This window comes from Salmo salar, chromosome 23, assembly GCF_965601325.2.
Source record: "Salmo salar chromosome 23, fSalSal1, whole genome shotgun sequence".
Classification (NCBI taxonomy): domain Eukaryota; kingdom Metazoa; phylum Chordata; class Actinopteri; order Salmoniformes; family Salmonidae; genus Salmo; species Salmo salar.
In genome coordinates, this window is record NC_138313.1 from 4,498,916 (window position 1) to 4,568,415 (window position 69,500).

Below are 69,500 nucleotides of genomic sequence, written 5' to 3' on the forward strand. Positions count from 1 at the left end.
CATTTTGTAAGTCGCTCTGGATAAGAGCGTCTGCTAAATGACTTAAATGTAATGTAAATGTAATGTAATGTCTATTTGCATATAGGCCTACTGCAGCTCTGATTGGTTATGCCTCACTGGTCTGTGTAGAGTACAGGCCAGTCTTACTCTGATGCATTCTGCCTACAACAAAACGTCTTGCATAGTTAGTTTTGCGTACTAAAAGGCCCTGCATGGTCAATCTGGTATTGCGCTTGGCTGAGCAGAGCAGAGCTGTTGTGCAGGAAGTTGTCAAGGAAGTGAGTTAGTGTTTATACTGGACCTCCGGCAACCACTTACCGTCAACCAATCATGTCAATGAGGAGCTATATGGAGCCCTCTGCATTGGTACAAAATTTTGGTAGGCATGGCAATGCTGTATAGAGCTCAATTTGGCCTCTGCATGCCTCTGGAGGCTCTGCAATTGCTTCACACCATCCATATGGCCCCTCCGAACACATATTCAGATCAAGCATACATTGTCTTTAAGCCTTGCATAGTTCCTTTTATTTCCATATGTTGAAAGTGGCTAATTTTGCGTTGATTCGATCAAAATTCCTACAGTAAAGGGAAAGGTTGATAGTGTTAACTAATAAGGTGGAAAACTGTAGAAAGTTGAGTGAAGTTCGATCTAGTGCTTCTCTGCACAGGCCGATATTTTTCTGCACAGCAGTCCTGGGGGTGCTGTGCGCCAGCACGTGCACACAGTTTGGAACATTGGTCATAAACAGTATGTTGGTGAGTAGACATTCATTTTGATCTTCTTTGCTTTGTTGATAAACTAACATTAATCTTGTGTTGTGTAGGCTAAATTTACTACAACGTACTGCCACTTGACATCACATAATGAAAAGACAAACGTAATTTTAATGCAATGCATTGCTCATTGATGTGGTATGTCATCTATCCACCATTCCTGGATCAATCGACCCCCGATTGATCGAGCAGAAAGCAAAGTGACACAAAATTGTGTGTAAAAATATCAGATTATTCATTTGACATTTAGATTAGAATAATTGTCGAGTGACGGTATGCCACAGGGAAACGTTATTGAGCAAGTTATTTTTTGCCGTCCAAATACAGCGCCTCTCAACAGAAATGACTGAATTTTGCACAGTGCGTTTCATGTGAGGAAACGTAGGGAAAAGAAATGTGGCGTGATAAAAGAGCGGTAGCCTAGGCTATGGACGCACATGCACGCAGTTTAGAGGGAACATTGGTCATATACAGTATGTTGGTGACTAGTCATTCACTTTGGTCTTCTTTGTTTTGTTGATAAACTAACATTACTATTGTGTTGTGTAGGCATCGTCTACTACAATGTACTGCTACTTGACATCACACAATGAAAATAAAAACGTAATTTTAATGCAATGCATTGCTCATGGATGTGATCTGTAATCCATCCACCATACCTGGATCTATCGACCCCCGATTAATCGATCAGGAAGCAAAGTGACACAACATAGCAAAATAGTGTTGAATAATATCAGAATATTCATATGACATTTAGATTATAATACTTGTCGAGTGAATGTCCCAGGGAAACGTTATTGAGCAAGTTATTTTCGCCGTCCAAATAGAGTGCCTCTTAACAGAAATGACTGAACTGTGCACAGTGCGTTTCATGTGAGGAAATATTGAAGGAAATAGTTTTTTTGTGTGATAAAGGAGAAGTAGCCAAGGCTATGCAGCCCGATCTCCCCTTCACCTCGCGCCGGTCAGCTGTTGTTTGTTTACATGGCTGTGTGGCATCAAGTCAACCCTTGGCATCAAACATTGGTCTGGGTGAGTGGCTCTGGTCCAATGCTTTAGTGCCCCTTTGATGAAGGCCTATGTGAAAAATAGTATCTTAATTTGCACGTTGTTTCATGTTTGTAGGCTATATCACTTTTCATCACTTTATACTTTAAATGACTCTCCAATTCGAGACCAGACCCTGGCTGGACCTGACATATTCAGATACCATCTTGACTTTCTCCATCTCACAGACATCTTGAAGAGAGGAGGGAATGCTGCTGATGCTGCTGTGGCTGTGGCTGCCGCCCTGGCCGTGACAGAACCCTGCAGCAGTGGGATCGGTGGGGACAGCTTCTGTCTGTTCTACGACACAAGTACAGGCCAGGTGCGCGGCCTGAACGGCAGGTGAGAGAACTGCGCTGCCAAGACCCAGTAGGTCATGTTTTGTCATATTTCATTGTGTCGTTTTTAACCACACACTTTACAGCCAGATAAAAACATGTGGTAGGCTAAGAGTCAGCATTTTCATCAAAGGGTTATTGTATCATGAATGGTTAGGCTGGTAATATGATCTAATATATTTTCTATGTTTTTGTTGGAAAATAGCCAGTGATCTGTATCGTACAGTGAGACTCATGTTCACAATGGCAGTTTCATGAAATCAGTTTTATGAATACTATGCAGCATAAATGGAGACCGATTCTGACCTTTAAAAGCCGTAGATAAATTCCTTTGAATGTTTTATGTGTTAGGACTAACCTTCCTTGATTTACACCCCCTGTTGGTTTTGTAAACATACATCAAAAATACTCCAACAATCAGTTACTCAGTGAATAATGCCTTTCCCTCTGTTTCTTTATGAGTGTGTTATTACCAAGTAATGTGTCTTCAGTGGTAGTGTGTTTGTGTGGGCGGTTCCAGTTGACTCTGGAATAACCAGTGTTATTCATCTTGGCATTGTGTTTTTTCGAGCCACTATTGTGTTAGACTTTCTATTTAACCGTAGTGTGTTGCACTGACTGAATATACTGGACTGGTTTCTTACTGACTGGGTGGCAGCCTTGAACTTATTTTACCATCCAGTTCTGGATCAGTGACCTTGAGCTAATCACTGGCCCATTTGGGTGTGTTGGTAGCCAGTGTGGCTTGCCTGCCTTAGGAATTTTAGGTCTCAGTCATACAAAATTATTTGTGTGTTACTTACTAGACCAACACATTTTGCTTCTGTTGATCCCTGTTTGACTGTGTGCGTGTGTTTGTGTGTGTGTGTCTTGTTCCAGTGGCCGGGCTCCCAGAGCACAGACAGTGGATCTCCTGGAGAGGTATGGCTACAGTGAGTCTAACCCTATTCCATCCTTCCACGCCCTGAACGCCACCGTGCCGGGGGCCGCGGCCTGCTGGTGTGACACTGTCCGCCTGTTTGGCAGTCAGAAGGTAAAGTATGATGTACGGTTATTTTATTATAGCTCCAGATGGACAATAATGTTTTATTCTTTAGTATTTTATAGAATTTCTACTCTACTCTATTCTATTTCTATTCTATTCTGTTTCTAATGCAGTGAGATCCCTCATGTTGTGAAGCAGTGCATTCATAGTGTACACCCCTCTTAAAAAAGACATTAGATCTAAAACATCAACAAACGGCTCCTTTCTATCCGCTTGTTTTTTTGTAGCTTATCCATGGCAACAACTGAACGAATCTGCACTCTGAGTGCGTCCATCCTTCATTAAGCATTAAAAACATGCCCCCCAGTCCCACACACTGTCTGTCCTCTTGTTATTTTTAGATCTAATTTGTTCGTTCTTGACCTGTATTTGGCCTGGGTCCAGCGGTTCCTCCCTAGCAGGCAGTTCTACTATGTTTCCATGGCTTCCTCAGAGGATCTGTTGCTTTGTTGATCTGTATAGTACAGTGTGTTATATTGAGACTTCCTACTCATACTTCATACTTTCTCTTCATGGCAACCTGCTGCTGGCTGTTAGGGCAGCTGTATTTATACCTGTAGTTAGAAACAGAATGATATGTAAACATTGATAAACAAATTCGCCTCAATTCGTCTGGGCATGGATTCTACAAGGTGTCAAAAGCGTTCCACTGGGATGCTGGCCCATGTGGACTCCAATGCTTTTCACAGTTGTGTCAAGTTGGCTGGATGTCTTTTGGGTGGTGGAACCTTCTTGACATAAACCAGTGTGCCAGGCACCTACTACCATATCCGTTCAAAGGGCACTTTAATATTTTGTCTTGCCTATTCACCATCTTGAATGATACACATACACAATCCATGTCTCAATTGTCTCAAAGCTTAAAAATCCTTCTTTAACCTGTCTCCTCCCCTTCATCTACACTGATTGAAGTGGATTTTATAAGTGACATCCATAAGGGATCATAGCTTTCACCTTCATTCACCTGGTCAGTCTATGTCATGGAATGAGCAGGTGTCTTTAATGTTTTGTACACTTAGGGTGGGTTGCACCAACATGGATTAACTCTTAAACTGGGTTAAATAAAGGTTTATCTATTAATCTTGGGGCACCAAATTTTAAACCTAGTTTTAAATTAATCCTAGATAAATTAAATCCTTCTTCTAATCCAAGTTTAGTTTTCACTTTAATTTTAAGCCTGTTGCTCAATTAATACAAAAAAATACAGTGCCTTGCGAAAGTATTCGGCCCCCTTGAACTTTTCGACCTTTTGCCATAATTTCAGGCTTCAAACATAAAGATATAAAACTGTAATTTTTTGTGAAGAATCAACAACAAGTGGGACACAATCATGAAGTGGAACGAAATTTATTGGATATTTAAAACTTTTTTAACAAATAAAAAACTGAAAAATTGGGCGTGCAAAATTATTCAGCCCCTTTACTTTCAGTGCAGCAAACTCTCTCCAGAAGTTCAGTGAGGATCTCTGAATGATCCAATGTTGACCTAAATGACTAATGGTGATAAATAGAATCCACCTGTGTGTAATCAAGTCTCCGTATAAATGCACCTGCTCTGTGATAGTCTCAGAGGTCCCTTTAAAGCGCAGAGAACATGGAACACACCAGGCAGGTCCGAGATACTGTTGTGGAGAAGTTTAAAGCCGGATTTGGATACAAAAAGATTTCCTAAGCTTTAAACATCCCAAGGAGCACTGTGCAAGCGATAATATTGAAATGGAAGGAGTATCAGACCACTGCAAATCTACGAAGACCCGGCCGTCCCTCTAAACTTTCAGCTCATACAAGGAGAAGACTGATCAGAGATGCAGCCAAGAGGCCCATGATCACTCTGGATGAACTGCAGAGATCTACAGCTGAGGTGGGAGACTCTGTCCATAGGACAACAATCAGTCGTATACTGCACAAATCTGGCCTTTATGGAAGAGTGGCAAGAAGAAAGCCATTTCTTAAAGATATCCATAAAAAGTGTTGTTTAAAGTTTGCCACTAGCCACCTGGGAGACACACCAAACATGTGGAAGAAGGTGCTCTGGTCAGATGAAACCAAAATCGAACTTTTTGGCAACAATGCAAAACGTTATGTTTGGCGTAAAAGCAACACAGCTCATCACCCTGAACACACCATCCCCACTGTCAAACATGGTGGTGGCAGCATCATGGTTTGGGCCTGCTTTTCTTCAGCAGGGGCAGGGAAGATGGTTAAAATTGATGGGAAGATGGATGGAGCCAAATACAGGACCATTCTCTAAGAAATCCTGATGGAGTCTGCAAAAGACCTGAGACTGGGACGGAGATTTGTCTTCCAACAAGACAATGATCCAAAACATAAAGCAAAATCTACAATGGAATGGTTCACAAATAAACATATCCAGGTGTTAGAATGGCCAAGTCAAAGTCCAGACCTGAATCCAATCGAGAATCTGTGGAAAGAACTGAAAACTGCTGTTCACAAACGCTCTCCATCCAACCTCACTGAGCTCGAGCTGTTTTGCAAGGAGGAATGGGCAAAAATGTCAGTCTCTCGATGTGCAAAACTGATAGAGACATACCCCAAGCAACTTACAGCTGTAATCGCAGCAAAAGGTGGCGCTACATAATGGGGCTGAATAATTTTGCACGGCCAATTTTTCAGTTTTTTATTTGTTAAAAAAGTTTGAAATATCCAATAAATTTCGTTCCACTTCATAATTGTGTCCCACTTGTTGTTGATTCTTCACAAAAAATTACAGTTTTATATCTTTATGTTTGAAGCCTGAAATGTGGCAAAAGGTCAAAAAGTTCAAGGGGGCCGAATACTTTCGCAAGGCACTGTATATACATTTAGATTGGAGATTAATTCTAAACTGCCACTTGAGGTGGTTTACCTGAGAAAATGGCATCATATCTACAGTGGAGACCAAAACGAGTTCCTCAGAGAATAGTTAGACAGGCTGAATTCTGTTGCGTTTTATGATAATTAACTAATCTTTAGCAGGCTAGTTACATGCCCATTTTGTACAACAATTGAATTGGGGCTTATGATATGTCCAGGCTTGGTACGAATGATGATGTTATACAACGTGCTGTAACGGGCCTGATAACGGTAACATTGTAGTGAAGTAGCATTAATGTTAGTTTTAACGTGCATTATAGGCATTGATATTACAGTTGAAGTCGGAAGGTTACATACACTTAGGTTGGAGTCATTAAAACTCGTTTTTCAACCACTCCACACATTTCTTGTTAACAAACTATACCACAAACAAATTTCTTGTTAACAAATAGATGGCATCATGAGGTAGGAAAATGATGTGTATATATTGAAGCAACATCTCAAGACATCAGTCAGGAAGTTAAAGCTTGGTCGCAAATGGGTCTTCCAAATGGACAATGACCCCAAGTATACTTCCAAAGTTGTGGCAAAATGGCTTAAGGACAACAAAGTCAAGGTATTGGAGTGACCATCAGAAAGCCCCGACCTCAATCCTATAGAAAATTTGTGGGCAGAACTGAAAAAGCGTGTGCGAGCAAGGAGGCCTACAAACCTACAACTTAGTGTATGTAAACTTCTGACCCACTGGAATTGTGATACAGTGAATTATAAGTGAAAGAATTGTTGTAAAAATTACTTGTGTCATGAACAAAGTAGATGTCCTAACCAATTTGCCAAAACTATAGTTTGTTAACAAGAAATTTGTGGAGTGGTTGAAAAACGAGTTTTAATGACTCCAACCTAAGTGTATGTAAACTTCCGACTTCAACTGTATGCTTCCATTAATTTCTTCAACTGGTACCAGCAGACCTTCAGACGAGTCTTGTGAGGCCTGTGGGCGTCCTAGAGGAAAAACAACCGACATGTACGTGTTTGTGAGAGTCTCACAGAGGGGTCATAGAGTGTAGCCTAAACTGTTCAGATGCTACAGAAAGAAGTTGGCAGATCGGCTGTACTGAATTCAGATGAGTTCCAAGACGCTGGTGGGGATCGTAGAGTAAAACGGAGAACACCATCGTGTTTGTGAAAGTCTCATCTTTCCATAGATGGGTCATAATAGTTTGTAGGCCAAACCGGACGCTACAGACGAGTTTGTGAGAAGACCGATTTTTGGGATGTCTCATGGTCTGACAAACACCCCTCTAGCTCTGTCACCTTTCACAGCAGATGTGGAAGTGTTACATAGGCGGATGCGGTGGATTGAGACTGCAAAAAAACTGATTTATCTATCTTAAACTGACATATTTTTATGGTGATGTTTTTATTATGCTAATTACATTCCCGTGGGGCGTGAACATCGACCTTAGGGTTTTTTAAACCTAACCCTAGCCTCAACCACATTGCTAACCTTTATGCCTAACCCTAATGTTAAATTACGACCAAAAAGCTAAAAAAATTATCATGAATTTCTTTGATATAGACCATTTATACTTTGTGGCTGTGGTAACTAGTGGAAACCCTAACTCCTTAACTGTGTGTTTCCTGTTCCTGTGTGTCTACAAGCTCTCTCTCCAGGATGTCCTGAGGCCCGCCTCCGACCTCGCCCTTTGTGGGTTCCCCGTTGCCCAGGTGACCGCGCACCACTGGGCCAAGTGGGTCCGTACCATGAGGGCTGCTGGGAGGGAGTTGGGAAGAGACTTCCTGATTAAGAACGATGCGCCCAAACATGGACAGGTGTTCTCCAACCCTCATCTGGCCCAAACTTTCCAGGTAACCCTGTCCTTGACTGAGAGGAGAATCAGTGATGCTCAACATTACTCAGAGAGGAGTGTCTGTGTGTGCATTTCTCACTACCGGGGTAGGCTCAACTCTACTGTGTATAGTATCGATCTCTGATGTCATGCCTGACAGGTTTGTTCCTTTCACCCGTGAGTCCCTGAGTCACTAGTCTGGTTTTACTTGAGTAAGAGGGTGGACTCCGCCCCAAAATCTGTATACGCAAAAATAAGCGTTAAGCAGACCATGTGAGGAATTTTGTATGGCAGGCAATGAAAGCGTGTCGTGGCTTATTTGATCTAATAAAAGTTTCATAATGCTTAGGACTTAAGTTGTTACGAATGTACTGATATAAGTGACATTCCGGCAACTTTGAGAAAAACGCTAAAACGATTTTATATCAGAGTCGTGCCTGTTGTTCACAGGCGTATCTGCCCTCTCATTGGCTAGAATGTTCCCAACAGATCTCGCCTTCTCCCGCCTGCCTATCGCCTTTGCGGACATGTATTTCTATTGTTAGAGCACCCAGTCAACCATCTTTTCTCTATAGTACATCTTCTTTGATAAAACCAGTAGCTAGTCTACTCATGATGATGTATTGCTTGTTTGTTTTTTGCTTTTGAAGCACTTGAAATGTATTTCTGTTATGAAAAGCGCTATAGACGTTTAATACATTATTATTAGTATTTATTACTGATTGATTGATTGATTGATTGACCGACCGACCGACCGACGGACGACCGACGGACGGACGACCGACCGACGGACGGACCGACCGACCGACCGACCGACCGACCGACTGACCGACCGACTGACTGATTGTCATCTCCGATCAGGAGCTGGGCCAGCATGGTAAAGTAGGGTTCTATGAAGGCAGAGTGGCGAAGTTGATTGTTGATGTCATCATTCGGAACGGAGGAGTGATGAGTCTGGATGATCTACGTAACCATGACAGCGAGGAGATCAAACCCATCCACACTGACTACAGGGTAGGTTCAAGGACACACAACACACCACATCACAGTGACACAATGTTCATGTTGCTATCAATCACTTACTGTGGTCTCTCTCTTGCTTTCTCTCTCTCTCTCTGTGTCTCTCTTTCTTTTCTCTTTCTCTCCCTCTGTCTCTCTTAGGGTGTGAGGCTATGGGAAGTCCCTCCTAATGGTCAAGGCATGGCAGCACTCATGGCCCTCAATATACTGGAGAACTTCCCCATTAAAGGTAGCTACATCTTAACCTCAGCTCTGTCTCCCCAACGAAGGACAACCCCAGCCCCCAGTATTAATTGTGGGGAAGAGCATAGATATATAAACTCCACTGAGACAGTGAGTACATTTACATGAACACTAATAATTCGAAATTAACCCCTGTGCGGCCTCCGTCCCGCACAGGGGTTAATATTAATAATTTAAAATATATATATATATTCTAATTATATCGTTTTATAGATACACCTCTCCTGAATCGAACCACGTTGTCCGATTTCAAAAAGGCTTTACAGCAAAAGAAAAGCATTAGATTATGTTAGAGGAGTATATCGTAAAAGTAGCCACATAGCCATTTTCCGACCAACCACATGCATCACAAATAACCAAAAAACAGCTAAATGCAGCACTAACCTTTGACAATCTTCATCAGATGACACACCTAGGACATCATGTTACACAATACATGCATTCTTTTGTTCGATAAAGTTCATATTTATATATAAAAACAGCATTTTACATCGGTGCGTAACGTTGACTAAGTATTTTCCCTCAAATGCATCCGATGAAACAGAGCTACAATTTACTAAATTACTATTCGAAAACATTTTTAAAATGTAATATTGTCATTCTAAGATTTATAGATGAATATCTCTTGAAAGCACCTGTAATGCCAGATTTAAAATTAACTTTACTGGGTAATCATACTTTGAGATGAAAGGGGATGCGATACTCTGAAAAATAGGCTAACGTTACAGGTCAGCGCCATCTTGGAACAATCGCATATCACATCTAGTCTTGTATACTATTGTCAATAATCCCTTACCTTTGGTTGTCTTCATCAGAAAGCACTTCCAGGAATCCCAGGTCCACAACAAATGTATTTTCGTTCGAAAAAAATACTCCTTTATGTTCCAAGAGCTTGTTCTTGTTAGCGCGTCTGAAGGCTGCTCCAAAACTTCCGTCGGCCACGGGACAGCCATTTCGAGAAAATGCATTTTTTTCCCATTTAGGTTCGTTCAAACATGTCAAACGTTGTATAACATAAATCTTCAGGGCGTTTTTCAACAAGAGAGCCAATAAGATTCGAGGGGGACGATTGCATTGTGTTTCAAAACGTTTCGAAAGGGGAGGGTAACCAGGGGCATCGGCGTCATAATGGTGATGGCCCTCTCCGTGTGACCACTTTCCACAGCGTCTCATTCATTCAGTTTTAACAGTAGGAGACTCAAACCACTTTGTAAAGACTGGGGACATCTAGTGGAAGCAATAGGAAGTGCTCAATGAACCATAGCTCACGGTGTGATTAATAGGCAACGTGATGAAGTTGAGTTCGCAATTCAGAATTCCACTTCCTGTTTCGATCTGTCTCGGGGTTTTGACTGCCATATGAGTTCTGTTATACTCACAGACACCATTCAAACAGTTTTAGAAACTTTAGGGTGTTTTCTATCCACAAGTATTAATTATATGCATATCCTAGCTTCTGAGTTTGAGTAGGAAGCCGTTTAAAATGGGCATGATTTTTTTTCAAAAATCGCTTTAGCGCCCCCTATCCTAGGGGAACGCCTTAAACAGATTATGGTAGCAGGCAGAGTATGGCATTAGTCATATAAACACCTTACTCTGCTTATCTTAATTTAAGTAAGCATATGCCAATTAAAACCCCTGGTTTTCTGAGCAGTCTTTCGAATTATTAGGACATGTAAACACCTTATTCGGCGTTCCATCGGGGTGTATTTGATCTGCGCATGTGCTAGCACCAGCCGTGCGAGCCGCTCTCTTTAGCACGAGTGAAGTGAGTTCAGAACAACTGAAAGTATGCATCTTAGAAGTAGTTTATGTCCGAATAAAATAGGCTTCCCAAAATTACATAGTAGAAAGTTTATTTGGATTGGCAATTTTCTGCATTTATCAAAGTCCTATCATGTCACCTGATTTCAGATGTGTCCATGTAAACAGGATTATTAGGGAAATCATTATTCTTGCAAAGCATGCAAACGTTTTAATCAAACTATTATATTAATCTGACTATTAATCTGACTAACAACTCAATCGGAGTTCCAGCTGTGTATTTGATTTGCGCATGTAACTGTACTTTGTGTGTTTAATTATAACTTACAGCAACATTTTTCCATTGTTGCTTTGATATGAATCAAAAGGAAATTATCATATAAGGCTTAGCCACCTGTTATTCTCAGTGAGGATATTTTGTTGACCCGTCTTTACTTTCCACAAAGACCCTCCAACCCTGAGTCTGCTCCAGAATCGGAGTTGACAAACACTGGCCTGTTCAATGCAACCCACTGACTGATTCTCTTTGTGTGTATCTGTGCTCTGCAGAGATGGGTCATAACAGTGCACATTACCTCCATGTGTTGGCTGAGGCGCTGAAGCTGAGCCTGGCTGATACAGTCCATTACTGTGCTGACCCAGATCATGTTAAAGTCCCTCTGGAGAGTCTACTGTCTAAAGACTACAGCCTGCAGCTCTCACACACCATACAAATGGACAGGTAAGACCACAAAGTTGTGTGTGTGTGTGTGTGTGTGTGTGTGTGTGTGTGTGTGTGTGTGTGTGTGTGTGTGTGTGTGTGCGTGTGCGTGCTCGTTATGAGTGAGCAAGTGAGAGAAAAATAATTAGAGGGAGAGAGTTAGTAAGTGCAAGAGAGAGAGAGCGAATGTCTCAATCCATGACAGGATCAGGGCTTTGAGTGAATGCCACCTTTTTTGTTTTCAAGGACCAGAGAGAAATGTTCTCACGTTGCTGGGTCGTTCTTGAATTGCGGGGGCATTTGGGCATGGCATTTAGGAAAAAATGAACTCTATTTTTATTTATTTAAATGTATTTGGGTACATCTTCCCATTCTAAATCAGCTAATATGGCAGCTTAATGACTTCTTACCATTAGGATAACATTGTGCCACCAGTAGGAGTAGTAACACCAATGATTTATTTTTATTATCTTTATTTAACAAGGCAAGTCAGTTAAGAACAAATGTTTACACATTTATTAAACTATCACTCGTATTTCATATGTCACAACGATTCATCGATACGTATGCTATGATGCTGGTAAAGTTGTCTCGTGCACCTACACCGCTGGTCATAAAAAAAGCTACCTAGCTCATGGATGCAAACAATGTTCTTCCCCAAAAACATAGCAAAACGATATAATCTGTTTCAATAGCAATAGTTAGCTAGCTAACTATATAGCTAGGTGTCATAATCTAAAATAACCATAATTTATCAGACCGTTCTTATTTGATTAATGGTGGTCGGACCCATATATGTGACGCTAGCCACAATAAGGGTTAGCCACAATAGTGGATTTTGCGGTTAGCCTTCAAAATAAAAGTATGTCATTGACACTGATGCAAATTAATACAAATAGATAAATTATGGCATAATTGAATAGGTCATGCTAAACGAGGTTGGAATGTTATATAAAATCAACAAAAGACAATCATTTGTTAATTTCCCTATTTTGTTGCCTTACAACCTGGAATTAAAATCTATTTTTTTGGGGGGGGGTTTGTATCATTTGATTTACACAACATGCCTACCACAATAAATATTTTTTCTTGTGAAACAAACAAGAAACAAGACAAAAGAACAGAAAACTTGAGCGTGCATAACTATTCACCCCCCCAAAGTCAATACTTTGTAGAGCCACCTTTTGCAGCAATTACAGCTGCAAGCCTCTTGGGGTATGTCTCTCACATCTAGCTACTGGGATTTTTGCCCATTCTTCAAGGCAAAACTGCTCCAGCTCCTTCAAGTTGGATGGGTTCCGCTGGTCTACAGCAATCTTTAAGTCATACCACAGATTCTCAATTGGATTGAGGTCTGGTCTAAGCAGTATGCTTAGGGTCATTGTCCTGCTGGAAGGTGAACCTCCGTTCCAGTCTCAAATCTCTGGAAGACTAAAACAAGTGTCCCTCAAGAATTTCCCTGTATTTACCGCCATCCATCATTCCTTCAATTCTGACCATCTTTCCAGTCCCTGCCAATGAAAAACAGCCCCACAGCATGATGCTGCCACCACCATGCTTCACTGTGGGGATGGTGTTCTCGGGTGATGAGAGGTGTTGGGTTTGCGCCAGACATAGCATTTTCCTTGATGGCCAAATAGCTACATTTTAGTCTCATCTGACCAGAGTACCTTCTTCCATATGCTTGGGGACTCTCCCACATGCCTTTTGGCTTATTTTTTTCTTAATGCAATGGCTTTTTTCTCCTGTAAAGCCCAGCTCTGTGGAGTGTACGGCTTAAAGTGTTCCTATGAACAGATAATCCAATCTCCGCTGTGGAGCTTTGCAGCTCCTTCAGGGTTATCTTTGGTCTCTTTGTTGCCTCTCTGATTAATGCCCTTCTTGCCTGGTCTGTGAATTTTGGTGGGCGGCCCTCTCTTGGCAGGTTTGTTGTGGTGCCATATTCTTTCCATTTTTTAATAATGGATTTAATGGTGCTCCGTGGGATGTTCAAAGTTTCTGATATTTTTTTTTAAACTCAAACCTGATCTGTACTTCTCCACAACTTTGTCCCTGACCTGTTTAGAGAGTTCCTTGGTCTTCATGGTGCTGCTTGCTTGGTGGTGCCCCTTGCTTAGTCGTGTTGCAAACTCTGAGGCCTTTCAGAACAAGTGTATATACTGTTGAAGTCGGAAGTTTACATACACCTTAGCCAAATACATTTAAACTCAGTTTTTCACAATTCCTGACATTTAATGCTTGTAAAAATTCCCTGTCTTAGGTCAGTTAGGATCACCACTTTATTTTAAGAATATGAAATGTCAGAATAATAGAAGAGAGAATTATTTATTTCAGCTTTTATTTCTTACATCACATGGGTCAGAAGTTTATATACACTCAATTAGTATTTGGTAGCATTGCCTTTAAATTGTTTAACTTGGGTCAAACGTTTCAGGTAGCCTTCCACAAGCTTCCCACAATAAGTTGGGTGAATTTTGGCCCATTCCTTCTGACAGAGCTGGTGTAACCGAGTCAGGTTTGTAGGCCTCCTTGCTCGTACACACTTTTTCAGTTCTGCCCATAGGATTCAGGTCAGGGATTTGTGATGGCCACTCCAATACCTTGACTTTGTTGTCCTTTGGCCATTTTGCCACAACTTTGGAAGTATGCTTTGGGTCATTGTCCATTTGGAAGACCCATTTGCGACCAAGCTTTAACTTCTTGACTGATGTCTTGAGAAGTTGCTTCAATATATCCACATAATTTTCCTGCCACATGATACCATCTATTTTGTGAAGTGCACCAGTCCCTCCTGCAGCAAAGCTCCCCCACAACATGATACTGCCACCCCCGTGCTTTACGGTTGAGATGATGTTCTTCGGCTTGCAAGCCTCCCCCTTTTTCCTCCAAACATAACGATGGTCATTATGGCCAAACAGTTCTATTTTTGTTTCATCAGACCAGAGGACATTTCTCCAAAAGTACGATCTTTGTCTCTTTGTCTCTCCTGATTCTGCCTCCTCAACCCTCCTCTCCTCCCTTTCTGCATCCTTTGACTCTCTATGTCCCCTATCCTCCCGGCTGGCTCGGTCCTCCCCTCCTGCTCCGTGGCTTGACGACCCATTGCGAGCTCACAGAACAGGGCTCCGGGCAACCGAGCGGAAATGGAGGAAACTAGCCTCCTTGCGGACCTGGCATCTTTTCACTCCCTCCTCTCCACATTTTCTTCCTCTGTTTCTGTTGCTAAAGCCACTTTCTACCACTCTAAATTCCAAGCATCTGCCTCTAACCCTAGGAAGCTCTTTGCCACCTTCTCCTCCCTCCTGAATCCTCCTCCCCCTCCCCCCCCTCCTCCCTCTCTGCGGACGACTTTGTCAACCATTTTGAAAAGAAGGTTGACGACATCCGATCCTCGTTTGTTAAGTCAAACGACACCGCTGGTCCTGCTCACATTGCCCTACCCTATGCTTTGACCTCTTTCTCCCCTCTCTCTCCAGATGAAATCTTGCGACTTGTGACGGCCGGCCGCCCAACAACCTGCGCGCTTGACCCTATCCCCTCCTCTCTTCTCCAGACCATTTCCGGAGACCTTCTCCCTTACCTCACCTCGCTCATCAACTCATCCTTGACCGCTGGCTACGTCCCTTTCGTCTTCAAGAGAGCGAGAGTTGCACCCCTTCTCAAAAAACCTATACTCGATCCCTCCGATGTCAACAACTACAGACCAGTATCCCTTCTTTCTTTCTTCTCCAAAACTCTTGAGCGTGCCGTCCTTGGCCAGCTCTCTTGCTATCTCTCTCAGAATGACCTTCTTGATCCAAATCAGTCAGGTTTCAAGACTGGTCATTCAACTGAGACTGCTCTTCTCTGTGTCACGGAGGCTCTCCGCACTGCTAAAGCTAACTCTCTCTCCTCTGCTCTCATCCTTCAAGACCTATCTGCTGCCTTTGATACTGTGAACCATCAGATCCTCCTCTCCACCCTCTCCGAGTTGGGCATCTCCGGCGCGGCTCACTCTTGGATTGCGTCCTACCTGACAGGTCGCTCCTACCAGGTGGCATGGCGAGAATCCGTCTCCGCACCACGTGCTCTCACCACTGGTGTCCCCCAGGGCTCAGTTCTAGGCCCTCTCCTATTCTCGCTATACACCAAGTCACTTTGCTACGCAGACGACACACAATTAATCTTCTCCTTTCCCCCTTCTGATAACCAGGTGGCGAATCGCATCTCTGCATGTCTGGCAGACATATCAGTGTGGATGATGGATTACCACCTCAAGCTGAACCTCGGCAAGATGGAGCTGCTCTTCCTCCCGGGCAAGGACTGCCCGTTCCATGATCTCGCCATCACGGTTGACAACTCCATTGGGTCCTCCTCCCAGAGTGCTAAGAGCCTTGGCGTGACCCTGGACAACACCCTGTCGTTCTCCGCTAACATCAAGGCAGTGACCCAATCCTGTAGGTTCATGCTCTACAACATTCGCAGAGTACGCCCCTGCCTCACACAGGAAGCGGCGCAGGTCCTAATCCAGGCACTTGTCATCTCCCGTCTGGATTACTGCAGCTCGCTGTTGGCGGGGCTCCCTGCCTTTGCCAACAAACCCCTACAACTCATCCAGAATGCCGCAGCCCGTCTGGTGTTCAACCTTCCCAAGTTCTCTCACGTCACCTCGCTCCTCCACACACTCCACTGGCTTCCAGTTGAAGCTCGCATCTGCTACAAGACCATGGTGCTTGCCTACGGAGCTTTGAGGGGAACGGCACCTCCGTAACTTCAGGCTATGATCAGTCCCTACACCCAAAGAAGGGCACTGCGTTCATCCACCTCTCGCCTGCTCGCCTCCCTACCTCTGCGGAAGCACAGTTCCCGCTCAGCCCAGTCAAAACTGTTCGCTGCTCTGGCACCCCAATGGTGGAACAAGCTCCCTCACGACGCCAGGACAGCGGAGTCAATCACCACCTTCCGGAGACACCTGAAACCCCACCTCTTTAAGGAATACCTGGGATAGGATTAAGTAATCCTTCTACCCCCCCCATAAAAAGATATAAATGTACTATTGTAAAGTGGTTGTTCCACTGGATATCATAAGGTGAATGCACCAATTTGTAAGTCGCTCTGGATAAGAGCGTCTGCTAAATGACGTAAATGTATATGTCTATGTGCAGTTGCAAACCGTAGTCTGGCTTTTTTATGGTGGTTTTGGAGCAGTGGCTTCTTCCTTGCTGAGCGGCCTTTCAGGTTATGTCGATATAGGACTCGCTTTACTGTGGATATAGATACTCTTGTACCTGTTTCCTCCAGCATCTTCACAAGGTCCTTTGCTGTTGTTCTGGGATTGATTTGCACTTTTTGCACCAAAGTACGTTCATCTCTAGGAGACAGAATGCGTCTCCTTCCTGAGCAGTATGACAGCTGCGTGGTCCCATGGTGTTTATACTTGCGTACTATTGTTTGTACAGATGAACGTGGTACATTCAGGCTTTTGGAAATTGCTCCCAAGGATGAACCAGACTTGTGGAGGTCTACAATTTGTTTTCTGAGGTCTTGACAGATTTCTTTTGATTTTCCCATGATGTCAAGCAAAGAGGCACTGAGTTTGAAGGTAGGCCTTGAAATACATCCACAGGTACACCTCCAATTGACTCAAATGATGTCAATTAGCATATCAGATGCTTCTAAAGCCATGACATAATTTTCTGGGATTTTCCAAGCTGTTTAAAGGCACAGTCAACTTAGTGTATGTAAACTTCTGACCCACTGGAATTGTGATACAGTGAATTATAAGTGAAATAATCAGTCTGTAAACAATTGTTGGAAAAATTACTTGTGTCATGCAAGCAGTAGATGGCCTAACCGACTTTCCAAAACTATAGTTTGTTAACAAGAAATTTGTGGAGTTGTTGAAAAACGAGTTTAATGACTCCAACCTAAGTGTAAACTTCCGACTTCAACTGTATACTGAGATCATGTGACAGATCATGTGACACTGCACACAGATGGACTTTATTTAACTAATTATCTGACTTCTGAAGGTAATTGGTTGCACCAGATCTTATTTAGGGGCTTCATAGCAAAGGGGGTGAATACATATGCACACACCACTTTTCCGTTTACTTAATAATAAAAAATTAAACAAGTAATTTTTTTTCATTTCACTTCACCAATTGGACTATTTTGTGTATGTCCATTACATGAAATCCAAATAAAAATCAATTTAAATTACAGATTGTAATGCATCAAAATAGGAAAAACTCCAAGGGGGATTAATACTTTGCAGTCGAATAAATAATGCTTTATTACAAAAGTGGTAATGTAAACACATCATTCGTGGCCTGTGTTTGCTTGTTTGCAGACTTTATTGTACAGCTTTGACAGTGCTACTGATAGTAATGGTGGCGCTTGGCTTGCACGTGCAAATTCAGAACACACAGCATTCTATAGTAGAACTGTGCTTTTTGACGTGTCAACTTAAAAGCTTTTTTAATGCGTCAGATAGTGTTATTGTCAGTGTTTTTTTACTTTTTGACACGCAAAGACCCAAACGGCGTTCCATACTATGTTGTGAAGCTAATAGCAGTGACTCTATTACTGTGTAACTCCGGTCGGGCAACATCTGAAAAATTGCGCACTTGGTAGTGTGTACCGGTACTCGACCCAAAATTTACGTGGCGTCATTACGTCATGTACCTTCGTTATATAGATATGCAGGTCAGCTTTGACATCGGTTTTGCACATCGGCGTTAAACTAGACATCAGGCCGATACCGATGTTGGCATTTTTAGCTAATATCGTCCGATTCCGATATGTTCACTGATATATTGGGAATCCGTAGTCTTTACATATTTGTTGTCTCCTGTTGACCCAATACATTATGTACGGTGTTGGTACACTACATAAACAGCAACAATGATATTAGTTTTGATCAATCCTCAAGCTTCTTAGTGGACATGTATTCACAAGACATAATAAACTATAAATCCATTATGTTCCTCTTTCCCCTCCTCCCCTTTCCCCTTTGATGCTTCCCGCATGAATCTGTCCTCTACTGTTGCACAGGTGAGAGAGTGACCTTATTGGTGTCGCTGTAGTGGCCATTGCCTTTAATGCAGTTTATTGGTCAGTGACTATGTCTCTTTGCAATACCCCCAAAAAAGATTTACACTATATATACAAAAGTATGTGGACACCCCTTCAATTTAGTGGATTTGGTTATTTCAGCCACACCCGTTGCTGACAGGTGTATAAATCGAGCACACAGCCATGCAATCTCCGTAGACAAACATTGGTAGTAGAATGGCCTTACTGAAGAGCTCAGTGACTTTCAATGTGGCACCGTCATAGGATGCCACCTTTCCAACAAGTCAGTTCCTCAAATATCTGCCCTGCTAGAGTTGCCCCGGTCAACTGTAAGTGCTGTTATTGTAAAGTGGAAACGTCTAGGAGCAACAACGGCTCAGCTGCGAAGTGGTAGGCCACACAGGCTCACAGAACGGAACTGCCAAGTTCTAAACCGCGTAACGCATAAAAATCATCTGTCCTCATTTGCAACACTCACTACCGAGTTCCAAACTGCCTCTGGAAGCAAAGTCAGCACAAGAACTGTTTGTCGGGAGCTTCATGAAATGGGTTTCCATGGCCGAGCAGCCACACACAAGCCTAAGATCACCATGTGCAATGCCAAGCGTCAGCTGGAGTGGTGTAAAGCTCTCCGCAATTGGACTCTTGAACAGCGGAAACACGCTCTCTGATGATTCACGCTACACCATTTGGCAGTTCGACGGATGAATCTGGGTTTGGCGGATGCCAGGAGAGCGCTACCTGCCCCAATGCATATTGCCATATCATTTTCCAATGAAATAAATGCAAATCGATGTTGGCCAATAACCACTGGAGAAGTCTACAGTTCCGTTGTACTGCATGCAATCACGTGGGCACACTCCTCTGACCCACCGGCGTACAGAGTGGGTGGATCACTTAGAGTGGGGTGGTATAATGACTTGTAACATCAATGCAACATCCCTCTGCTCTGGGTACCGGTAGAGCCAAAGCGAGTGCCATTTATTACATGATTTTTTTAAAGTTTATTGGCTACATGTTGAGTGAGCATTTCTTGTACATTCCACCTTGGGATTCAGCTAATGAACTAATTTCAATATAATTGTCCAACAAAGAGCTGGAACTAATGATTGAACTGTGCATAATTGTGGGCTTCGTTCACATAGCCTGCTTGTTTGGCTCTCTCTGAACTCGGCAATTGCCCATGCTTCTTTAAAATTCATTCAACCAATTCATTAACAATTTTCATTGTACTTTCTATGGGAGAATAAAAAGAAAAGGATAATCGACACGTGATGGTATCATGTTGACCACATCGATAACACATATTTTTCGATTTATATAATTTCCCTGTTATCATGCCTTAATTCTGGAAAAAGTCAATTAAATAAATGAAAAAACACTGAAGGGAGAGAGAGAGAGCAACAGAAATATAATTACTTTGGGCTTACAATTTCAACGTCTTAGGCTGTATGACAAATTCTTCACTCCCACTCAGGCCTTTATAGCCTATCGGCTGGGGAGCATTAAAAAAAAATCCAGATCATAGCAATCATCTTGCCTTGTTCACTTGTCAGTTTGTTACTTAAACAAATAGATCATGGCTTTAGCCTACCAGTTAATGGGTTGTCATTTAGGCTGCATAGCCAATAGTAATTCAAGTGTTATTCGTTTAGACAGATGGCCTGGGTGGTGCTGTGATTGTCTTTTCAATTGGCATGTGAGTGAAATTATTAACAACAGATACCTTTCTCTTTTGTGTCTTTGATGTGGTAGGGTCTAATAGTCCATCGTTCACCTCATTTCAGTAGCCTAAACAGTTCAGTAGTCCAGTTCCCCATCTGTTGTACATCGTCTGTTGAGAGGCTATCCTGTAGTCTATACATTTAATTCATTGCCATTTCCACTGTTCTCCTTGTCCAAGTTACCCAAGAATTGGGTAGCTTCTTTTGCTGATTTCAGTGTGATGTCTCTTTCCTTCCATTTGTCCATAGTTGTGCGGGGTCGAATTCTCTGCGTTTCATGTAGAGGTCTCTTCATGTCGAAGTTGATGTAGATCCGATGGCCCTCATACATCAAAGGTTCGACTCCCAATTTTTTGGCATGGATGGCCAGTCGTAGAACTTTATCTTTGTCCCTATAGTTTAAGGAACTTTGCGATGATGCCCCTTGGTTTGCTGCTCGTGTCCCCTCTCAAAATTCTTCAATTCAATTCAGAAATTCTTCCATTCCGGTTGTTCCACAGATTTCTGGGAAATTTACTAAACAAAGATTTGAACAGCTACTGAAGTCCTCCATCCCATTTAATCTTTCAATAAGCCTCGTAATAATGTATTTTTGTTCATCCACGGTTTTCTGGAGTTTTTCTAGTGCAATTTTCTCCAAGGTTAACCTGGCCTCCATGAGTTTTCCCAGTTCAGTCATATCAGTTTAGATTTTTTGGTCATCAGATAATTTCTTCATCTGCTTGGACAGTTTCTCAGCAACCATCACTCCTGTGTTCCAATGGCACATTGTGTTAGCTAATCCAAGTTTATCATTTTAAAAGGCTAATTGATCATTAGAAAACCCTTTTGCAATTATGTTAGCACACCTGAAAATTGTTGTCATGATTAAAGAAGCAATACAACTGGCCTTCTTCATACTAGTTGAGTATCTGGAGCATCAGCATTTGTGGGTTCGATTGCAGGCTCAAAATGTCCAGAAACAAAGTCCTTTCTTCTGAAACTCGTCAATATATTCTTGTTCTGAGAAATTAAGGCTATTCCATGCGAGAAATTGCCAAGAAACTGAAGATCTCTTACAATGTTTTGTACTACTCCCTTCACCGAACAGCATAAACTGTCTCTAACCAGAATAGAAAGAGGAGTGGGAGGCCCTGGTGCACAACTGAGCAAGAGGACAAGTACATTAGAGTGTCTAGTTTGAGAAACAGATTCCTCACAAGTCCTCAACTGGCAGCTTCATTAAATAGTACCCGCAAAATACCAGTCTCAACGTCAACAGTGACGAGGCGACTCCGGGATGCTGGCCTTCTAGGCAGAGTTCCTCTGTCCAGTTTCTGTGTTTTTTTGCCCATCTTAATCTTTTATTTTTTTTGGCCAGTCTGAGATATGGCTTTTTCTTTGCAACTCTGCCTAGAAGGCCAGCATCCCAGAGTCGCCTCTTCACTGTTGACGTTGAGACTGGTGTTTTAACGATATTATGGAGATGATTTGGTTTTCAAATAACCGAAAGTGAGTGGTTGTAATCTGAATAAAGGGAAAAAGGCTATTCTTGAACATGGGGTGAGACATTCTTACTAATAAGAATGTATAACTTTTGTATAACTGATGCATTTAGTGAGAGGTCTAATGCTTTTCTAATGCTTTGTCTGGCTTGCCATTCCAAATAAAATGTTATATTTTTCGCTCATATAATTTTAAAAGCAGTTTGCTAGGTGTAGGCAAAACCATAATCAAATAGGTAAACTGTGATATGACTAAAGAGTTAATCAGGGTGAATTTTTTCACAAATAGACAGGTATTTTCCTTTCCATGGTAGCAAGATCTTATCTATTTTTGCTAACTTTCTATAAAAATGTATTGGAGTGAGATAATTTCTTTCTTTCGGGATATGTATACCGAGTATGTCCACATCCCCGCCAGACCATTTTATTGGTAAACTACATGGTAATGTAAAAGTAGCGTTTTTTTCTGATCTAATACATAATATAGTACACTTATGATAATTTGGTTTTAATCCAGAGAGGTTAGAAAAAGTATCTAGATCCTCTGAGGCTGTGGAAGGATTCTAATTGTGGATTTAATAGAAAACATGAATCATCAGCATACAATGACACCTTTGTTTTTAAGCCATGGATTTCTAATCTCTTACTATTATTTTTGGATCTAATTTTAACAGCTAACATTTCGATGGCAATAATAAATAGATATGTCAATAGTGGACAACCTTGTTTTACTCCTCTTGACAGTTTAAAACTTTCTGAGATGTAGCCATTATTTACTATTTTACACCTAGGGTTACTATACATAACTTTAACACATTTTATAAGAGATTCTCCAAAATTTAAATATTCCAGGCATTTATGCATAAACTCCAGTCGTATTTTATCAAAAGCCTTTTCAAAGTCAGCTTTGAAAACCAGGCCTGGTTTCCCAGATATTTCATAGTGTTCTATTGTTTCCAGTACTTGTCTTATATTATCTCCAATGTATCGTCCATGTAAAAAACCTGTCTGATTAGGATGAATAAAAACTGACAAACCTTTTTAATTCTATGTGCTAAGCATTTAGCAATAATTTTTGCATTACAACACTGAAGTGTAAGAGGCATGCTCCTGATGAGGTGGCGGATGGTCTCCTGAGGGATCTCCTCCCAGACCTGGACTAAAGCATCTGCCAACTCCTGGACAGTCTGTGGTGCAACGTGTCGTTGGTGGATGGAGCGAGACATGATGTCCCAGATGTGCTCAATTGGATTCAGGTCTGGGGAATGGGTGGGCCAGTCCATAGCATCAATGCATTCCTCTTGCAGGAACTGCTGACACACTCCAGCCACATGAGGTCTAGCATTGTCTTGCATTAGGAGGAACCCAGGGCCAACCGCACCAGCATATGGTCTCACAAGGGGTCTGAGGATCTCATCTTGGTACCTAATGGCAGTCAGGCTACCTCTGGCGAGCACATGGAGGGCTGTGCAGCCCCCCAAAGAAATGCCACCCCACACCCTGACTGACCCACCACCAAACCGGTCATGCTGGAGGATGTTGCAGGCAGCAGAACGTTCTCCACGGCGTCTCCAGACTCTGTCACGTCTGTCACATGTGCTCAGTGTGAACCTGCTTTCATCTGTCAAGAGCACAGGGCGCCAGTGGCGAATTTGCCAATCTTGGTGTTCTCTGGCAAATGCCAAACGTCCTGCACGGTGTTGGGCTGTAAGCACAACCCCCACCTGTAGACGTCGGGCCCTCATACCACCCTCATGGAGTCTGTTTCTTACCATTTGAGCAGACACATGCACATTTGTGGCCTGCTAGAGGTCATTTTGCAGGGCTCTGGCAGTGCTCCTCCTGCTCCTCCTTGCACAAAGGCGGAGGTAGCGGTCCTGCTGCTGGGTTGTTGCCCTCCTACCGCCTCCTCCACGTCTCCTGATGTACTGGCCTGTCTCCTGGTAGCGCCTCCATGCTCTGGACACTACGCTGACAGACACAGCAAACCTTCTTGCCACAGCTCGCATTGATGTGCCATCCTGGATGAGCTGCACTACCTGAGCCACTTGTGTGGGTTGTAGACTCCGTCTCATGCTACCACTAGAGTGAAAGCACCGACAGCATTCAAAAGTGACCAAAACATCAGCCAGGAAGCATAGGAACTGAGAAGTGGTCTGTGGTCACCACCTGCAGAACCACTCCTTTATTGGGGGTGTCTTGCTAATTGCCTATAATTTCCGCCTGTTGTCTATTCCATTTGCACAACAGCATGTGAAATTTATTGTCAATCAGTGTTGCTTCCTAAGTGGACAGTTTGATTTCTCAGAAGTGTGATTGACTTGGAGTTACATTGTGTTGTTTAAGTGTTCCCTTTATTTTTTTTAGCAGTGCATATACCACTTGGATCCTGTTTCAGTAATAATGAAATCAGACCTTCTTATTGAGTTTCCAATAATCTACCATTTATATAGGAGTGGTTAAAACATGCTAATTATGGTCCTCTGGTATGCCATCCAGCCCTGGAGTTTTCCCGGACTTAAAGGCTTTAATTGCATCAAGATGCTCCTCCTCTGTAATTTGGCCTTCACATGAGTCTTTCTGTACAGATGTTAGTTTTACATTATTAATAGGAAAAAATCCATACAATTAGCTTCGGTTATTGGAGATGGAGGAGACTGAAACGAAAACATATGCTTAAAGTACTTTACTTCCTATTTCAAAATATTGTTTGGTGAATCATGAGTGACTCCATCATTTGTAACAAGTTTCAGTACATTTTTGAAGAATGTTGAAGGTTGAAAAATATTTTGGTGTATTTTTCCCCCATCTTCCATCCAGTTCGCTTTATTTTTATAATATAAACTCAGCAAAAAAATAAACGTCCCTTTTTCAGGACCCTATCTTTCAAAGATAATTCGTAAACATCCAAATAACTTCGCAGATCGTCATTGTAAAGGGTTTAAACACTGTTTCCCATGCTTGTTCAATGAACCATAAACAGTTAATGAACATGCACCTGTGGAACGGTCGTTAAGATACTAACAGCTTACAGACGGTAGGCAATTAAGGTCACAGTTATGACAACTTAGGACACTAAAGAGGCCTTTCTACTGACTTTGAAAAACACCAAAAGAAAGATGCCCAGGGTCCTTGCTCATCTGTGTGAACGTGCCTTAGGCATGCTGCAAGGAGGCATGAGGACTGCAGATGTGGCCAGGGCAATAAATTGCAATGTACGTACTGTGAGACCCCTAAGACAGCACTACAGGGAGATAGGATGGACAGCTGATCGTCCTCACAGTGGCAGACCATGTGTAACAACACCTGCACAGGATCGGTACATCCGAACATCACACCTGCGGGACAGGTACAGGATGGCAACAACAACTGCCCGAGTTACACCAGGAACGCACAATCCCTCCATCAGTGCTGACTGTCCGCAATAGGCTGAGAGAGGCTGGACTGAGGGCTTGTAGGCCTGTTGCAAGGCAGGTCCTCACCAGACATCACCGGCAACAATGTTCCCTATGGACACAAACCCACCGTCGCTGGACAAGACAGGACTGGCAAAAAGTGCTCTTCACTGAAGAGTCGCGGTTTTGTCTCAAAAGGGGTGATGGTCGGATTCGCGTTTATCACCGAAGGAATGAGCGTTACACTGAGGCCTGTACTCTGGAGTGGGATCAGTTTTGTAGGTGGAGGGTCCGCCATGGTCTGGGGCGGTGTGTCACAGGATCATTGGACTGAGCTTGTTTTCATTGCAAGCAATCTCAACGCTGTGCGTTACAGGGAAGACATCCTCCTCCCTCATGTGGTACCCTTCCTGCAGGCTCATCCTGACATGACCCTCCAGCATGACAATGCCACCAGCCGTACTGCTCATTCTGTGCGTGATTTCCTGCAAGACAGGAATGTCAGTGTTCTGCCATGGCCAGCGAAGAGCCTGGATCTCAATCCCATTGAGCACGTCTGGGACCTGTTTGATCGGAGGGTGAGGGCTAGGGCCATTCCCCCCAGAAATGTCCGGGAACTTGCAGGTCCCTTGGTGAAAGAGTGGGGTAACTGGTGGCCACACCAGATACTGACTGTTACTTTTGATTTTGACCCCCCCCCCTTTGTTCAGGGACACATTATTCAATTTATGTTAGTCACATGTCTGTGGAACTTGTTCAGTTTATGTCTCAGTTGTTGAATCTTATGTTCATACAAATATTTACAAATGTTAAGTTTGCTGAAAATAAACGCAGTTGACTGTGAGAGGACATTTTCTTTTTTTTGCCTAGTTTATTACACTGGATCTTTCTTGAATAAGTTCCTCCATTTCTTTTTGTTTTTCCTCTAACTTACTCTGAGCCTCTATGGTACAGTTTTTGTTGCAATCTATCTGTACTGTTAGTCCTTCAATTTCCTTTGTTAATATGGACTCTTTTGACATAAATTGCTTTTGTTTTATAGATTAGTACTGAATTACATGGCCTCTAAAGGCACATTTAAGAGTGTCCCATACAATAAGGGGATCTGCTGTACCTATGTTATGTCGGAAGAAGTCAGTTATAAATTATTCTGTCCTAGTTAAAAAAAATGTATCATCCAGTAGGCTTTGATTAAATTTCCAATATCCTCGCCCACGTGGAAATTCTGTAAGAGTAATATATATGCTAATTATGTGATGGTCCGACCGCATTCTGTTGCCTATCAACACTTTTAAACTTTTGGTGCCAGAGAGAATGACATAAGAAAGTAATCAAGACGACTGGCTTGATTAAGCCTCCACCATGTATATTTCACTAGGTCAGGGTATTTGTCACGACCGTCTTTTAAATAACTGGACCAAGGTGCAGGGTGAGTAGAGTTCCACATTTTATTGCTCATGAAACTTCAAAAAACAATAAAGATATAACGATCGTGCAAAACGTAGCACACATAAGCACTCACACAAAACAATATCCCACATCGCAGGTGGGAAAAGGAACACACTAAGTATGATCCCCAATTAGAGGTAACGATTATCAGCTGCCTCTAATTGGGAACCATACACATACACCAACATAGAAATAAACACACTAGAAATCCCCCTAGTCACGCCCTGACCTAAAACACCATAGAGAACCCCGAGGGCTCTCTATGGTCAGGGCGTGACAGTATTTAAGCCTCCATATATCGACTAATTCCAATATATTCATGACATTCATGATTTCCTTAATTGCCTGAGGGTGATAGTTGTAGTGTGATTTCCTTTACGGTCCATAGAGGTATTTAAAACCGTATTATAATCTCCCACCATAATAATAGAGTTTTGTGTTGCTCCTATGGTTGATACATTTTTATATTTTCAAAGAAGCATGGATCATAATTATTTGGACCGTATAGGTTAATAATAAAAATAAAAGTTACTGTTAATTAATATCATCACCCCTTTTGAATTTCTTTGCCCATGGTAGAAATATATTTCTCCCCCCAGTCCTTTTTCCACAAAACTTAATCTAAAATTGTTGAATGAGTTTCTTGTAAACAATAGATATTATATTCGTTCTCTTTTAGCCAGGTAAATACTGATCGTCTTTCTTATTATCTGCTAAGCCATTACAATTATAACTGGCTTTACTTATTTCACCAATTACCATAATGAGACACAAGTTTAAATTCTATTTATCATAATATATGTTTGTAAATGTACCATTAAAAAGTAACATGATGATTGAGTGTCTATATAGCTGTACCATGATATTTGCATTGCTACTACGTAAACCTCCAATTTGTCCCCACTATTCCACCCGCTAAAACCCCTCCTCATCCCGAGTTGGGTTGTCAGACCGCACCTGACCCCCGGATCCCATGGCCCCGGAGAGACCGGGACCCATCCTTCGAAAAGATCACACAGTGCCACCCTCAGAACAGAAGCAGATCAACCGCCAAAAGCATTTCCATCACCCTCACCTCAATTTGTATTATATATAGCTCCCACACAAATAGGCCATGCATTTCTCAATGGCTGCTGAGGACTGGGGTGCACAGTGTAGCCAAAGTAATTAGTGAGGAACACAAACACTTGTTCTCACTCGATGGAGTGGACATCCACTCAGAAAGACACATTTTCATGTGTGTCTGCATGTGTATGAGAAAGTCTAATTCCTGTTTATTTACAGGAATTAAATTAATCACCCGGAGTGCTCTTTCTTTCTCTCTCTCTCTCTCTCTCTCTCTCTCTCTCTCTCTCTCTCTCTCTCTCTCTCTCTCTCTCTCTCTCTCTCTCTCTCTCTCTCTCTCTCTCTGTTCCTCCCCCTTCACTTTCTCTCTCTCCCATTCCTCAGGGCCAGCGTCATGGCGGAGCGTGATGTGCCCACAGGAAGTGACACGGTGTATTTCACGGTGGTGGACGGCCAGGGCAACGCCTGCTCATTCATCAACAGTAACTACATGGGCTTCGGAACTGGTCTGGTGCCTCAGAGCTGTGGCTTCTCCCTGCAAGTGAGTGGTAGCCTGTCTCGGTCGTTGAGGAATCAAGTGCTAAATTCAATCTGTACCTCGATTGAAATGTAAAGGTTATTCCAATTGAACCGAAATATGTAGCGATTCCCGTGAATGCAATCTCCGCGAACTCAGGAACATTGCCTTTAAATTTCTATCACGCTATAGCTTCTGCGATACAGATTGAGTCTTGGCACACGTTTTAAAACTATGGGAATAGAAAGGAAACTTTTTATTGTCAATATTTAGGCTTCAAGTTTATTCTAGTCCTGCCAAATTTCATCTTATGTGACAAAATAAGTTAGTATAGTGTAGAGAATCATTGTACCATCTAAACCGCTGTGAAGTATATTTTACATAACCCAAAATATTGATGTTTTAGCTGTTTGAAGCTGGTGTACAAAGCTGAAAGTAAAAGACGCAAAAACAAAACTTAAGAATGGGAAGTATAGAAATAGTGCACATAGAACAGATCTACCGCTTCTTAGACTTGCTTTCAAGTAGAATGATAGATCGATCTATAAATCACATTTCTGTGAATTTGATCGGGTCACCCAAAATGTGACATATTGCCACATTTACACAGTTCGGAATACACACAACCACATATTTATCATAGGAATACAGTTTGGAACTGAAATATATCTGTTGAATTGCTTTCATTGTTTCCTCCTGGTTCCATCTGAACTCTGTGGCTCATCAGAACCGAGGCGCTCACTTCTCTCTGGAGCGTAGTCATGGTAACTGTGTAGGCCCGGGGAAGAGACCGTACCACACCATCATCCCGGCTCTGCTGACCGACCCCGCCTCTGGACGCCTACTCTGCTCCCTCGGTGTCATGGGAGCCTTTATGCAGCCACAGGGCCACATACAGGTGCCCACACACACACACACACACACACACACACACACTCACACTCTCTCTCACTTCCCTGGTGCTTTAGTTTAGTGGCCTGTGTTCTCTCTCTCCTCTCCATCCAGGTGTTGCTGAACATGCTGGAGTTTGGGATGAACCCCCAAGAGGCGCTAGATGCCCCTCGCATGTATGTGCAGCATGACAAGGCTGGTAAGCTCTCTGTGAACCAGGCTAGAGGCCAGGCCACATGACCCTCCTCTCTCTCTCTCTCTCTCTGATGTTAATCAGCCAACCCACAGTAGAAATATGCTTACTGTACTGTAGATCAGGTAGAGTAACCCTAACCCCATCCAAATACTATCATAATTTCATCTAATAAACATGCACACACATGTTGTTAGTAATGCATAGAGATAGGAAAGTGTCTGAAAATGCTATATTTATTTGTCATAATAAAAACTCTGGGTGTATGGATCCACATGTCCTACCGGAAATCCTGCTTTATCTGCATCCTCTCCTCTCACAGCCCAGCAGTGGCGTGTCAACTTGGAGGTGGGTGTCGACGAGGGTGTTGCTGAAGACCTGGAAAAGCGTAGCCATGTGGTTTGCTGGCCTGTCACTGGCCATGACCGGGGTCAGTTTGGGCGAGGCCAGGTCATCTCAGTAGGGGATTGGTGGAACCTGTCTACCCAGGAAGCAGAGCCTAATGTTAGGGTGTTGTGGGCAGGATCAGACCCCAGAGCTGATGGTTGTGCCCAGGGGTACTAGTGACTAGGGCTGCACAATATCGGCCAAAAATCTCATTGCGATTTTTTTAACCAAATATTGCAATTGCGATTTGGCTTGCGATATAGATCAAAACATCTGGGTGAACTTTTGGAATCAGTGAAATAGAATGATTTATATTAAGAAGCAAAGTAGAAAGCAGCATTGATCTTGTTTGGGAGAGAGACGTCAAACAGAGTAAACTATAAAAACAGATGTTACACGCAGCTTAGTGGCGGTTCAAAATATTGCATGCAATATGGATCTCTTGCAATATGGATGTTGCACATGTCAATATTGAGATTTTGATGTGAATTTGAATAATCGTGCAGCTCTGCATTCTTCGAAAAAAGGATTCCAAAAGGGTTCTTCAACTGTCCCCATAGGAGAACCCTTTTTGGTTCCAGGTAAAACCCTTTTTGGTTCCAGGTAGAACCATTTTGTGTTCCATGTAGAACCCTCTGTGGAAAGGGTTCTATAGGAACCCAAAATGGTTCTACTTGGAACCAAAAGGGTTCTACTTGGAACCATCATTCAAAGTGTTCTCCTATGAGGACAACCGGAGAACCTTTTAGGTTCTAGATAGAACCTTTTTTTCTGAGAGTACTAGTGACCCTCTCCCCTCCCTAGGGGGAGCTAGAGAGCTTACAGAATCTTTACAGTATGACTGCATTACACTTGTCCACTAACTGACCATGTTTACATGCACAGCAATATCCCGTTATTATTCAGGATACTCAAGTATTCTGTTTTTGAGTTGACGCATATAAACATCATATAAACATTATGAGAAACCCGGGTAAGATGCCTGTTTTTGCTTATAATTTCTGACATTTGGTAGGCCTTATTATCATTTCCAACATTTGGTAGGCTACTTGTTTGTCAACTATAGTTTGATACATGCAGCTTCTCTTCTGTCATTATTAGTTGCCCCAGAAGACTAAATACAGTAGTGCTCACCAGAATAATGTTTTAAATCAATAGAATGCATTAGTAGTCTAGTTAACACCGGTAAAGTTGTCTGTTTCGCGTAGGGACCGTGGAGAAAATGCAATAACTACAAAACAGTGGTCTGTGCAAAATGTCCAAATGTCATCAGTTTGACCGGTTTTAAGAAAATGAAAAGCTGAGAAAATGACAAAATATGTTTCTGATAAGACTTCAGTTCATCTTAGGTGTGATTGAAATACTGTCTGCTTGCATAACAGTGTCAAAGATAACACATTATACGCGCATTCACATTTGTAAAGAGATGCTGAAAGAAAGAAATCATGTTTCTCAACTCCTGTTACTGAGACAAAATTAACATTTGTTGTATCATTTCACTTCAAGAAATGCATAATTCTGCAGGAGTTAATGTTATATTATACCACAGCATTGTTGAATACTCATTTCTGATTGGCTAGAAGGACATTATAGGATGGACATTAAAACCAGATAAAGGCACAGTTGGAAAAGATATTGGGACACCTTGCAATCATGGCACAATAAGCGCTTCCATGTTTTATTTTATTTTATTTTTTATTTCAACTTTATTTAGCCAGGTAGGCCAGTTGAGAACAAGTTCTCATTTACAACTGCAGACCTAATTTCTCATTTACATATGCAGACCGTACTTGCTACAAAGTTACAAGAAGCTAAACCAACAACCACACAAACCGAAATTGGATACATTGTAAACGCAGGTCCAACGAGGAAAAACTTCGCTAGCAAGCTAGCATTGATTTGTTTTTGCAGAGACATCTTTTTTTTGGAGCATCTGATGACCTAACGTGGTGAGTGATGAACATGAATTTCTCTGGTCCCTACTGTTGCAGTCATGACGCAAGTGGCGCTATCCTGTCAAATCCTCCCACGTTTCTAGTTTGACCAGCTATTTTCAGCAACTGATATTTTTTTATTTGGTTGTCATATTGGCAGGTTTGCTGGGAGACAAAATATTTAGATAGCTTCTAGCCTAGTTTTTGATATGCAGTGCGGTCTCCTAGTAATGAACAGTGTCGTCACTACCTGATGGGATGGCAAACTTTTCTAGCTATGCCAGGCAAATTCAGGCATCATCAGCTCATTGTTATGGATGTATCTAAATTAATGTCAATAGAAAACAACTACTTTGCTGTTATTCTGGCCCGAATGCCGTGACTGTTTTAGCCGTAGCTAGCTGGCTAGTTAGAAAGCAAGGGACAATAACTTTGCCAGCGAGCATACCAACGGAACATAAAGAACAAACATTTTGGTGTCCATAAATATCGAACTAATTGAATGAACGACTGGGTTGCATGTTTAGCAACCAAAAGATGAGAAAGTATGAATTTGTTTATATAAATGAAAAGATAAATATTTTTTTATTTATTTCTACCGGTAAATGTGTGCTTATAGTATTGTTTTATTTGGCAGCTGTGTTATAAGCGGGATAAACAGCTTAGACCAGGTATTCCCAAAAAGGGGACGCGCAATGCCGTCGGGGGTACGCCAAATAAAAATGTGATTCACATTTAAAAATATATATATAAAAGAAACGTCCCTTTTTCAGTATACTGTCTATAAAAATAATTCGTAAAAATCCAAATAACTTCACAGATCTTCATTGTAAAGGGTTTATTAAACACTGTTTCCCATGCTTGTTCAATGAAACATAAACAACTAATGAACATGCACGTGTGGAACGGTCGTTAAGACACTAACAGCTTACAGACGGTAGGCAATTAAGGTCACAGTTATGAAGACTTAGGACACTAAAGAGGCCTTTCTACTGACTCTGAAAAACACCAAAAGAAAGATGCCCAGGGTCCTTGCTCATCTGTGTGAATGTGCCTTAGGCATGCTGCAAGGAGGCAGGAGGACTGCAGATGTGGCCAGGGCAATAAATTGCAATGTACGTACTGTGAGACGCCTAAGACAGTGCTACAGGGAGACAGGACGGACAGCTGATCGTCCTCGTATTGGCAGACCACGTGTAACAACACCTGCACAGGATCAGTACATCCGAACATCACACCGGTAGATACAGGATGGCAGCAAAAACTGCCCGAGTTACACCAGGAACGCTCTATCAGTACTCAGACTGTGCCCAATAGGCTGAGAGAGGCTGGACTGAGGGCTTGTAGGCCTGTTGCAAGGCAGGTCCTCACCAGACATCACCGGCAACAACGTTGCCTATGGGCACAAACCCACCGTCGCTGGACCAGACAGGACTGGCAAAAAAAATTCTTCACTGAAGAGTAACGGTTTTGTCTCACCAAGGGTGATGGTAGGATTCACGTTTATCGTCGAAGGAATGAGCGTTACACCGAGGCCTGTACTCTGGAGAGGGATCGATTTGGAGGTGGAGGGTCCGTCATGGTCTGGGGTGGTGTGTCACAGCATCATCAGACTGAGCTTGTTGTCATTGCAGGCAATCTCAATGCTGTGCATTACAGGGAAGACATCCTCCTCCCTTATGTGGTACCCTTCCTGCAGGCTCATCCTGACATGACCCTCCAGTAAGACAATGCCACCAGCCATACAGCTCGTTCTGTGCGTGATTTCCTGCAAGATAGGAATGTCAGTGTTCTGCAATGGCCAGCGAAGAGCCCGGATCTCAATCCCATGGAGCACATCTGGGACCTGCTGGATCGGAGGGTGAGGGCTAGGGCCATTCCCCCCAGAAATGTCCGGGAACTTGAAGGGGCCTTGGTGGAAGAGTGGGGTAACATCTCACAGCAAGAACAGGCAAATCTGGTGCAGTCCAAGAGGAGGAGATGCACTGCAGTACTTAATGCAGCTGGTGGCCACACTAGATACTGACTGTTACTTTTGATTTTAACCCCCCCCCCCCCCCCCCCCCCCCCTTTGTTCAGGGACACATTATTCCATTTCTGTTAGTCACATGTCTGTGGAACTTATTCAGTTATGTCTCAGTTGTTGAATCTTATGTTCATACAAATATTTACAAATGTTAAGTTTGATGAAAATAAACGCAGTTGACAGTGAGAGGACGTTTCTTTTTTTGCTGAGTTTATATACACTACTGTTCAAAAGTTTGATGTCACTCAGAAGTTTCCTTGTTTTCTAAAGAAAAGCTAATTTTTTGTCCATTAAAATAACATCAAATTGATCAGAAATACAGTGTAGACTTTGTTAATGGGTGCGTTCTCAGCTCTCTCCTGTACTCCCTGTTCACCCATGACTGCGTGGCCATGCACGTCTCCAACTCAATCATCAAGTTTGCAGATGACACTACAGTGGTAGGCTTGATTACCAACAACGACGAGACGGCCTACAGGGAGGAAGTGAGGGCCCTCGGAGTGTGGTGTCAGGAAAATAAACTCACACTCAACATCAAGAAAACAAAGGAGATGATCGTGGACTTCAGGAAACAGCAGAGGGAGCACCCCCCTATCCACATCGACGGGACAGTAGTGGAGAAGGTGGAAAGTTTTAAGTTCCTCGGCGTACACATCACGGACAAACTGAAATGGTCCACCCACACAGACAGCGTGGTGAAGATGGCGACACTACTGTTCAAAAGTTTGGGGTCACTCAGAAGTTTCCTTGTTTTCTAAAGAAAAGCTAAATTTTTGTCCATTAAAATAACATCAAATTGATCAGAAATACAGTGTAGACTTTGTTAATGGGTGCGTTCTCAGCTCTCTCCTGTACTCCCTGTTCACCCATGACTGCATGGCCATGCACGTCTCCAACTCAATCATCAAGTTTGCAGACGACACTACAGTGGTAGGCTTGATTACCAACAACGACGAGACGGCCTACAGGGAGGAAGTGAGGGCCCTCGGAGTGTGGTGTCAGGAAAATAAACTCACACTCAACATCAAGAAAACAAAGGAGATGATCGTGGACTTCAGGAAACAGCAGAGGGAGCACCCCCCTATCCACATCGACGGGACAGTAGTGGAGAAGGTGGAAAGTTTTAAGTTCCTCGGCGTACACATCACGGACAAACTGAAATGGTCCACCCACACAGACAGAGTGGTGAAGATGGCGCAACAGCGCCTCTTCAATATCAGGAGGCTGAAGAAATGTGGCTTGTCACCAAAAACACTCACCAACTTTTACAGATGCACAATCAAGAGCATCCTGTCGGGCTGTATCACCGCCTGGTAAGGCAACTGCTCCGCCCACAACCGTAAGGCTCTCTAGAGGCTAGTGAGGTCTGCACAACGCATCACCTTGTGCAAACTACCTGCTCTCCAGGACACCTACACCACCCGATGTCACAGGAAGGCCAAAAAGATCATCAAGGACAACAACCACCCGAGCCACTGCCTGTTCACCCCGCTATCATCCAGAAGGCGAGGTCAGTACAGGTGCATCAAAGCTGGGACAGAGAGACTGAAAAACAGCTTCTATCTCAAGGCCATCAGACTATTAAACAGCCATTACTAACATTGAATGGCTGCTGCCAACATACTGACTCAATCTCTAGCCACTTTAATAATTAAAAATTGATGTAATAAATGTATCACTAGCCACTTTAAATGATGCCACTTTATATAATGTTTACATACCCTACACTACTCATCTCATATGTATATACAGTACTCTATACCATCTACTGCATCTTGCCTATGCCGTTTGGCCATCGCTCATCCATATATATTTTTATATATTCATTCCTTTACACTTGTGTGTATAAGGTAGTTGTTGTGAAATTGTTAGATTACTTGTTAGATATTACTGCATGGTCGGAACTAGAAGCACAAGCATTTCGCTACACTCGCATTAACATCTGCTAACCGTGTGTATGTGACAAATAACATTTGATTTGATTTGAAATGACTATTGTAGCTGGAAACAGCAGATTTTTTTTATGGAATGTCTACATAGGCTTACAGAAGCCCATTATCAGCAGCCATCACTCCTGTGTTCCAATGGCACGTTGTGTTAGCTAATCAAAGTTTATCATTTTACAAGGCTAATTGATCATTAGAAAACATTTATGCATTTATGTTAACACAGCTGAAAACTGCTGTTCTCATTAAAGAAGCAATAAAACTGGCCTTCTTTAGACTAGTTGAGTATCTGGAGCATCAGCATTTATGGGTTCGATTACAGGCACAAAATGTCCAGAAACAAAGTCCTTTCTTCTGAAACTCGTCAGTCTATTCTTGTTCTGAGAAATGACGGCTATTCCATGCGAGATATTCCAAAGAAACTCCAAAGAAACTGAAGATGTCGTACAACAGCGCAAACTGGCTCTAACTGAATAGAAAGCGGAGTTGGAGGCCCCGGTGCACAACTGAGCAAGAGGACAAGTACATTAGAGCGCCGAGCCTGAGAAACAGACACCTCACAAGTCCTCAACTGGCAGCTTCATTAAATAGTACCCGCAAAACAGTTCCTCTGTCCAGTTTCTGTGTTCTTTTGCCCTTCTTAATCTTTTATTTTTATTGGCCAGTCTGAGATATGGCTTTTTCTTTGCAACTCTGCCTAGAAGGCCAGAATCCCTTAGTCCCCTCTTCACTGTTGACATTGAGACTGTTGTTTTGCGGGTACTATTTAATGAAGTTGCCAGTTGAGGACTTGTGAGGTGTCTGTTTCTCAAACTAGACACTCTAATGTACTTGTCCTCTTGCTCAGTTGTGCACCAGGGCCTCCCACTCCTCTTTCTATTCTGGTTAGAGACAGTTTATGCTGTTCGGTGAAGGGAGTAGTAAAAAAAAAAAATTCTTCACATTTTCAAATAGTCCATTTATATTTTACATTTTTCCAAAACTACATTTGTGTAAGGTTTTTTTCATTGCCAAAAATAAAATTCAACGATCTAGTGTTCAGCAAAATAACAACACAATGTCAAATACAGGTAGCCTAGTCAAATAATGAACGTCCATTCACATTAACCGTTACTCTCTCGCGGGAATTCCACTAACGGAGCTGCTGCTCATGTTGGTATCTGTACTGATGGCGCAAAAGCCATGACAGGGAGACTGTCTGGGGGATGTTTTTTCTCGCCTGAATCTAGGATTACAGGGACTCTCCGCAACTATATTCAATGTGCGGGACAAAGTTGAGGCTATGATTAAGAAGTTGGAGGTTTTTTGTATGTTAAGGGGTTTGTGTTGGTGATTAGACTCCCAATTGAAGGCAGGTGTGTTGAGTTGCCTTTGATTGGGAGTCTTATATAGTGGTGTGTGCTTTTCTTTGGGGTTGTGGGTAGTTGGTTGTGATCACTGCTTGTTTAGCCTGTCACACTGTTGCCGTCGTGAGTATTGTTTTTGTTGGTTTTCATGTGGAGGCTTTACTTGTTTCTCATCAATAAATATGAGTATCCACATTCCCGCTGCGCCTTGGTCCATTCCTAACGACGGTCATTACAGAACTACCTACCACCAAAGGACCAAGCAGCGGACGGACGAGGAGGAAGGATGGACCTGGGAGGACAAGTTAAGGGAGCTAAGGGAACCCGAGAGGCAGCCCCAATAAATTTTTTTGGGGGGGGCACAAGGGCTGTTTGACGAGGCAAGGATGGAGCCCCAGGCCAGCTCCCCGCAGTAGCCCTGAGGTGCGTGTCTCCAGGCTGGTACATCCAGTACCAGCCCCACGCATCAGGCGTCTAGTGCGTCAGCCCAGCCTCGCCAGTCAACAGTCACCAGAGCTGCCCGCCAGTCAAGAGTCGCCAGAGCTGCCCGCCAGTCAAGAGTCGCCAGAGCTGCCCGCCAGTCAAGAGTCGCCAGAGCCGCCCGCCAGTCAAGAGTCGCCAGAGCCGCCCGCCAGTCAAGAGTCGCCAGAGCCGCCCGCCAGTCAAGAGTCGCCAGAGCCGCCCGCCAGTCAGGAGTCGCCAGAGCCGCCCGCCAGTCAGGAGTCGCCAGAGCCGCCCGCCAGTCAGGAGCCGCCAGAGCCGCCCGCCAGTCAGGAGCCGCCAGAGCGGCCCGACTGCCCGGAGCCGCCAGAGCGGCCCGACTGCCCGGAGCCGCCCGGCCCGACGCCCGACGCCGGCCGCCCGACTGCCCGGAGCCGCCCGACGCCCGAGCCGCCGGGGGCCCGACTGCCCGGAGCCGCCCGAGGGGCCCGACTGTCCTCCGGCCCAGCCCGAGTGGCCCTCCTGTCCTCCGGCCCAGCCCGAGTGGCCCTCCTGTCCTCCGGCCCAGCCCGAGTGGCCCTCCTGTCCTCCGGCCCAGCCCGAGGGGTCCTCCTGTCCTCCGGCCCAGCCCGAGGGGCCCTCCTGTCCTCCGGCCCAGCCCGAGTGGCCCTCCTGTCCTCCGGCCCAGCCCGAGTGGCCCTCCTGTCCTCCGGCCCAGCCCGAGTGGCCCTCCTGTCCTCCGGCCCAGCCCGAGTGGCCCATCTGCCCGGCGCAGCTAGCGGCGCCACCGAAGTGGGCGACGCCGAAGGTGGAGCGAGGTCCACGTCCTGCACCTGAGCCACCTCCAGGATAGGTGGGTTGGGGAGGGAGGGTGTAGCACAGTGCCGTCGTTGACGGCAGCCACCCTCCCTTCCCTCCCTTATTGTTTAGGGGTTATTGTTTAATGGGTTTTATTGGGGATTTTTTTTGTTGGTGTTTTCTGTTGGTAGGTGCATTCCGGGGTCTGCACCTTGAGGGGGGGGGTACTGTCACGTCCTGACCAGCAGATGGAGCTATTGTATTAGTTTTGGGGTCAGGACGTGGCAGTTTTGTGTGTGTGAATGTTTGTGTTGGTGATTGGGACTTCCAATTGAAGGCAGGTGTGTTGAGTTGCCTTTGATTGGAAGTCCTATATAGGTGTGTGTGTTTTTCTTTGGGGTTGTGGGTAGTTGTTTTTGCACTGCGTTTAATAGCCTGCAGAACTGTTGCTGTTGTCATCTTTATTGTTTTGTCAAGTGGATGCTTTACTCCTTTTTTGGTAATTAAAATATGAGTATCCATATTCCCGCTGCGTCTTGGTCCTCTTCTCTCCAGTACGACATTTTCTGTGACGAATACGACATTTTTTGTGACAGTACCCAAACAATTCGTGCTTCTACTTCTAAAAATTCCCATTCCCAGAAACAAGTCTCTCACTGTTGCTGCTTGCTATAGACCTCCCTCTGCCCCCAGCTGTGCCCTCGATACCATATGTGAATTGATTGCCCCCCATCGATCTTCTGAGCTCGTGCTACTAGGTGACCTAAACTGGGACATGTTTAACACCCCGGCCATCCTACAATCTAAGCTTGATGCCCTCAATCTCACACAAATTATCAATGAACCTACCAGGTACAACCCCAAATCCGTAAACACGGACACCCTCATAGATGTCATCCTAACTAACTCGCCCTCCAAATACACCTCTGCTGTTTTCAATAAAGATCTCAGCGATCACTGCCTCATTGCCTGCATCTGTAATGGGTCTGCGACCAAACGACCACCCCTCATCACTGTCAACCGCTCCCTAAAACACTTCTGCGAGCAGGCCTTTCTAATCGACCTGGCCGGGGTATCCTGGAATGACATTGACCTCATCCCGTCAGTAGATGATGCCTGGCTATTCTTTAAAAGTGCCTTCCTCACCATCTTAAATAAGCATGCCCCATTCAAAAAATGTAGTCCTAGGAATAGATATAGTCCTTGGTTCACTCCAGACCTGTCTGCCCTTGACCAGCACAAAAATATCCTGTGGCGTTCTGCATTAGCATCAAATAGCCCCCGTGATATGCAACTTTTCAGGGAAGTTAGGAACAAATATACACAGGCAGTTAGGAAAGCTAAGGCTAGCTTTTTCAAACAGAAATTTGCATCCTGTAGTACTAACTCAAAAAAGTTCTGGGACACTGTAAAGTCCATGGAGAATAAGAGCACCTCCTCCCAGCTGCCCACTGCTCTGAGGCTAGGGAAACACTGTTTTCACTGATAAATCCACTATAATTGAGAATTTCAATAAGCATTTCTCTACGGCTGGCCATGCTTTCCACCTGGCTACCCCTACCCCGGTCAACTGCCCGGCACCCTCCACAGCAACCCGCCAAAGCCCCCAGCATTTCTCCTTCACCCAAATCCAGATAGCTGATGTTCTGAAAGAGCTGCAAAATCTGGACCTCTACAAATCATCCGGGCTAGACAATCTGGACCCTCTCTTTCTAAAATTATCTGCCGAAATTGTTGCAACCCCTATTACTAGCCTGTTCAAACTCTCTTTCGTATCGTCTGAGATTCCCAAAGATTGGAAAGCTGCCGCGGTCATCCCCCTCTTCAAAGGGGGTGACACTCTAGACCCAAACTGCTACAGACCTATATCTATCCTACCCTGTCTTTCTAAGGTCTTCGAAAGCCAAGTTAACAAACAGATTACTGGCTAGGCCACTCCAGGACCTTAATGTGCTTCTTTTTGAGCCATTCCTTTGTTGCCTTGGCTGTGTGTTTTGGGTCATTGTCATGCTGGAATACCCATCCACAACCCATTTTCAATGCCCTGGCTGAGGGAAGGAGGTTCTCACCCAAGATTTGACGGTACATGGCCCCGTCTATCGTCCCTTTGATGCAGTGAAGTTGTCCTGTCCCCTTAGCAGAAAAACACCGCCAAAGCATAATGTTTCCACCTCCATTTTTGACGGTGGGGATGGTGTTCTTGGGGTCATAGGCAGCATTCCTCTTCCTCCAAACACGGCGAGTTGAGTTGATGCCGAAGAGCTCCATTTTGGTCTCATCGGACCACAACACTTTCACCCAGTTGTCCTCTGAATCATTCAGATGTTCATTGGCAAACTTCAGATGGGCATGTATATGTGCTTTCTTGAGCAGGGGGACCTTGCGGGTGCTGCAGGATTTCAGTCCTTCACGGCGTAGTGTGTTACCAATTGTTTTCTTGGTGACTATGGTCCCAGCTGCCTTGAGATCATTGACAAGATCCTCCTGTGTAGTTCTGGGCTGATTCCTCACCGTTCTCATGATCATTGCAACTCCACGAGGTGAGATCTTGCATGGAGCCCCAGGCCGAGGGAGGTTGACAGTTCTTTTGTGTTTCTTCCATTTGCAAATAATCGCACCGACTGTTGTCACCTTCTCACCAAGCTACTTGGCGATGGTCTTGTAGCCCATTCCAGCCTTGTGTAGGTCTTGTCCCTGACATCCTTGGAGAGCTCTTTGGTCTTGGTCATGGTGGAGAGTTTGGAATCTGATTGATTGATTGCTTCTGTGGACAGGTGTCTTTTATACAGGTGACAAACTGAGATTATGAGCACTCCCTTTAAGAGTGTGCTCCTAATCTCAGCTCGTTACCTGTATAAAAGACACCTGGGAGCCAGAAATCTTTCTGATTGAGAGGGGGTCAAATACTTATTTCCCTCATTAAAATGCAAATCAATTTATAACATTTTTGACATGCATTTTTCTGGATTTTTTTTTAATTCTGTCTCTCACTGTTCAAATAAACCTACCATTAAAATTATAGACTGATCATTTCTTTGTCAGTGGGCAAACGTACAAAATCAGCAGGGGATCAAATACTTTTTTCCCTCACTGTACGCTCTCGTTGGTTGGCCCTCGCTTTATAGTTGTTGCCAAACCCACTGGCTACAGGTTATCTACAAGTCTCTGCTAGGTAAAGCCCCGCCTTATCTCAGCTCACTGGTCACCATAGCAGCACCCACTCGTAGCACGCGCTCCAGCAGGTATATCTCAATGGTCACCCCCAAAGCCAATTCCTCCTTTGGTCGTCTTTCCTTCCAGTTCTCTGCTGCCAATGACTGAAACGAACTGCAAAAATCTCTGAAGCTGGAGACTCATATCTCCCTCACTAGCTTTAAGCACCAGTTGTCAGAGCAGCTCACAGATCACTGCACCTGTACATAGCCCATCTGTAAGCAGCCCATCTGTAAACAGCCTATCTATCTACCTACCTCATCCCCATACTGTATTTATTTATTTATCTTGCTCCTTTGCACCCCAGTATCCCTACTTGCACATTCATCTTCTGCACATCTACCATTCCAGTATTTAATTGCTATATTGTAGTTACTTTGCCACCATGGCCTTTTTATTGCCTTAACTCCCTTATCTTACCTCATTTGCACTCACTGTATATAGACTTTTTGTTTTCTTTTGTTCTACTGTATTATTGACTGTATGTTTTGTTTATTCCATGTGTAACTCTATGTTGTTGTATGTGTCGAATTGCTATGCTTTATCTTGGCCAGGTCGCAGTTGCAAATGAGAATTTGTTCTCAACTAGCCTACCTGGTTAAATAAAGGTGAAATAAAATAAAATAAACAGGTCTTTCTATTATTGTATGATTGTTTGATTGTGATTATTGTACGATTCCCCTCAGTCAAACCCATAAGGGACTCCATGCTCCTTGCACTCGCTACTGAAGGCTCAGGCTTGGGCTTTTATTATAGCCCAGGGTTGGGGGCCAATTCCATTTCCATTTAAAATCAAAATTTTAGTTTTTTTTTCTAATACTTGAGTTAGAATTTCTATTCCTTTCCTGAATTGATTTAAAAGAAATGTCAGTGACCCAATAACTCTGTGAGGAAAGTATCATAACAAGATAGAGTAACAAACTCATTCAGCAGGCAGGACTCATTAAGCAGGCAGACTATACAGAAGTACAGTAGGGTGGGTGCGAAACAACACTGTGTGTTTTATCTCTGTCTATTTTTAGAGACGGGTACACGCCTTAATATTACCCCGAACCACAGAAAAGAGGAACAAATGCCAAGGTTATGTGTGAAATGCTACCTGTGTTTAACTCTGTGGTTTATTAAACACACACACACACACACTATGTCATTATTGTGTAGAGACAGTACAAGACTAGTTTCATTAATTATCATTTGGTTTTCTTGCATGAGTGCATCCATGAGCAGTGAATCTACGCCCTGTCACGCCCTGACCAGGTGAACTCGGGTATTTTGGGTCAGGGTGTGTCATGTTGGGTATTTTTCCTTGGTTTTCTTTCTATGTTTGTGTTATAGCCTTGTGTTAGCTCTATGTGGGTGATTTCTATGTTAGGTTCTGTCGATTCCCAATCAGAGACAGCTGTAGCTAGTTGTCTCTGATTGGGATCACATTTAAGTTCCTTTTTCCCCCACGCTGTTTGTGGGGTGTTGTCTCTGATTTTGAGCAGCTAACGTATCGGCATTTTCTTGATTTTGTGTACGTGTTTATTTCAGTGTAAAAGAATAAACATGTGTTCGCTCCCAGCTGCGTTTTGGTCCGCTTCCTCGTCACCCGACGACGATCGTTACACGCCCATAGAATCCCCACTACATCAACAACAACCCAACATCTCAAACCTGTGGCCCTCAGTCAGTGGATTGGATTTTGTCCTCTGTTTTATCGCCTTACAACAGGCAACCCCTGGTACACAGCCTCAAATCCCCTATAATATGTTAGTCAGCTAATTAAAGAATGAAACGCTGTATTCCTGTGGGAGAAAAGCATGCAAACCTAACACTGTTTTCACTAATTACAGTTGTGGCTCGTTAGCGAGTCCAGCTAACATGTGTTATGTCAGATTAGGGCTGGTTGGGGTTAATCCAGGATCACTAGACTACATAACACTTTATCATGTTCTTTCCATTCTAACGCATTCCTGCATCGCTCATTACAACATGCGTGTAGTAGGCCTATTGTACAGTCCCTAGCTAGTAAACACATAACATGGTTACTCTTAAGACCCAGTGACCTATATATTGGGTTTGGGTTATTATCAAATCAAATTTTACACAAGGTAAAACATAATTAAAGAGCAGCAGTAACATAACAGTAGCGAGGCTATATACAGGGGGTACTATGTAATATGTATATATATATATGTAGGTAGAGTTAAAGTGACCATGCATAGATAATAAACAGAGAGTAGCAGCAGCGTAAAAGAGGGGGTGGGGGGGAGACAATGCAAATAGTCTGGGTAGCCATTTAATTAGCTGTTCAGGAGTCTTATGGCTTGGGGGTAGAAGCTGTTAAGAAGCCTAGACTTGATGCTCCGGTACCGCTTGACGTGCTGTAGCAGAGAGAACAGTCTATGACTAGGGTGGCTGGGGTCTTTGATAATTTTTAGGGCTTTCCTCTGACACCTCCTGGTATAGGGGTCCTGGATGTCAGGAAGCTTGGACCCAGTGATGTACTGGGCCGTACACATTACTCTCTGTAGTGCCTTGCGGTCGGAGGCCAAGCAGTTGCAATACCAGGCAGTGATGCAACCTTCAGGATGCTCTCGATGGTGCAGCTGTAGAACTTTTTACAGATCTGAGGACCCATGCCAAATCTTTTTAGTTTCCTGAGGGGGAAAAGGCTTTGTCGAGCCCTCTTCACGACTCTCTTGGTGTGTTTGGACCATGATAGTTTGTTGGTGGTGTGGACACGAAGGAACTTGAAGCTCTCAACCTGCTCCGCTACAGCCCTGTCAATGAGAATGGGGGCGTGCTTGGTCGTCCTTTTCCTGTAGTCCACAATCATCTCCTTTGTCTTGATCACGTTGAGGGGAAGGTTGTTATCCTGGCACCAGATGGCCGGGACTCTGACCTCCCTATAGGCTGTCTCGTCGTTGTCGGTGATCAGGCCTACCACTGTTGTGTTGTCTGCAGACTTAATGATGGTGTTGTAGTCGTGCCTGGCCATGCAGTCATTGGTGAGCAGGGAGTACAGGAGGCGACTGAGCACGCACCCCTGAGGGGCCCCTGTGTTGAGGATCAGCGTGACCAATATGTTGTTACCTACCCTTACCACCTAGGGGCAGCCTGTCAGGAAGTCCGGGGTCCAGTTGCAGAGGGAGGTGTTTAGTTCCCGGGTCCTTAGCTTAGTGATGAGCTTTGAGGGCACTATGGTGTTGAATGCTGAGCTGTAGTCAATGAGTAGCATTCTCACGTACAGTTGAAGTCGGAAGTTTACATGCACTTAGGTTGGAGTCATTAAAACACGTTTTTCAACCACTCCATACATTTCTTGTTAACAAACTATAGTTTTGGCAAGTCAATTAGGACATCTACTTTGTGCATGACACAAGTAATTTTTCCAACAATTGTTTACAGACTTATTGTTTCACTTATAGTTCACTGTATCACAATTCCAGTGGGTCAGAAGTTTACATACACTGTGGCTTTAAACAGCTTGGAAAATTCCAGAAAATTATGTCATGGCTTTAGGAGCTTCTGATAGGGTAATTGACATCATTTGAGACAATTGGAGGTGTACCTGTGGATGTATTTCAAGGCCTACCTTCAAACTCAATGACTCTTTGCTTGACATCATGGAAAAATCAAAAGATATCAGCCAAGACCTCATCCTTGGGAGCAATTTCCAAACACCTGATGGTGCCATGTTCATCTGTACAAACAATAGTACACAAGTATAAACACCATTGGACCACGCAGACGTCATACCGTTCAGGAAGGAGACGCGTTCTGTCTCCTTGAGATAAACGTACTTTGGTGTGAAAAGTGCAAATCAATCCCAGAACAACAGCAAAGGACCTTGTGAAGATGCTGGAGGAAGCAGGTACAAAAGTATCTATATCCACAGTAAAACGAGTCCTATATCGACATAACCTGAAAGGCCGCTCAGCAAGGAAGAAGCCACTGCTCTAAAACCGTCATAAAAAACCCAGACTACGGTCTGCAACTGCACATGGGGACAAAGATCGTACTTTTTGAAGAAATGTCCTCTGGTCTGATGAAACAAAATTAGAACTGTTTGGCCATAATGACCATCGTTATGTTTGGAGGAAAAAGGGGGAGGCTTGCAAACCGAAGAACTCCATCCCAACCCGTGAAGCACGGGGGTGGCAGCATCATGTTGAGGGGGTGCTTTGATGCAGGAGGGGCTGGTGCACTTCACAAAATAGATATAATTATAATTTTCCATAATTGGTACAATCCCCAAGCCTTTACCTCCTTAATCACATGCCAAATATTATGCTTGACTCAGACAAGACAAGGTTGCTGATAACTATTTCATACTTTGCAAATAAATTATTTTTGTGTTGTAAAAATGAAAACCCATCCGCTTTTCAATTGTGGTTAAAACAAGTTCACAATGGACTGGCAGAATCGCGGTCCCACATTCTTGAAAGTATGGTCTTCTTTACTGTCCTTTATTGGAAAAACTTTTAAAAGGTACTCTTGTTTCATAGAAAGAGAGGGAAAGGGAAAGAAATGACAAAATAACAATAATTGTACTAGTTGATCCTAAAAGCTCTGAAAATGTAACCGTCTTCTGATATTGTATCTGCTGCTATCTGTCTCCAATTTATAATGCCAACTGTACATTAACTGCATTTCCTGCTGATAATTGTACCTGCTGCTATTTGGTATTTGATTTGGTTTTATTATTTATATGTAATGTACTTTATCTTGTTATCTTTATATTATTATTATATATATATATATATATATATATATATATATATATTTTGTCTTTATAATTGTATGACATTTAAAAAAATGCAAATAAAGATTGTCTGAAGCCTGCATTTCCCAATCATAATTTAGGTCACCCAAGAATGAGGTTGTAACTGAGTAAAATGACTGATCTTCCAGATAGACTGTTTCTGTGTTACTGTAGGTCTGTGAGGATGGGTTAGTATAGTCTTGTCTCTTCTGTTGATATTTTACATTTACATTTTAGTAATTTAGCAGACGCTCTTATCCAGAACGACTTAGTGCATTCATTTTAAAATAGCTAGTTGAGACCACCACATATCAGTCGTAGCAAGTACATTTTCCCTCAAAGTAGTTATCAGCAAAGTCAGTGCTAATAGGAGAGAATTGATGGCTCAGGTAGACCACACCTGCCAATAAACTCAATGTCACAACCTGATAACGCACAACATCTGCCATGGGTCTGATTTGGAGGAATGGTTTTTGGTTTAAAATGTCTGTCTAGGGTTAGAACTATCTGCTTTTACAAAATAAAACCCAAGTCTTATTTGACACACTAACAAATACTCTTGTCATACCTTCATATATACTGATCATACAGTGCATTCGGAAGAACTCAGACCCCTTGACTTTTTCCACATTTAGTTTTTTTCCCTCTCATTAATCTAAACATAATACCCCATAATGACAAAGCAAAATCAGGTTTCTATACATTTTTACAAATTTATAAAATATTAAAAACTGAAATATCATATTTACTTAAGTATTCAGACTCTTTACTCAGTACTTTGTTGAAGCAGCTTTGGCAGCGATTACAGCCTCGAGTATTCTTGGGTATGACGCTGTAGGCTTGGCACACCTCTATTTGGGGAGATTCTCCCATTCTTCTCTGCAGATCCTCTCAAGCTGGGTTGGATGGGGAGCGTCGCTTACAGCTATTTTCAGGTCTCTCCAGAGATGTTAGATCGCATTCAAGTCGGAGCGCTGGCTGGGCCACTCAAGGACATTCAGAGACTTGTACCGAAGCCCCTCCTGCATTGTCTTGGCTGTGTGCTTAGGGTCATTGTCCTATTGGAAGGTGAACCTTCGCCCCAGTCTGAGGTCCTGAGCGCTCTAGAGCAGGTTTTCATCAAGGATCTCTCTGTACTTTGCTCCGTTCATCTTTCCCTCAATCCTGACTAGTCCCCCAGTCCCTGCCACTGAAAAACATCCCCACAGCATGATGCTGCCACCACCATGCTTCAGCGTAGGGATGGTGCCAGGTGTCTTCCAGACGTGATGCTTGGCATTCTGGCCAAAGAGTTCAATCTTGGTTTTATCAGACCAGGGAATCTTGTTTCTCATGGTCTGAGAGTCCTTTAGGTACCTTTTGGCAAACTCTAAGCAGGTTGTTATGTGCCTTTTTCTGAGGAGTGGCTTCTGTCTGGCCGATCTACCATAAAGGCCTGATTGGTCGAGTGCTGCAGAGATGGTTGTCATTCTGGAAGGGGAATCTCCACAGAGGAACTCTGGAACTGAGTCAAAGTTACCATCGGGTTCTTGGTCACCTCCCTGACCAAGGCACTTCTCCCCCGATTGCTCAGTTTGGCCGGGCGACCAGCTCAAGGAAGAGTGTTGGTGGTTTCAAACTTCTTCAATCTAAGAATGATGGAGGCCACTTTGCTCTTGGGGATGTGCAGAAATGTTTTGATACCCTTACCCATATCTGTGCCTCTACACAATCCTGTGTCCGAGCTCTACGGACAATTCCTTCATCCTCATGGCTTGGTTTTTGCTCTGACATGCACTGTCAACTGTGGGACCTTATATATAGACAGGTTTGTGCCTTTCCAAATCATGTCCAATCAATTGAATTTACCACAGGTGGACTCCAATCAAGTTGTAGAAACATCTCAAGGATGATCAATGAAAACAGGATGCACCTGAGCTCAATTTCAAGTCTCATATGAACGGGTCTGAATACTTTTGTAGATAAGGTATTTCTGTTTTTTATTTGTAATACATTTGCAAACATTTCTAAAAACTTGTTTTCACATTGTCATTATGGGGTATTGTGTGTACATTGATGCAGATTTTTTTTTATTTGATCCATTTTAGAATAAGCTGTAACGTAACAAAATGTGGTAAAAGTCAAGGGGTTTGAATACTTTTCAAATGCACTGTACATTCTTTGTGATGGTCAGTTGACTTGTTGGTTAACGTTGCCAGGTTGTTTGCTGCCCCTGCTGTAGGGGAGTAGGCTCATAAGGAAGGGTGGATGTTGAGTGCAATGTAATCCAGAACATTTTTGTGCAGATATTTCACAAAACATGGAAAGAGACTCTTTTGTCTCTGAAGTAGCAGGTTTTGAATGCAGTCTGGGGCCCAGCTGCCCAGCCCAACTACCACTGCCTCTCAGATTGGGGTGGGTGTGGAAAATAGACACACATACTCTCTATCACTATGTGTATGTGTCTGTCTTTCTTACTCGCGCCCTCTCTTTCTGTCCCTCCCCCCTCTCTCTTTCTTTCTTGCCCTCCCTCTCTCTCGCTCTCTCATCACCCCTCCCCTCTCATTTCCTGAGGGATTTGTCACCGTTTTTCTGGCTGAATCACTTGCAGGCCCTGAGGGATTGGTTAGGGCTCAAGACACTCACCTCTCACTCTTCCTGTGGCAACCCCTCCACTCAGCCCCTCGCCGTAAAACGGAACTGGTGGCATGATCAGCCTCAGTGTGACTGACAGGAGGTGGAGGGTTCAGCTAAAACCCTACACACTAGGTAAACCATTCAGTTTCCTTCCTTGATTACAGCTGTGAACAGACCCCAGACCTTCATCTCTCTCTCTCTCTCTCTCTCTCTCTCTCGCTCTCTCCATTCTTACTCTCCATTCCTCTCTCCCTGGTGATACCGCTCCACTCCTCTCTGGTGCTCCACACCTCTACTTCTCTCTCTCCATTCCTCCTCATCCTGTGTGGTAGGGCCGATGTGCTCCATGGGTTTTGCGCGGTCGCTGGGCTTTGCCCTTCTGCCCCTGGCTGTGTGCTGTATCATGGCCAACATCCTGCTGTTCTTCCCTGGAGGAGAGATCCAATATGTCCAACAGGAGAGACTGTCCAGGCTGATCTGGTTCATGATGGGAATCGGAGGGGGAGGTGTGTTGGTGAGTAGCTATATGTCACTCTATTGTTACTACACAGGCTACAGTAGTATTATTGAGTTGATGGTTTATGGGTCAGATTTACATGCTGTTCAGGGAATGAATGGTAGATTAAAATATAAATATAAAGAGAACTTTCAGGGTCAAAACAGTTGGTCTTGTAACAGTTAGTGTTGTGTATATATGTTATTTTTGTCTTGTATTTCCTTTCTGATAATAACAGCTGGTAATCTGACACAGGTGCAAACAGTGACAATGAATTTATCTTGTGCTGTTTTTGGAAGAGGGCAGTTTGAGTGTGTGGCTAATCTGTATCCTGTATGTGTGTGTGTGTGTGTTTACCTTTCTGACAATGGTGACTTGCCTCATGGCTGTTTTCCTTACTGTGGAGATAATATAGGAGACAAAGGAAAACACTTGTCAGCTCTTCCTCCGACATGCTACCCCAGGAGTTTTATTTTCTTATTTTGGAGTATTCTTCCAGAAACATATTGTAGGAATTAGCCACCATTTTATGAAACTGCTCTATGGACCATATTTTTGCAATTAGGGATGGTTGTACAGTACAGTGCTACAACCACAGAGCTCTTGATTGATTGAATTGATGAGATAATTAAATGTTGCAGGCTGCTCCAGCCAGAGACAACATCGCATACACAAAAAAATTATTGAAGATAAAAACACGATAAAGCCTGCAGGCTTATTTACATTGTGGTCCACATTTCGCAGTGAGATACTGGGCAAGACTGACACTTTAGATGCACTCAATGTAATTAAAATCAACACAGAGCAGTCTTGAGGATATTGTTTTATATAGATGGTATACACTGAAATATCATACTGTGACAGACCCTGAGATCTCCCCATTGTGTGTCTCTGTAGATGTTCCTGCCTGCTGGAGTGTTCATCAGCCTGGGGAGTTGTACAGGCTGCTGTTGGAATGAAAGCTTCATGGTGAGGGACTGATGCTTTGGTTACTTATTGTGATTTCAGCCAGTGATTCTATTACTGTGCAAAAAGCGAAGGTGACAGGTCAGCCTTGATGTGTTCTTCAGCTCAGGTTTTTGTTGTTTTTTTGTAAACCGTCAAAGTAGGTTAGTGGATGTTATTTGGTTTGTTACACAAGGCTTTGATCCTATTAATAAAAGTACAGACGGTACAAAGGACTATTCTAACACTGTGAGGGACTATGCTAAGCTAATGCTATTAGGCTCATGAAATGTAGGCTATGCCTAGCTAATCAGACAAAGGGGCCATTGTAACACTATTAGGGGGTACACTATGTGAAGGATATGTGAAGGAGGCTTCACCATCAGGGAGTACAAAGCGTCTGGGCCAGGGAGAGGAGCTGAACCTTATCTGTGTATAAACTGGTTTGTAACAGTTATAAGCCAACATTTTTCCTCACACAACCACACACTACTCCCAAGGGGATTGTTATGCAGTTGATCTGGGATGAACAGGCAGGCTTGAACCGCGGTGTGTGTGTGTGTGTGTGTGTGTGTGTGTGTGTGTGTGTGTGTGTGTGTGTGTGTGTGTGTGTGTGTGTGTGTGTGTGTGTGTGTGTGTGTGTGTGTGTGTGTGTGTGTGTGTGTGTGTGTGTGTGTGTGTGTGTTGTTTTTAAGGATAGAGAGTTTGTGTGTGTGTATATTTATATACTAATGTACCGTATGTGTATTATATAGATGTGTGGGTCGGTAATGGCAGCTCTAGTGGGTCTGGCCGGCTCGGGATACTGTTTCATCATCTCAGCCATGGCCATTTTGGAGGGACCTCAGTGCTTCACTGCTCTGGGATGGTCTTATCCCTTCGCCAATGAGGGAGGAAGGTTCGTTTCACCCTCTTCTCACAGGAAATGCTAATTGTTCTGGAAATATTCTAGCTATGTAGGTTTCTTTAAGGTGCCAAAATGCATTGGAAACAAATCCTCTGTGAGTGTGTGTGTCTGTGTTGTTCTGTTTTTGATTTGGAGTTAATTTTCTGTTGTGTGTCCATTTCCTATTGTGTGTGTGCGTTATGAAATAACATCCTGTCGAGTGAGTCACAGCTTCTTAACTCTATTTAATATCAAACTGCAATACAGGCTACAATATACACAACTTTAATTGAATTTCCCTTTTCCTGTGTCTGTCCACAGGTACCTTATGGAGAAGGACTCGTGGTCTAAGTGCCTGCAGCCTGTCAGTATTGTAGAGTGGAACGTGACCCTGATGTCCATCCTGCTGGGCCTCAGTGGGCTGGAGTTCATCATATGTGTCCTGCAGGTCATCAATGGGCTGGTGACAGCTGTCTGTAGACCCTGCTGCTACAAGCAGGACTACACCCTCAATGCCTAAACACACACATAGATGAGACACAGACACAGACATAAAATTTGACACACATGCACGCATGCATATAACATAAGATTGATGCGCAATACACATGATGACACATAAGACACATGCACACACATACGATACACGCCAGGAGCGTGTACAATGCCATCTGTTTAACATTGCTTTCCAAACACTCCTGGGGGCACATCTCAATAGTCCAACTTCCTCTCCTCGTATCCTACATAGTCCCTGAGCCAGTTTTTAATCAGAAAGTGTGATTAATAAGCGAATGCTGTCTCATCCCTGTATGTTGGAGAGATACCTGTCTGAATGTTCAGTTAATTTATAGTATTCATTTCAAAGCGCTGTATTAGAAATACACTGAATGAATGTGTGTATAATACAGACCGGAACTGCAGTATTTTTTATTTTTGATGTCTTAAGTCTACATTTTACTAAAGCACAAAAGTATATATTTTTTTGTATGAGAGTTTTGTCTTTTGTATTACTGTTTTCATTTTCTGAAAATTGTTGTCTCGCAGATGCTAAATTGTTAAGGCCATTTTATATATTTAGTGCATTTGTCATATATTTTAGTGTTTGTGCTGCCTTAAACAAATACTTATTTTCCATTTGAATTGTTCTGATTATAATTTTTTGTAAAGATGATACATTTGTCAACGCTGTATACTTTGATACTTATTTGAGTAAGGATAGACGGGTTGCGCAACTATGGGGCAAAACAAACAGGGTTGGCTTAGATTGTTGAAAACATATAAATTATATTTAGTCTCTAATGTTTATTGAAAACCTAAATATACCGAACAAAAATATAAACGCAACATGTAAAGTGTTGGTCCCATGTTTCATGAGCTGAAATAAAAGATCCCAGAAATTTTCCATATGCACAAAAAGCTTATTTATCTCAGATTTTGTGCACAAATTTGTTTTCATCCATGTTAATCAGCATTTCTCCTTTGCCAAGATAACCCATCCACCTGACACGTGTGGCACATCAAGAAGATAATTAAAAAGCATGATCATTACACAGGTGCACCTTGTGCTTGGGACAATAAAATGGCACTCTAAATTGTGCAGTTTTGTTACACAACACAATGCCAGAGATGTCTCAAGGTTTTAGGGAGCGTGCAATTGGCATGCTGACTGCAGAAATGTCCACCAGAGCTGTTGCCAGAGAACTGAATGTTAATTTCTCTACCATAAGCCACCTCTAACATCGTTTTAGAGAATTTGAAAGTAAGTCCAACCGGCCTCACAATCGCAGACCAGGTGTAATGAGGCCAGCCCAGGACCTCCACATCCGGCTTCTTCACCTGCGGGATTGTCTGAGACCAGCCACCTGGACAGCTGATGAAACTGTGGGTTTGGACAACTGAAACATTTCTGCACAAACTGTCAGAAACGTCTCAGCGAAGCTCTTCTGCTTGCTCGTCGTCCTCTCCAGGGTCTTGACCTGACTGCAGTTCGGTGTTGTAACCGACTTCAGTGGGCAAATGCTCACCTTCGATGGCCACTGGCACGTTTGAGAATTGCTCTTCACAGATGAATCCTGGTTTCAACTGTACAAGGCAGATGGCAAACTGCTTGTTTGGTGTTGAGTGGGCGAGTGGTTTGCTGATGTCAACGTTGTGAACAGTGTGCCTCATGGTCGCGGTGGGGTTATGGTATGGGCAGGCATAACATTGACAACGAACACAATTGTATTTTATCAATGGAAATTTGAATGCACAGAGATACCGTGACGAGATCCTGAGGCCCATTGTCATGCCATTTATCCACCGCCATCGCCTCATGTTTCAGCATGATAACCGTATGTCGCAAGGATCTGTACACAATTCCTGGAAGATGAAAATGTCCCAGTTCTTCCATACTCACCAGACATGTCAACCATTGAGCATGTTTAGCATGCTCTGGATCGATGTGTATAACACCGTGTTCCAGTTCCTGCCAATATCCAGCAACTTCGCACAGCCATTGAAGAGGTGTGGGATAACATTGGCCATTGGTGTCAGAAATAAAGCTTCCTTTGTGGATATGGTTAGACAAAGTAACAAAGGGTAGAATGATGTACACGGTGGTGTGTGTGTGTGTGTGTGTGTGTGTGTGTGTGTGTGTGTGTGTGTGTGTGTGTGTGTGTGTGTGTGTGTGTGTGTGTGTGTGTGTGTGTGTGTGTGTGTGTGTGTGTGTGTGTGTGTGTGTGTGTGTGTGTGTGTGTGTGTGTGTGTAGCAGCAAAATAGACAATGTAACTACATTACATTTGGGGTAAGTAGGTAATGACTTTATCCCCAGGTCAAAGGTCAGTGGATGTTTGTGTGTGGGGGTCTCACTTTGTGTTTGCATGAAAGTCAATGAGGTCACACTTCCTGTCTGTGATTGGCTGTGTGGACCCATCACCCCAGTATCTATAGGCTGTGTGTCTGTCCAAAAGTTTTCTGACTGTGCCAAAATGGGAGCTCTCCAGCGATCCTGTTCCTTCTACTGGGGTGTGCCACTACTGTGTCCTGTATCACACAGGAATATTTCATTGGAATTAAGGAGATCCAGAGATATTATGGTCCAGCTGGGGAAAACAATCCTCATCAAAACGCTGAAGGAAGATGAGTGAGTAATTCAGTACAGCTCTAATTTACCTGTCATGTTTTGGGAAATTATAACATGAATGTGTAAGGAATTAGTTGACCACAGTGTTGCCCGTGTAGTCCAGCAGATGGATAAATAATCGTGTATTTTATGATAAAATTATCAAACTTAGAACACCAACACTAGATACTAGGAACATTTTAACTATTGGAGGCTGGGAAGCATGTCAGTCAACCAGATTTGGATTTCCTGTTAGAAGAAAATAGGGTAAAATAATTACAAACAATATCAAAATTATTTGTATTGTTATCTACCCACTAAATAAACCCCACAGATAATATAGACAACAATTGAGTACAACAGTATGACTCATAATACCCATCAAATCTAACGGTAAAACACAGAAATGGTTTCAATAGTTTTTTCAATATTCATTTTTGCGTCAGGGATTTTAGAACTACATCAGTGTAGGCTTACCCTGGCGTGACGTTTTGATAACCACGCAAATCTCTTTTGGACAAGGTAACTTTTATCAATATATTCGCCTGCAATCACCCTCCAAAAATGACATTTTAATTAGTCGTTAATGTGGCTATTATACAGGACTACACATCTTGTCACAAGCTTTGACGTCATCCCTCAAGGCACATTTCTACATGCAAACTCATCGACAAGTAGCAAGTAACCTAGCAAGTAGATGTTATAGGAATACCTGGGATAGGAGTAATAAAGTAATCCTTCTAACCCCCCCCCCCCCCCCCAAAAAAAAAGGTATAGATGTACTATTGTAAAGTGGTTGTTCCACTGGATATCATAAGGTGAATGCACCAATTTCTAAGTCGCTCTGGATAAGAGCGTCTGCTAAATGACGTAAATGTAAACGTAAATGTTATAGCCTTTTTAGTTTGTGTAAATAACTGATATTGTGTATTTCACGTGTGTATTCTTGTTTAGCATTTTTCAAATGACCGAGCATTTTTTTATTACTCCCTGACCATTGTAGCGAATTAGCTAACCTTAGGTCTCTCCGTCGATCAGAAGCAAGGAAGGTTCTGTGCGATGCATTTTATTGTTTTCTGAGAGGCTTACAGAGGCAATTTGATTAGGTCAAAGGTCTGTGATTAGCTAGGTGCTTTTGAAAATTTGTTAGATAACCACCAACTGTAGTTAAGTATACAACACACGTTACCTTCCTTACAAGTAAAAAGAAAACCAGCATAGGCTAGCATAAAGTCTATTGTGACCTTTTTATTGACAAGTTCAGTGAGCTAGCCAGCTACGTTTTCACGTGGTGACATGCTAGTTAGCGTTAGCCCACCAAATCAAATCAAAGTTTATTTGTCACGTGCGCCAAATACAACAGGTGTAGGTAGACCTTACAGTGAAATGCTTACTTACAGGCTTTAACCAATAGTGCAAAAAGGTATCAGCTGAACAATAGGTAAGTAAAGAAATAAAAACAACAGTAAAAAGACAGTGAAAAATAGCAGTAGCGAAGCTATAAACAGTAGCGAGGCTACATACAGACACCGGTTAGTCAGGCTGATTGATGTAGTATGTACGTGTAGATATGATTAAAGTGACTATGCATATATGATGAACAGAGTGTAGCAGTAGCGTAAAAGAGTGGATGGACAAGTGGATGGACAAGTCAGTATCTTTTGAAATGTGATACAACAATGAATTTGTAGATTTATCTGCGCAGTATGTTTGTCGTGTTTGTGTATGGTTCTCATGACTTAAGATTGGGTGTTGAGGGACCACTTGTTACATTGTCCAAGGTGTGTTTGTGTTATGATGAACAATGTTTTCTGTTCAGATAAAGATGGTATTACAGCTTTGAAAAATAACTACCACTGACTAAATGTCTCTTTGTTTTTCAGTCCAACAGAAGTACATCCCTCAGACAATTTGGTGCATGGACATCCTGTGCCAGTGTGAACAGAGTGCGAGCGTTCAGTTGTGGAGACTACAGCACATTGAGCCTGTGGATGGACAGGTCAGTAACTCATCAAATATGATACAATATGGTGTAAAACATAGAATTTGTAGATGCATCAAAATTTTGACTTTATGTCCACTTTTACCCATGTTTTAGACATGAGGTGTGACATGCTGAACATCAGGCTCACCCCATGACAAGCAGTGTATGATCAACACCACCCTCAGCAAGGAGATCTGCTCTCTCACCCTCTCACTCTGGGGGTAAGACATCATTTAAACATCACAGATATAAATTCACACTGTGTCCATGATAAAATGCAATGTGAATTGTGTTGTACTACTTAATGAAACTGAGGAGATGCACTCAAACCAGCCTTTGTGATTGAACTTACGTTAACTACATTACATTAGTTGGCTGCTTTGAGCAAAACTTGAATGTGATATAATCTATTCCAGTGATGTACTGGGCCGTTCGCACTACCCTCTGTAGCGCCTTACGGTCAGATGTCGAGCAGTTGCCATACCAGGCGGTGATGCAACCGGTCAGGATGCTCTCGCTGATGCAGCTGTAGAACCTTTTGAGCATCTGGGGACCCATGCCAAATCTTTTCAGTCTCCTGAGGGGGAAGAGGTTTTGTCGTGCCCTCTTCACGACTGTCTTGGTATGTTTGGACCATAATAGTTCGTTGGTGATGTGGAAACTCTCGACCCGCTCCACTACAGCCCCGTCGATGTTAATGGGGGCCTGTTCGGCCCTCCTTTTCCTGTAGTCCACAATCATCTCCTTTGTCTTGCTCACATTGAGGGAGAGGTTGTTGTCCTGGCACCACACTGCCAGTTCTCTGACGTCCTCCCTATAGGCCCTCAGCATTGTCGGTGATCAGGCCTACCACTGTTGTGTCGTCAGCAAACTTAATGATGGTGTTCGAGTCGTGTTTGGCCACGCAGTCGTGGGTGAGCAGGGAATACAGGAGGGGGCTTCCTCAATGCCATTGCATGAATCCTGGAACATATTCCAGTCTGTGCTAGCAAAACAGTTCTGTAGTGTAGCATCCACGTCATCTGACCACTTCCGTACTGAGCGAGTCACTGGTACTTCCTGCATTAATTTTTGCTTGTAAGCAGGAATCAGGAGGATAGAATTATGGTCAGATTTGCCAAATGGAGGGCGGTGGAGAGCTTTGTATGCATCTCTGTGTGTGGAGAAAAGGTGGTCTAGGAATTTTTTCCCCCTGGTTGCACATGTGACATGCTGGTAAAAATTTGGTAAAACAGATTTAAGTTTGCCTGTATTAAAGTCCCCGGCCACTAGGAGCGCCGCTTCTGGGTGGGAATTTTCTTCTTTGCTTATGGCCTTATAGAGTTGGTTGAGAGCGGTCTTCGTGCCAGCTTTGTTTTGTGGTGGTAAATAGACGGCTACGAATAATACAGATGAGAACTCTCTTGGTAGATAATGTGGTCTGCAGCTTATCATAAGGTACTCTACCTCAGGTGAGCAATACCTCGAAACTTCTTTAATATTAGACATCGCGCACCAGCTGTTACTGAGAAAAAGTCACACACCCCCACCCCTCGTCTTACCAGAGGTAGAGTCTCTGTTCTGCCGGTGCATGGAAAATCCTGCTAGCTCTATGTTGTCCGTATCTTCGTTCAGCCACGTCTCGGTGACATGGCGTGCCAGTTGGGGTTGGTGCGCTGTCCAACTGTTGCCTGTAGTATAGCCTCCTGCTACACCAACAGCGCCATGCCAGTGAGGATGTCTGCATGTCCCAGGTGCCCTTGTTTTTTTAACAGTGTCCGGTGCAGACAGGGATGACAGGGAGGGTAGTGGTTGTTCTGGCTCATGTTCAAGGAAATATGCCATTCCACTGAACCTGCCCCGGTTCCTTAACCACAGGGTTGTAGTCTTCAGCCAGGTACAGGTCCTCCACTGACTGCACCTGGTTGGGCATGGCTGGCTTCCTCTACTCACATTCCACCTCCATATGGCCGATATTGTGAACCGCCAAAATAGGCTGCATGGCTACACTAATGCGCTCCACAGAGGCATTCACATGTGGTAGAGATGATCCTCTAATGACACCTGAAGTCAATCTTAAATGACATCAGCAGGTCCACAGTCTCCCTGGAGGACGGAAGCTTGGAGAGGGGAATGAAGTGAGCCGCTTTGGAAAATCTGATAATTATGGTGAGGATGACTGAGTTACCGTTAGATGGGGGAAGGCCAGTGATGAAGTCCAGAGCTATGTGTGACCAGGTTGCAACTGGGTATGGGAAGAGGGCAAAGCAGGCCGGAAGTGAGTTTAGTGGAGGTTTTGTTCCGGGCACAGACCGAGCAGGCTGAGACAAACTCCCGGACATCTCTCTCCATGGCAGAGCACCAAATGTGCTGACGTAGGAAGGCGAGGTTACGATTCATACCCGGGTGACAAGTGAGGTGAGTAGAATGTGCCCACTGAAGAACATCAGAGCGAACTGAATCTGGAACAAACAGAGCATTTCTAGGACCGTTACCTGGGTCAGGCTGGTTCTGCTGAGGCTGGCGAATACAGGACTCGATCTCCCAGGAGACGGCGGCAACGATGCAGGTGGATAGCACAATGGTATCTGGCTCGGAACCAGTGTTGTCGGCAGTGAACTGGCGGGAGAGGGCGTCAGGCTTGGTATTCCTAGAAGCGGGGCGATAATTGAGTGTGAAGTTGAATCTCCCGAAGAACAATGCCCACCTGGCTTGCTGGGAATTCAGACTCTTGGTGGTCTGGACGTAGGACAGGTTTTTGTGGTCCGTCCACACGATGAAGGGGAGAATAGAACCCTCCAGCCAGTGACGCCATTCTTTAAGAGCTAGCTTCACTGCCAGGAGTTCCCAGTTACCGATGTCAAAATTTCTCTCTGCGGGTGAGAGCTTACGGGAAAAGAATGCACATGGGTGGAGCTCATTCCCTCGACGATAAATGTGAATACGATCATCACCCCTGGTGAGACAAAACCGCGACTCGTCAGTGAAGAGCATTTTTTGCCAGTCCTATCTGGTCCAGCGACGGTGGGTTTGAGCCAATAGGCAACGTTGTTGCCGGTGATGTCTTGTGAGGACCTGCCTTACAACAGGCCTCCAAGCCCACAGTCCTGCCTCTCTCAGTCTATTGCGGACAGTCTGAGCACTGATGGGGGATTGTGCGTCCTGGTGTAACTCGGGCAGTTGTTGTTGCCATCCTGTACCTGTCCCGCTGGTGTGATGTTCGGATGTATCGATCCTGTGCAGGTGTTGTTACACGTGGTCTGCCACTGCGAGGCCGATCAGCTGTCCGGCCTGTCTCCCTGTAGTGCTCTCTTAGGCGTCTCACAGTACGGACATTGCAATTTATTGCCCTGGCCGCATCTGCAGTCCTCATGCCTCCTTGCAGCATGCCCGAGGCACATTCACGCAGATGAGCAGGGACCCTGGGCATCTTTCTTTGTGTTTTTCAGAGTCAGTAGAAAGGTCTCTTTAGTGTCCTAAGTTTTCATAACCGTGACCTTAATTTCCTACCGTCTGAGAGCTGTTAGTGTCTTAACGACTGTTCCACAGGTGCATGTTCATTAATTGTTCATTGAACAAGCATGGGAAACAGTGTTTAAACCCTTTACAATGAAGATCTGAAGTTATGTGGACTTTTACGAATTATCTTTGAAAGAAAAGGGTCCAGAAAAAGGGACGTTTCCTTTTTTGCTGAGTTTATATAAGCCTTACAGTGGTGGAAAAAGTATAAAATTGTCATACTTGCGTAAAAGTAAAGATACCTTAAAAGAAAATGATTCAAGTAAAAGTGAAAGTCACCCAGTAAATTAGTAATTGAGTAAAAGTCTAAAAGTGATTTCTTTTAAATTTACTTAAGTACAAAAGTAAATGTATACATTTAAAATTCCTTATATTAGGCAAAGCAGACAGCACCATTTTCTTGTTTTTTTTATTTATTTACGGAGAGCGAGGGACACTAGCGAGCCCACCAGATCAGAGGCAGTAGGGATGACCAGGGATGTTCTCTTGATAAGTGCGCAAATTCAACCATTTTCCTGTCCTGCTAAGCATTTAAAATATAACGAGTACTTTTAAGGAGGAAAAATGTATGGAGTAAAAAGTTATTTTCTTTAGGAATAAAAGTAAGTTGTCAAAAATATAAATAGTAATGTACAGATATCCAAAAAAACGACAGAAGTAGTACTTTAAAGTATTTTTACTTAAGTACTTTACACCACTGAGGCCTTATAAAGTGTTTATGAAGGCTTCAATATAGCCTTGTATGACGATCCTGATCTCGGGAGCTTTCAAGTGGGTTCAGATAAAGTCTCTGTCTCTGCTGCAGGCATCAGCGGACAGCTGTTTGGGAACCTGTAGGGTCTGAATATGGTGGTGGGGGACAAGGTGTACTGGTACCTGATGGGGATGGGCAACGAGGTGGAAATCCACACTGCCCACTTCCATGGACGCAGCATTGACCATAAGGTAAAGTCCTGTGCAGAGCTGTAGTTAAGTGGTAACATTCCCACTTGTCGCATACAAATCTCCCCACTGGAGACCAGGGTTCAATCTCTGCAGTCACAGTTTCTCCCACCTGCCTGTATCCTTGTAATGTGGTTTGTGTGTAGCTTGTATAGAGGAGTCAGGCGCAGGACAGCAGATATGAGTAAATAAATGTAATTTACTCAAAATAGGCAAATACAATACAATAAAGCAACCCCACAATAACGGACCATATAACATACAAACAATTACTCACAAACAAACATGGGGGAACGGAGGGTTAAATAATGAACAAGTAATTGGGGGATTGAAACCAGGTGCGTAAGACAAAGACAAAACAAATGGAAAATTAAAAGTGGATCGGCGATGGCTAGAAGGCCGGTGACGTCGACCGCTGAACAAGGAGAGGGACCGACTTTGCCGGAAGTCGTGACAATCCTCTTCTGATTTCTATACGGTCTCAATGAATAAAAGGTAAGGTCCTATATGTGACAATAAGTAAAGAAATCATTAGGTGAGGTGAACCTTTCCTGAAATATGCATGATACGCCTTATATAAGTTTTCTTCAAGCTGGTTACTTACCTGTTTTTTTTTTACTTATGGTAACATATAGGACCTTACCTTTTATTCATTGAGACATTTTATTCATTGGGACCCACAGCGTGTGCAGACTTTTGTTATTCTAGCCCAGGACTAACACATCTGAATCTGACTTTCTCTCGTCCGGTATTCCCCAGCTTAGTGGAAGGTCCTACCGTATAGTCATGTTTGACCTATTCTCAGCCACCTTCCAGACGGTGAAGATGAAGTCTCAGTAACCTGGCTCCTGGTTTCTGCACTGCCACGTCACAGACCACATCATGGCTGGCATGGAGACCATCTACACCACCATTGAGAAAGGTGAGGAGTGTGTGTGAGTTCACTGTGTGAAGAGCGGTGTTACCTTAGCGTGTGTGTGTGTCTGTTTATTTAATACTTTTGCTGTTACTCCTACTTGTGAATGCTCATACAACTAACCTCTCTTTGTGTGTTTTTGTATCTTCAGTATAAAGTTTATTTTTTGGATGAACGCGGAGAATAACTTTATTAAAACACAGAAACAGGTAATAAAGCTATTTACATCTCTTCAGTAATTACATAATGACCTCGTATTCTACACAAGGAGCACAGTGACAGTGACTACTGACCACAAACTGAACACATTAATGCACTAAACGGATTTAATACAGGAGTGATAAGTATAATATTTTGTCATTATCTGTTGTCTAGTAGTCTTTTTGATATAGCTAGGGCCATCTACTTTAAACCTCTTAAGCTGACAGTCCCCGATAAATCAAGCAGTAGAATAACTTTTATTTTAAGTGTATGTTTACTTGACTTATTTTATTTATTTCCCACCATTTTCTAAGTAAGAAGACAGCCATCCAAACCGTTTTAGGACCATATGAAGAATATCTGTCGAATAAGCTTGTATTTGTCTCCCTCTGGTGGTCGGCTTTATATTATATCGATTTATATCACTTCACTGCAACCTCAAATTCAAATCAACTAAAATGTTATTGGTCACATACACATGGTTAGCAGATGTTAATGCAAGTGCAGCGAAATGCTTGTGTGTCTAGTTCCGACAGTGCAGTAATATCTAACAACTAATCTAACAATTTCACAACTACGTTATACACACACAAGTGTAAAAAATGAATAAGAATATGTACATATAAATATATGGATGAGCGATGGCCGAACGGCATAGGCAAGATGCAGTAGATGGTATAGTAGTACAGTATATACATATGAGATGAGTAATGTAGGGTATGTAAACATTATATAAAGTGGCATTGTTTAAAGTGACTAGTGATACATTTATTACATCCCATTTTTAATTATTAAAGTGGCTAGAGATTGAGTCAGTATCTTGGCAGCAGCCACTCAATGTTAGTGATGGCTGTTTAACAGTCTGATGGCCTTGAGATAGAAGGTGTTTTTCAGTCTCTCGGTCCCAGCTTTGATGCACCTGTACTGACCTCGCCTTCTGGATGATAGCGGGGTGAACAGGCAGTGGCTAGGGTGGTTGTTGTCTTTGATGATATTTTTGGCCTTCCTGTGACATCGGGTGGTGTAGGTGTCCTGGGAGGGCAGGTAGTTTGCCCCCGGTGATGCGTTGTGCAGACTTCACAACCCTCTGGAGAGCCTTACGGTTGTGGGCGGAGCAGTTGCCGTACCAGGCGGTGATACAGCCCGACAGGATGCTCTCGATTGTGTATCTGTAAAGGTTTGTGAATGTTTTTGGTGACAAGCCAAATTTCTTCAGCCTCCTGAGGTTGAAGAGGTGCTGTTGCGCCATCTTCGTGGGTGGACCATTTCAGTTTGTCCGTGATGTGTACGCCGAGGAACTTAGGACTTTCCACCTTTTTCACTACTGTCCCATCGATGTGGACCCTAGGATGCTCCCTCTGCTGTTTCCTTAAGTCCACGGTCATCTCCTTTGTTTTGTTGACGTTGAGTGTGAGGTTATTTTCCTGACACCACACTCCAAGGTCCCTCACCTCCTCCCTGTAGGCCGTCTCGTCGTTGTTGGTAATCAAGCCTACCACTGTAGTGTCTGCAAACTTGATGATTGAGTTGGAGGCATTCATAGCTACGCAGTCATGGGTGAACAGGGAGTACAGGAGAGGGCTGAGAACACACGCTTGTGGGGTCCCAGTGTTGAGGATTAGCGAGGTAGAGATGTTGTTTCCTACCCTCACCAACAGGGGGCGGCCCGTCAGAAAGTCCAGGACCCAGTTGCACAGGGCGGGGTCGAGACCTAGGGTCTCAAGCTTGATGACGAGTTTGGAGGGTACTATGGTGTTAAATGCTGAGCTGTAATCGATGAACAGCATTCTGACATAGGTATTCCTCTTGTCCAGATGGGTTAGGGCAGTGTGCAGTGTGATTGCCTCATCTGTGGACCTATTGGGGCGGTAAGCAAATTGGAGTGGGTCTAGGGTGTCAGGTAGGGTGGAGGTGATATGATCCTTGACTAGTCTCTCAAAGCACTTCATCCACCTCTGGCCTGCTCGCCTCCCTACCTCTGAGGAAGCACAGTTCCCGCTCAGCCCATTCAAAACTGTTCGCTGCTCTGGCACCCCAATGGTGGAACAAGCTCCCTCACGACGCCAGGACAGCGGAGTCAATCACCACCTTCCGGAGACACCTGAAACCCCACCTCTTTAAGGAATACCTGGGATAGGATAAAGTAATCCTTCTAACCCCCCCTTAAAAGATTTAGATGCACTATTGTAAGTGGTTGTTCCACTGGATATTGTAAGGTTAATGCACCAATTTGTAAGTCGCTCTGGATAAGAGCGTCCGCTAAATGACTTAAATGTAAATGTAAAATGATGACGGAAGTGAGTGCTACGGGGCGATAGTCATTTAGCTCAGTTACCTTCGCTTTCTTGGGAACAGGAACAATGGTGGCCCTCTTGAAGCATGTGGGAACAGCAGACTGGGATAGGGATTGATTGAATATGTCTGTAAACACCAGCCAGCTGGTCTGCGCATGCTCTGAGGACGCGGCTAGGGATGCCGTCTGGGCCGGCAGCCATGCGAGGTTTAACACGTTTAAATGTTTTACTCACGTTGGCTGCGGTGAAGGGGAGCCCGCAGGTTTTGGTAGCGGGCCGTGTCAGTGGCACTGTATTGTCCTCAAAGCGAGCAAAGAAGTTTAGTTTGTCTGGGAGCAAGACATCGGTGTCCGCGACGTGGCTGGTTTTCTTTTTGTAATCCGTGATTGACTGTAGACCCTGCCACATACGTCTCTTGTCTGAGCCGTTGAATTGCGACTCTACTTTGTCTCTATACTGATGCTTAGCTTGTTTGATTGCCTTGCGGAGGGAATAGCTACACTGTTTGTATTCGGCCATGTTTCCGGTCGCCTTGCCATGATTAAAAGCAGTGGTTCGCGCGAATGCTACCATCAATCCACGGTTTCTGGTTGGGGAAGGTTTTAATAGTCACCGTGGGTACAACATCACTGATGCACTTGCTAATAAACTCGCTCACCGAATCAGCGTACACATCAATGTTGTTGTCTGAGGCTATCCGGAACATATCCCAGTCCACGTGATCGAAGCAATCTTGAAGCGTGGAATCAGATTGGTCGGACCAGCGTTGAACAGACCTGAGCACGGGCGTTTCCTGTTTTAGTTTCGGTCTATAGGCTGGGAGCAACAAAATAGAGTCGTGGTCAGATTTGCCGAAAGGAGGGCGAGGGAGGGCTTTGTATGCGTCGCAGAAGTTAGAGTAGCAAGGATCCAGAATTTTGCCAGCCTGGGTCGTGCATTCGATATGCTGATAAAATTTAGGGAGCCTTGTTTTCAGATTAGCCTTGTTAAATCCCCAGCTACAATAAATGCAGCCTCAGGATATGTGGTTTCCAGTTTACATAGAATCCAAAGAAGTTCTTTCAGGGCCGTCGAGGTGTCTGCTTGGGGGGGATATGCACGGCTGTGATTATAATCGAAGAGAATACTCTTGGTAGATAATGCGGTCCTCATTTGATTGTAAGGAATTCTAGGTCAGGTGAACAAAAGGACTTGAGTTCCTGTATGTTGTTATGATCACACCACGACTCGTTAATCATAAGGCATACCGCCCCGCCATTCTTCTTACCAGAGAGATGTTTGTTTCTGTCGGCGCGATGTGTGAAGAAATCGCGTGGCTGTACCGACTCTGAGAACATATCCAGAGTGAGCCATGTTTCCGTGATACAGAGAATGTTACAATCGCTGATGTCTCTCTGGAAGGCAACCTTTGCTCGAATTTCGTCTACCTTGTTGTCAAGAGACTGGACATTGGTGAGTAGTATACTCGGGAGCGGTGAGCGATGTGCCCGTCTACGGAGCCTGACCAGAAGACCGCTCCATCTGCCCCTTCTGCGAACCCGTTGTTTTGGGTCGCCTACTGGGATCCAATCCATTGTCCTGGGTGGTGGTCCAAATAGAGGATCCGCTTCGGGAAAGTCATATTCCTGGTCGTAATGTTGGTAAGTTGACGATGCTCTTATATCCAATAGTTCTTCCCAGCTGTATGTAATAAGACATAAGATTTCCTGGGGTAACAGTGTAAGAAATAATACATACAAAAACAAAATACTGCAACCTTACGACAAAGGGGCGAGCAGGCGGATCTAATTACTTAACTTTAATAGCTCTACAATAAAGAATGTGACCTAAACACTTCCTTAAACCTAAAATAAATAATTAAGTAATTTTATGTGGAAGTCAAACATTTGTTTCACGTCAGATGCAGAGTTTTACGTCAGATGCAGACATATTGCATATGTCCAGAATGACAAAATCGAGACTTTTACATAGCCCTTCTCCCTTGTCTATAGGAGGGACGCACGCTGTTTAAAATGGCACAAATGTTGATTTAGACATTAACACATTTTTACTATCACTAATGTCATGATATGTTTGGTAAAATAATATAGAAAGTGAAATATGTTGGGTAGATAGATGTTCCTAAAACAGATTGTAACTATATGGATATATTATAAAGTATGAAATGGCTGTCGTGTCTTTGGGCCACCATTAAACTGAAGACATGCTTATCAAAATAACTCCCTGGTATTATTATTACGCGATTAAACTGATTAATCGTTTAACTATAATTAACTAGGAGATCGGGGCACCAAGGAAAATATTCAGATTACAAAGTTATAATTTTCCTAATATAACTTTCCTATATTATATCATAGTATAGGCCGATTATCTTCTGGTTTAAATTGTGTATTTTACCTCACGTCCAGTCTCATTCCAAACGTCGTAAATTGTTGGATCTGCATGAATCCAGCCTTTACTAAAAGTCATCCATACATCAATTGTCTTAAAATCATTTATTTACTAAACTAAGTCATTCACAGAAAGCATACAAACAGTAATTATCGTCACAAAGAATTGGTAGAGTAATGTGCCCTAGCCGGCTAAACCGGCATGGCTGGTGTCTTGTTAAAACAAAGGGTCATAAAGGGCAGCTGAGAAGACACTACAGAGTTGATAAATATTAACAATTGACATGCTAATCCTTTGCACATGAACGCTCACTCATTCGGGAACAATTGCAATCAATATATATTTACGCTCAGTGTGTTGTCGGGATACTTGTTGGAGAGTTTTTGTCCCGTTCTCTCTCTCTCGGTTAGAATGGGTCTTTCAAAGCGACATTCATTAATGTCGTTATAGGATGGATGTTTCGTCGGTCTTCGCGTTCGATGATATCGAGTACTTAGCTGCAGACAAATAATTAATATCAAAGACTTGTTCTTATTCTGTCGGTATCAATAGTCTAAATGTTAACCACGTGGTGTAGTTAACTTTCAGTAGAGGAATTGGATGGTCAAACCTATTGGCCATCTCGTAATGGAGTGGAGGCCTGGTCTGAAGAAAGTAAATCAGGGTGGGGGTTTTATACGTGAACATAGAACAGGCTTGTCACATGACGCCTGGTCCTGTCTGTATCCCGGGGGGCGTGCCGATGACTGATTTAAGCTTTGAACAGAAATACATTCTATCACATTAACATCAGTACATAGCATCTCAACATATTCCAAATAGCTTTATCCTTATTAATACAACCATTTAGATGCAAGTCCCATAGCTGAGGCTATTATATAAACAGTATTATGGTAATATGGCTATATTGTCTCTTCTGAGTATCACAAAATTGTACCAAGCGGACCAGTTCGTAGCTGGATTCTTCACCGATCTTTTATACCTCCTCCAGAACATAAATGTCGTTCGGTTCCCCAATTCTGTGAGTTGGAAGAATTTCCTTTGTCTCTCTATGAAACCCCTCTGTGTCTCAACTGGGCCAGGCGCAGGACATTCTCCTTTAGAATTTTACGACCCCTTCACACAGGGCCTGGGTGGGGGGAGGTAGGTTGGGGGATGGTGCAAGGGGGAGGGGGTCAACTGTCCTCCCTGTACTCAAAGAGGGCAACGTCATGACATGCCTTATATATATTTTATCATAACACCATATTTGTATATGTTTTATTATACTTTTATTGTGTACTAGATCATATGGGTTGAAAAATGTTTTTTTTCCTAAGACATAAATAAACAATTCCAGGTGAAAGCCAAAGGTCATAGCTTCTAGGTGGGGGTGGGGGGGACAATAATACATTGATAAAATATTGCCCTCTTGCTAGATTGATGACTAAAGTCATAGCGAAACATTGCAAAACGGATGTCAGTTAAACTTAACCTGTTGGGGATAGGGGGCAGTATTTGCACGGCCGGATAAAAAACGTACCCGATTTAATCTGGTTACTACTCCTGCCCAGTAACGAGAATATGCATATAATTATTGGCTTTGGATAGAAAATACCCTAAAGTTTCTAAAACTGTTTGAATGGTGTCTGTGAGTATAACAGAACTCATATGGCAGGCAAAAACCTGAGAAGATTCCTTACAGGAAGTGGCCTGTCTGACAAGTTCTTGTTCTTCTTGGCTCTGTTTATTGAAGACTGAGGATCTTTGCTGTAACGTGACACTTCCTACGGCTCCCATAGGCTCTCAGAACCCGGGAAAAAGCTGAATGATATCGAGGCAGCCCCTGGCTGAAAAACATTAGCGCGTTTGGATAGTGGCCGGTCAGAGGACCATCAGACTGGGGCTCGTGCACGAGGGCACGAGATGTTTTTATTTTCTCTCTCTTTGAACGTAAACACGCTTTCCCGGTCGGAATATTATCGCTTTTTTACGAGAAAAATGGCATAAAAATTGATTTTAAACAGCGGTTGACATGCTTCGAAGTACGGTAATAGAATATTTAGAATTTTTTTGTCACGAAACGCGTCGGGCGCGTGACCCTTATTTACCCTTCAGATAGTGTCTTGAACGCACGAACAAAATGCCGCTATTTGGATATAACTATGGATTATTTGGGACCAAACCAACATTTGTTATTGAAGTAGAAGTCCTGGGAGTGCATTCTGACGAAGAACACCAAAGGTAATCAAACTTTTCTAATAGTAAATCGGAGTTTGGTGAGTGCCAAACTTGGTTGGTGTCAAAATAGCTAGCCTGTGATGGCTGGGCTATCTACTTAGAATATTGCAAAATGTGCTTTCACCGAAAAGCTATTTTAAAATCGGACATAGCGAGTGCATAGAGGAGTTCTGTATCTATAATTCTTAAAATAATTGTTATGTTTTTTTGTGAACGTTTATCGTGAGTAATTTAGTAAATTCACCGGAAGTGTTCGGTGGGAATGCTAGTCACATGCTAGTCCCATGCTAATGTAAAAAGCTGGTTTTTGATATAAATATGAACTTGATTGAACAAAACATGCATGTATTGTATAACATAATGTCCTAGGGGTGTCATCTGATGAAGATCATCAAAGGTTAGTGCTGCATTTAGCTGTGGTTTGGGTTTATGTGACATTATATGCTAGCTTGAAAAATGGGTGTCTGATTATTTCTGGCTGGGTACTCTGCTGACATAATCTAATGTTTTGCTTTCGTTGTAAAGCCTTTTTGAAATCGGACAGTGTGGTTAGATTAACGAGAGTCTTGTCTTTAAAATGGTGTAAAATAGTCATATGTTTGAGAAATTGAAGTAATAGCATTTCTAAGGTATTTGAATATCGCGCCACGGGATTACACTGGCTGTTGAGTAGGTGGGACGCAACCTAGCCCATAGAGGTTAAGTGCTGCCTGTCTTCCCTGTACCCTACTTGATGTGTGAACTGCTGACTGCACATAAATTGCTGATGATTGTTGACACATCAACCAGGATTAATGG

At 43.3% G+C, this 69,500-nt stretch overlaps 2 protein-coding genes across 2 annotated transcripts; both read left to right on the plus strand.

The window, feature by feature from the left end:
• Positions 1-357: 357 nt before the first annotated feature.
• On the plus strand, positions 358-31,388 carry LOC106583956 (glutathione hydrolase-like YwrD proenzyme). Its single transcript, XM_014168669.3, has 12 exons — positions 358-756; positions 1,690-1,806; positions 2,010-2,163; positions 3,039-3,192; positions 7,680-7,886; positions 8,729-8,881; positions 9,029-9,116; positions 11,444-11,615; positions 28,152-28,308; positions 29,012-29,182; positions 29,290-29,374; positions 29,691-31,388. The coding sequence occupies exons 2-12, from the start codon at positions 1,707-1,709 to the stop codon at positions 29,930-29,932; spliced, it is 1,683 nt and encodes a 560-aa protein (XP_014024144.3). The 5' UTR covers positions 358-756; positions 1,690-1,706; the 3' UTR covers positions 29,933-31,388.
• Positions 31,389-48,773: 17,385 nt separating this feature from the next.
• Positions 48,774-51,902, plus strand: LOC106583957 (transmembrane 4 L6 family member 1). Its single transcript, XM_014168670.3, has 5 exons — positions 48,774-48,957; positions 49,158-49,339; positions 50,219-50,290; positions 51,022-51,164; positions 51,474-51,902. The coding sequence occupies exons 1-5, from the start codon at positions 48,897-48,899 to the stop codon at positions 51,670-51,672; spliced, it is 657 nt and encodes a 218-aa protein (XP_014024145.1). The 5' UTR covers positions 48,774-48,896; the 3' UTR covers positions 51,673-51,902.
• Positions 51,903-69,500: the final 17,598 nt, after the last annotated feature.

Coding starts and splice junctions, on each gene's coding strand:
- LOC106583956 (XM_014168669.3), top strand. CDS start 1,707: ATGCAGCCCGATCTCCCCTTCACCTCGCGCCGGTCAGCTGTTGTTTGT. Junction 2,164..3,038: donor GTGCGCGGCCTGAACGGCAG/GTGAGAGAACTG, acceptor GTCTTGTTCCAG/TGGCCGGGCTCCCAGAGCAC. Junction 7,887..8,728: donor ATCTGGCCCAAACTTTCCAG/GTAACCCTGTCC, acceptor ATCTCCGATCAG/GAGCTGGGCCAGCATGGTAA.
- LOC106583957 (XM_014168670.3), top strand. CDS start 48,897: ATGATCAGCCTCAGTGTGACTGACAGGAGGTGGAGGGTTCAGCTAAAA. Junction 49,340..50,218: donor TCGGAGGGGGAGGTGTGTTG/GTGAGTAGCTAT, acceptor GTGTCTCTGTAG/ATGTTCCTGCCTGCTGGAGT. Junction 51,165..51,473: donor TTCGCCAATGAGGGAGGAAG/GTTCGTTTCACC, acceptor GTCTGTCCACAG/GTACCTTATGGAGAAGGACT.